The 58,241-nt window shown below is 44.6% G+C and overlaps 1 protein-coding gene across 2 annotated transcripts; it reads right to left on the reverse strand.

Annotated features, from left to right (window-relative positions):
• Window positions 1-16,436: 16,436 nt before the first annotated feature.
• On the reverse strand, window positions 16,437-47,781 carry LOC137534344 (oocyte zinc finger protein XlCOF7.1-like). Of its 2 annotated transcripts, none has more exons than XM_068255799.1 (8): window positions 47,537-47,781; window positions 38,585-38,701; window positions 37,993-38,184; window positions 37,779-37,914; window positions 37,207-37,364; window positions 31,662-31,773; window positions 22,807-22,911; window positions 16,437-20,187 (listed from the first exon to the last, which is right to left on the reverse strand). In XM_068255799.1, the coding sequence occupies exons 1-8, from the start codon at window positions 47,573-47,575 to the stop codon at window positions 19,358-19,360; spliced, it is 1,689 nt and encodes a 562-aa protein (XP_068111900.1). In that variant the 5' UTR covers window positions 47,576-47,781; the 3' UTR covers window positions 16,437-19,357. The 2 variants fall into 2 exon arrangements, with proteins under 2 accessions (XP_068111900.1, XP_068111901.1); XM_068255800.1 differs by having other exon boundaries at window positions 38,585-38,698; window positions 47,537-47,594.
• Window positions 47,782-58,241: the final 10,460 nt, after the last annotated feature.

Consider the following 58,241-nt stretch of genomic DNA (forward strand, 5'->3'; position numbering starts at 1 on the left):
CCTGCCCAGTCAGAACCCCCTTTCCCGATAAAAACTTCATAATTTCTTGCGTACATGTGTTATGGTTGCCTGTTTTTTTTGGCTATGGGTATTGCTGAAGTTACTTTTTTGGAAATATCTCATTTATTCCCTCTCTGTCCACTTTTCTAACGCTAAGCCAAGTGCACTCTACATACATAAAATACATAAAATAAGTAGTCATAATTATGTAGCCATGTTCCCCAAATAACAGAATGAATCTGATCTAAGGTCTGAGTGACGGGGAGGCACAGGGGGCAGGCATGGCAGCACAGAGGAGGGGCAGGCATGGGGGTGCAGCACAGAAGCAGGGATGGCGCCCATGGTGCTGTGGCGCCCATGGCATGAGCCATGCCTGCACCCCTCTAGATACGCCTCTGCCTACCTATGCCTATCTACCTACACTGGGACACCTACCTATGCCTATCTACCTACACTGGGACACCTACCTATGCCTACCTACCTATACTGGGACTTCTACCTATGCCTACCTATACTGGGACTCCTACCTATGCCTAATTAACTACTGGGGCACCTACCTATGCCTATCTACCTATACTGGGACACCTACCTATGCCTACCTACCTATACTGGGACTCCTACCTATGCCTACCTACCTATAATGGGACTCCTACCTATGCCTAGCTAACTACTGGGGCACCTACCTATGCCTATCTACCTTTACTGGGACACCTACCTATGCCTACCTACCAATACTGGGACTCCTACTTATGCCTAGCTAACTACTGGGGCACCTACCTATGCCTATCTACCTATACTGGGACTCCTACCTATGCCTACCTACCTATACTGGGACACCTACCTATGCCTAGCTAACTACTGGGGCACCTACCTATGCCTATCTACCTTTACTGGGACACCTACCTATGCCTACCTACCTATACTGGGACTCCTACCTATGCTTAGCTAACTACTGGGGCACCTACCTATGCCTATCTACCTATACTGGGACTCCTACCTACCTATACTGGGACTCCTACCTATGCCTAGCTAACTACTGGGGCACCTACCTATGCCTATCTACCTATACTGGGACACCTACCTATGCCTACCCACCTATACTGGAGCACCTACCTATGCCTACCTACATACAAGAAGATAATAAGGTCGTTGCTTCATTGTGGACAGACCAAATTTGATCAGCTGGACACTCAGTCACTGTTGTTCTGTCATTCAGCTACCTCAGCCAGACCATATGGGCTTGAAAACCGCCATGGCCTGCACTCTCGCCATGGTGCGCACCAGTCCAGCGCGGCCGTCACTACGCAAACAGATGTTTGCGGTGCATTACACAGTGAGTTTGGTGTGTCAGTGTGAAGCAGAACTCTAATTACACTGATGTATACACATGCAAGATGTTTTAAAGCACTTTAGGCCTGCAATTTAGCATTCAATGTGATTTCTGCCCTTAAAACGCTGCTTTGCGTCAAATCCAGATTTTTCCCTCGGACAGTGAAAAAAGAGAGATCAAGATAGGGAAGAAGGAATAAGAAAAAAAGAGGCAAATAGAACAGAAGTGGGAAAGAGAGGGAGTCAGGGAGACTATGATGAAGTAGAAATGTATGAGACATTGCAGCAGCTATGCAGCAGCTATGCAGCAACTAACAGGGTACATTACAGAGCTGTGACAGCCAGAGCACTGCTCGGTTTGCTCATTACAGAGTCACCTCGCTGATCTGCAGATTTAGAATATTGCTGGGCTGGCTGGTGACGCCTCCTCCTGCTCTCCTGGCTGAGTTCCCATGAGGTATTGCAGAATGGAACTAAACGCAGAGACGCTGCAGAGATGCTGGGAAAGGGGATATGTTCGTTTTAGTGAGAATTAGGTATTAAAGCGGATCTGAGATGAAAAACTAACTATAACAAGTAACTTGTCTATATATCTTATGTACAGTTTAGATGGTTTAAACAGAAAATCTGTCTGCATACTGCTTTAATAGCATATGATTATTTGTTCCTGTGATACAATGACAGCAGCCATGTTGTTTGTAAACATTACACAGAGGCAGGCTTATCTGCACCATCAGCACTTAGACTGAAAAAAAACCTAATCCCCCCTCCCCCTCCCCTCTGAAATCTCTGGCTAGTAATACCTCCCCCTCCTCCTGCCCAGACTGAGCTCCCATGAGCCCTTGCTAGTGCCTTGGCTCTCTGAAAAGTGTGGGTGGGGCTTATTTAGTTTATAGGGAATTAGAGTATTAAAACAAAAAAGTATTTGGCTTGAGGAATGCCCTATAAACTATAGGAAAGGAACACAATTATGCAATGAGTAAAAGTTCATCTCCGATCCACATTAAATACATTTTTAAAAATCTTTTGGGGGGAAGAATGCTCTATAAAGTATATGTCAGGGGCTGAAATATAAAAGCAGCAATATTTGGTCTCGGATCCAGTTTAGACTAAAAATCTACTCAGCAGCACTGAAAAGGCTTGGTGTTTCTTTAACAGTTTCACAGCATTAGAACTTTGTTTTTCTTTCCCAAACCTCATCTTTAGCTGCACAGAAGAAAACTGCACAAGCATTTTTCCCCTGATGCTGTGCAAAGCATGATGGGATTTCTGATGATGTTGTTCTCTTTCTACTATTTTTGCTCAAATATGTTTTTTTATTTTTTATTTTACATTTCAGATTTGAAGCCTAGCTTGTGCAGCTAGTATGGGTGATCAGGACACAGGACAGTTGTTCCCTGTCACCTCCTTTCAACCAAAAAGATGGCTGCCCCCATGAAATCACAAACATGTGCCTGTTCTTTTAACCCCCCTGGCGGCCTATTAAAAACCGCCAGGGGGCAGCAGAGCAGTTTTTTTTAAATCATGTAGCGAGCCCAGAGCTCGCTACATGATAGTCGCTGTGCAGCGGCATCCCCCCGCCCTCTTCAATCGCCTCCGGCGATCTCCGATCAGGAAATCCCGTTCAAAGGACGGGATTTCCTGGAGGGCTTCCCCCGGTCGCCATGGCGACGGGCGGCACAACGTCACCGACATCATTGGGAGTCCCGATCAACGCCTCAGCGCTGCCTGGCATTGATTGGCCAGGCAGCGCACGGGGTCTGGGGGGGGGGGGGGGCACGGCGAGTGGCGGCGGCTAATAGCTGCGTGTTGCAAAAAAAAAAAAGTGTGCAAATCGGCCCAGTAGGGCCTGAGAAGTCCTCCTGCGTGCCCTAGCCCGTGCTCAGCACGGGCTTACCGCCAGGGAGGTTAAAACAGGGTGGGTAAGAGATTATATTACCTATCTATTGTCATTAAGTTACATTAGGTATGTTAATTAAAATATGGTTTGTTTAGGCTAAAGTTCCTCTTTAAAGAGATAGTGAAATGAAAATGAAAAAAAAAAAGTTTGATACTCCCCTATGTAGAGGGAAGGCTCTAGGTCCTATTGAGCCTTCCCTGTCCTGTCCCCTCTTGGTCCTCTTGTTTCAGCACGGTCACCCCCATTGTATATATTCAACCAACTGGTTGAATATGCCTTGGATGTTTGTGAGGTGTTTCTCAGAGAGCTCCTGAGGACAGGCAGCGTACATTTAGGCCTTGCTCACATGTAAAATTGCAGTCACTGACACCAGCGTTTTGCAATTTTGTGGGTGATTTTTTACTAGCGTCTCCTGGTGCTTACCTGCGCCTTTTTTATAAAGCACTTTTCTAACCGCTTTTGCAGAGCAATTTGTTTTTTCACTTCATGACGCAAGTCAGGAAGTAAACTCTTTCACCCGGAAATGAATAAATACAATGTATTTATTCATGAAAGCGCTGGGGAAATCACTACACTAAGCTCTTTTTCAAGTGTTTTGCAATTTCCATATACCTTCCTTTGAGGCAAATCGCCCCAAAAATGGTACAGGCAGCGCTTTGGTGAGCGAATCGTAATCAAACTGCTCAGATGTGAACACTCTCATAGGGAATCACTGCACAAGAACTTTTAAGGCGATTTTGAAAATTTATGAACTTAAAAAAAGCTGTTACTTGAGGAGTATTGAGATAACTCTCCCTTTGAGCTTTTTTTGTGGATCCAGTTATTTAGGGTCGTTGGGTGGCCACCCAGCTAGTTTTTTAACATTAAATGTTGTGTGTCTGTATGTCTGTTTGTTTTTTGAATACAATAAAACTTTTTTGATACTTGCATTAGCTGTAGGATCTCTTGGCTTTACTCCCCACTTATCTCTATCCTGCCATTTACAAATATATATTATAGAGGAGAGAGAGCCAACAGTGAGTTAGCATTTACATTTGAATAACAGGGCCTGCACCTACCCTCAAATAAGGATATATACCCAAGTGTTGTGGGTTAATTGAGAGATTTTCAATCCAGAGGTTAGAGTGTTAGGCCTTTTTGTGGCTTTTTTGAGTATGTTGCAGTGGGATGCCCTGGTATCACAGGTCGCGGAGGAGTGTTCACAGACACAGACACATAGGGATGGCCAACAGTTAATCAATAGTGGTTTCCGTAAACTATCAAAATTATATGAGAGGAAGTCACGTTTATGGTGGAATACCAGATATAATAAAATTTACATAAATGATAACTTTTCACCCCTTTGGCTCAGGTTTCAGGTCTTTCCTCACAGGGCCAATCTGAGCGAGGACTTTAAGATCAGGTGGCAGACGAATTTTGAGAACTGTGCAAAAGTTTGTTTAACGTTAATGAATGAACTGGACGAGTCAGACTTAATTAATATCGAGACAGAAATCGAAAAAGTCACTGATTCCCTTAAAAATTGGATAGAGGACCCCTTATACAAAAAACGGAATAGCGAACTGGAAGCCCATATTAGTAAGTTTAATAGAGATTTGGTCATTTCAAGAGACCAAAAGGTCCTCAGAGATAGAACTGCTTACAGGACAGGGGTCGCCTATAGGTGGGGATTAAACCGACCAAACCCACGTAAACCAAGACCTAAACCAATTCCACCCAATCCTTCGGTACCTGTTACAGGAGAATCAGATTCTCAGGTGTGCAGCATTGCTCCAGTTGAGTCCCAAAGTTCAAGTTCAGTTAATTCAAGCCCTATTAGTAATAATACTAGACTTAAAAAGGCGGGACAACAGCATAGACCCTACAAGATCATAAAAGATAAAAAAGACAAAAAAGATAAAAAGAACTCAGAATCATGCGGGGATCAAATAAAGATCAGATACACCAAGGAATACGACTCAGATGGCTATTTAGCATCTGGGGGCTCATCGGGCTCTTCGTCCACACAGAATGCTTTTTTAGACCAGGCCAGGAGTCTAGGTGCGATATCGAAAAAATAGATGTTATGTGTGATGACCTGCAAGTAATAAATTTGACGAATTCTGAGTTGCCACCTCCAGTGATCTCTTTACTTTCTAAGGGCCTAGGTTTTTGCCCTTAATCTAGTGCAAATGCCTTTGACCTGATAACGGATTTGCACCTTTTTGGTAGACAAATTCTTCTTCAGTCACTTGCTACTAAAAAGAAAAAATCTACTTGCACTGCATTCGGTGATTGTGATGGTGAGCGATAGACAGAAGAAGACCTGAAAGCATTGGAGACTTTGGAAAGCCTCCATTCCGAATCAAATGCTTCACAGTCGCCTTCATGCGAGGCATTGGAGGTGGGGGCCCCTATGGTTCGGCATCACCCAGCTACTTTGCTTGAACTTGGTCTGCGCAACAGGTCGACCTTCTTTCCCCCGTTCTCCATGAATCCCAGTCTAAAGACCTTTATATCAGTGGTTGAGGATGAGTTCGCTTCCTTAGGTGCAAAACGTCAACAACCTCTCATTGAGTCAAATCTAACCACTGAAGAACGTTCGGCCCTTGTGTTCCTTAAAAATCAGAACTCATGGATTATCAAATCTTCAGATAAGGGTGGTATGGTAGTAGTGATGACAGTGTCGGCGTACAGGGACATGTGTATGGACATCCTTGGGAGGCGGGAGTACTATGTGCGGGCCTCCCCATCGAGGGCCTTGCGATGCCAATTTACCCTCTTCTCAATTATTGATGGCGCAGCGGAACGTGGGGTCATAGATGCACGGACTGCGATATATTTAAAGGTCAAAGATCCGGTCTTACAAACCTTTTATGCATTACCTAAAGTTCATAAGAGACTGGAGAAACCACCGGGACGCCCTATCGTCTCGGGTTGTGGTTCATTAACTGAGCGAATCAGTATATATCTGGATAGACATCTGCAGCCCCACGTTCAAGCCTTGCCATCTTAAATTAGGGATACATCGCATCTCTTACAAATTTTGAAAGATTTATAAGTACCAGAGGGCACAATCTTAGTGGCCCTCGATGTGGAGGCCCTCTATTCTAGCATCCCGCACGACAGGGGTGTAAAGGCAGTTGAAACATTTTTGGGTGAACTTGGGGTTCAGTGCATACCTCACAATATGTTTTTGTCTTTGATCCTGGAATTCCTGCTCACTAACAACTATTTTGTCTTGAGGGGAACCACTACCTTCAGGTGCAGGGGGCGGCGATGGGAACAACATGTGCCCCTTCGTACTCCAACCTGTCCCTGGGGGAGTGGGAAAGGGAGATTTTATCCAGTGAGGCCCTCTCTATGTACCTGTGCCATATATTGTCGTGGCACAGGTACATAGATGACATCCTCATTTTATGGTCAGGTACCATACCCCATTTAAAGAAATTTGTCCAGATTTTAAACATTAATGACCGTAACCTTAGGTTTACTTTCGAGTTTTCAGGCACCAGTATCCCCTTCCTTGATTTATTGATTTCTGTGGACGGTTCTGGTAGAATAATGACCTCCCTTTATAGTAAGGACACCGCCACGAACTCTCTGCTTAGAGCAGATAGCTTCCACCCCCGCCAAACAGTAAGGGGTATTCCCACGGGTCAATACCTCCGCATTAGGCGGAATTGCTCCAAGGAGGAGACTTTCCAGCGGGAGGCTAAAGAATTACGCTCTAGATTTAGAGCAAGGGGATATGGTGACAGATGCTTGAGAAAGGCTTATGAACGAGCACGTTGTAGTGGCAGGGATTCCTTGATATGTAAATCATCTATTCGGGGACATGTAGATAACTCCCCGAGATTTGTCACACGGTTTTGCACTGAGCATTTGAAGATCACACACGCCTTGCGACGACACTGGTACATCCTGCAAAACGACCCCCTTATTGGTCCGCTGATGCCTCCTAGGCCTGCTTTGTCCTTTCGAAGGGCCCCTTCCCTGGGTGATCTCCTAGTTAGGAGTCACTTCCAGGGATCGGGTGCAGGATTAGGACATTGCCGTGTCACAGGTACTTATACTTGTGGCGGCTGTTCTGTCTGCCGCTATGTGAGGGTGGGAAGAGATGTCGAGCTGCCGGACGGCAGACAATGGACATTGGCACATTTTGTAAACTGTGAGACCACGTTGGTCGTTTATTTACTGATTTACCCCTGTGGAGCTTTCTATGTAGGAAAGACCAAACGGGAGTCCCGGTCTAGGATCGGTGAACACATCACTAGTATCCGGGGTAAAAAGAAGAATAAAGATAACAGCCAAATTGACCTGTCTGTGTTGACCCCGGTTGCTCAGCATTTCAGGACCATGCATGGTGGAAGATATGACCAAATACGGTTTATTGGATTAGACCGCATACACGGCTCAATACGTGGCGGCAATCTAGACCGCCTACTTTTACAGAGGGAGACCCGCTGGATCTATGAGCTGGCGGCGACAGAGCCCCCGGGACTCAATGAGTCTTTTGGCTTTTCGCCGTTTTTACCGCTCTGTTAGTCTGTGGGATCCTTTGCTTTCTGTGTTTATATGTTGGCGTCCCACTGCTTCATTCACTTTTTATTCCCTTGCTGCATACATCCTTATTGCAGCTAAACGTCTAATAGATCAAGGATTTTTTTGGGGGCTCTGGTTCTCATGACCCTCCGTTTTTTCCTTTTCTTCATATGAGCATTGTAGATTGCATTCATGGTGCTCCAGCATAGCCGATTGTTAATGGCTATGCTTAATTGTGATATTTGTGAATTTGTTTATGGGATAGTGTCAGCCACTTACTTGTGTAATATAGTAATATGATAGTTAAGTGACAATGGTGATTATTTGTGCCAGGAAACATGTACTCTGGCCGAATGTTACTTTACATGGAATTACCTTGTATTTTGAATTACTTTGATCGTTGTGTGCTCCGCCTGCTCTTCCTTCTCTCTCCCGTGATGGACGCAGTGTTGCTATTATCCCTGCATTCCACGTGCGGGGGTTTGGGGGTGGGGCACGGCGTACGCTTGCTCCCCCATGCGTCGCCTGGAGCGCAGGTGATTTGGTCTTCCTGCTTCCGGCCGATGGGTGGTGGGCGCGGGTGCCGCTGGAGCTGACGCACTTCCGCCGCTTCGGCGGCCTTCTTAAGAGACGCCCGCTGTAGTACGGGGGATACTCACCACGCTTCCTTTGAGAAAGCTGGCCGATTGCCAGCGAAACATGTCAGGTGTTCCTGGCGTGGCATTACTTTAGCTGGATGTTGTGCCTCCATCACCACGCCGAGCAGCACCGCACATTCTTAACCCTGATCTGCAGTACGCTGTGCAACAAACCGCAGGATCCACCGCCAAAGGAGAGACTCCCTATTGGGGACCCATTCAGGTGATATCAACCTCAACAACCCTTCATGCGGTAGCCATTGTTGGCTGGTATCCTGCTCACTGTGATATACATCACCATCACGGATCCGGGTAATTGTCTGAGACATTATGGTTGCATAACCGCACATGAATGACATCTGGATGGTAAGACAAAATTGACATTGTGCATGGAACGCTGGCTTTTTGGCTTATAACGCTGCCTATGCGCTTTGATGGCTATGCTGCTTCTGCATTTGTTCCGTTAAGGACTTTATCCAGATTGTTTGAATTCCCGGCTCAACACATTGTTTATCATCAGTTGCCAGTCAACCAATGTTCATTAATACAGCTGACGCATGGAGTCCACTTCTGGGGACATTATGATTGGAGGTCTTTCCAGTTGGCTCCCTTGAGGACTATTGAGATAACTCTCCCTTTGAGCTTTTTTTGTGGATCCAGTTATTTAGGGTCTTTTTGTGCCTACATGAGTGTGTAGATGCCGGCATGGTCGTTGGGTGGCCACCCAGCTAGTTTTTTAACATTAAATGTTGTGTGTCTGTATGTCTGTTTGTTTTTTGGATACAATAAAACTTTTTTGATACTTGCATTAGCTGTAGGATCTCTTGGCTTTACTCCCCACTTATCTCTATCCTGCCATTTACAAATACTGTGGGACAGCGCTGGAACGTGCAGACCGTGAGGGGACAGGGAAGGTTCAATAGGATACAGAGCCTTCCCTCTCCATAGGTAAGCATCTGACTTTTTTTTTTCTCTACAGATTCTGGTACACTTGTCCAGTTTTGATTGGCCAATTTTACCACATGTAATATATCTTACCTGCACAAAATGTTCATAGTATTCTAGTCAGTTGACCCTCATAACACACGGAGGTGGTAAAATTGGTCAGTGATTGGCCAGTCAAAATTGGATGTGTGTATGTACCCCTCATCATGCAAATCATCATCGTAGTGACTGGATATTAAGACAATCAAACAAGTAGCTGCCCATCAATCAGCTGCCTTATGCAGAATTATTTTACAGCAAAAGGCTTCAATGTCATACCTGAAATTTGTGTTTCTAGAAATTTTCGAAAAATAAAAAACACAATTAGGAAGTAAAATAAAGCAAGGAAAGTATGGCACATCAAGTAGTCTCAGGGCTAGAATTTTTTAAAATCAGATTTTATTTAAAACTTTTCTTATACGTGTTAATAATAGACCCTTTAGAGGTCACACGCCCCTCCCAAAACCCTGAAAAAAACTATACAACTGTACATAAAAAAGCCAGTGTCTGTTTACATAAACCATTCTGAGTCAACCATTGTAACATTTAAGGTACCTCGGTCACTTTGTTAGAGTGCATGATGGGAATGTCTGAGATGGATACCTCACACACATAAATCAGGAGAATGAAGGGGTAACAGCTGCTCATGCCTCTGCTGGCTCAGTACAACTTTTCCTTCTTAGGCCTCTTTTCCATGGACTGTTGATAGGCAGTGAAATGCCTCTAAAACTCTCACAACTGCTCACTGCTGCCTGGTAACTGCTTGTTGCTGCCTGGTAACTGCGTGCTGAGCACACAGCTCAACAGTCCGTGGAAAAGAGTGCTAAGGGTCCTTTTCCACAGGCGGCTGAACTGCGTGCTCAGTGAGCAAATACCAAGCAGCAGTGTGCAAATACCGGGCAGCAGCAAGCAGTTGCGAGAGTTCAACCGTCTTTTGACTGCCTATCAACTGCTTGTGGAAAGGGGTCCTGAGGGCCTCACACTAATGTGACTCACATTATGCATACACAGAAATAGTTCATCGCAAGTCCTGAACTTCGTATTCTGTGTGTGTTGAAGTGTGTAAAATATCTGCACACAGACAAGCAGGGCAAACACAATTTAAAATGAGAAAAAGAAAGGAACATGCTAGAAGCAGATCGTTCATACAGGGGCTACCACACACTGTAGTTTGTTTACTATTAGCATAGGCACTGAGTAACAGCTTATATTTAAGGTGACATAACTAGGGTAAAATCAGAAAAGTACAAGAACACACCCTAGATGAAACAAAAAGCTTATGCAAAGCGGCCAATATTGTCCAAAGCCCAAATATTTGGGCCAATATTGTCCAAAGTCCAAAGCGGCCAATATCGACACCCGCATAGCAACAGAACGTGTCGCTAGCCTGCTATGTTGCCCGAAGAATGGAGTCCCAATCCCTGCTGGATAACATGCCTGTATATAAGGCTTTAGGATGCATACACACACGATATTTTGATTGGCCAATTTTACCACTTCCAATTACAATGGGAGCTTACCTGCACAATTTATTCCTAGCATGGAAGAAGTAAGATTGTCCAATTAAAATTGAATGTGTGTATGCACCTTTATATTTCAATAATGTTGCAGCAGTGTTATTGTACTAGACAAAACATCTGCTTACAAAATATACACAAAACAAATGTGAAGCATTTACAAATGCAATGTGTAGTGTTGATAAGAAAGTCAGAGGCCACAAACGTAATACCCAGCGTTAGGATTTTTAATTTAGTCTTGAATGCTGTTGCGGTTTCAGTACTTTGCTAAACAAACTTAGGAGGTTCTTAACCATTTACCACACCAACTAAAACTAACCCCACTCTGTAGCTGGCCTTATACAGGGGCGGCCAGTGCACAGTATTTTTTTTTTATATCTTTCTTTTCTTCTCTAAAAGAGCTTTTTCCTAGCCTTCTGCATTAAAAGAAAGTGCTGAGTGATCTAAATGGTCAATTCTTAATCTCGGAATTTTATAACTTTTTTTTAGAGGTAAGCCTATTTATGTATGTTTTATCCAGCTTCCATTATCCATTCCACACATCACATCTTGGGGCGCCTCCTCCCTCCCAGTAATATCCATCCCTCTGCTCGGGGTGTTGGCCGTGTATGTTGGTTGTTTGGAACCCTTACACCCCTTTTTCTTTTCCTGGAGAGCGACCTACATTGACAAAGACTAAAGAACCCGAGTGAGGACGGGCTTTCCTAGCCAGCCGTTACACTGTGGTTGCCGGTCTTGCAACCTATTCTTGTGAGTATTCTGCACACACTGTTGTTGAGTGTCCCATACCCTCGACGTGCTACACTGGTGTCTTAAGAGGCGCTGTACTTGGCTACACAACTTCTGAGTTACTACTATCAGTATTATTGCCTGTGGAAGCGGGCTAGAGACCTGTTCGTTCTGGAGTATGAATTAAATCTGCTTTAAAGCATACATCGAGGTTGTGTTTGGTTTTGGGGAATTAAGTCCATCTTTGCCCTCCAACTTTTATCTGTTTTTACCTATGACTAGTTTTTAATCTGCTGGCACCTCTGTCTGCATTGGAATTATTGTTATCCACCTGGTGGTTTGGTGAACACCCCTTCTTTCCTTCTACAGAGGGGGACTTTTTAGCCTGATAGGGGACAGGCCTAATATCCTCATAAGTGCTTTAAGTGGTTGCTGAACCCGGCAACTCATACTTGTGAGTATATTTCTATTTGCTGCTACCTTTATCACCAATAATACACTATTGGGGGCTCTCAATTGTGTTTTTCCTTTCTTTTCCACACTCTCGTTTTTTTGTCTCCTTTGGAAGGTCCTCAGACTCAATTGGTACCATATCCTCTAAAATGTAGTCTAAATCTGTAGAGGTGCCTCCCCTCTCTGGATAATGCTATCAGAACAATGCGATTTGCTTTTCTCTTGCCTGCTAGTTTGGGTGTGCCACTTCAGCCCATCAAGGATGTCTGTACAACTAGTTGACTTGTGTTTGGCACATCTGACCTTCATGTAATGGGAGTGACTTCCTCTCCAATCTTACATGCAAAAAGAAATCTTGCCTCTGACAAAGTGAAAATGGTATTTTTGCTTATTGCCACATATGTACATAAGTCCCAACTATGATTATGGAATACGAGTCGGTCACGGAGAGTTGCCAGCTGTTCTAACATCTGGATAAAGTTTCCAACTGGCTGAAATTAAACAACAAACTGCTGTCAGTTTGTCACCTAAGATTTTAGACTAACATGAGGGAGCTTAAGAGGTCATCTTTCACGCAACGGAACCTCAGAAGGCTCTTAAAGAGGAATGGAAAAAAGAACAGAAAGACACCACATTTGGCATTTTTTTGCTGTTACACATTTTTTACTGCAAATTCAAGTTTGCATAAAATGTTCAGCTCAGTATTCGTAACCGTAGAAACAGGAGAGCCTCTTCCTCAGCCTGTAACCATTATGAGCAGTGCGCTTGCATGGTGGCTAGCACTCTCGCCTTGCAGTACTACAACTCCAGGTCCCAGCCACAACATTATCTGCATGGAGTTTGTATGTTCCTCCTCATTTTTGCATATGTTTCCAAAAGGCTCTCAGGGTTTCCTCTCCTATCCCAACAACATACTGGTAGTTTAATCAGGTTCCACCCACAAAACTGTCCAGACTGTGATAGGGATATCAGACTGTGACTCGGATAGGCACACTAGATGCGAGCTCCTTTCAGGGAAAGTCAGCACCATGAATTACCATATATACTTGACTATAAGTCAAGACATTTAGGACTGACTGGATAAGTAACCCCTCGTCTCCCATGCTCACATCTGCCTTAATCACGCTTCATTACAATTTCGAATTTGAGTGGCTTTCATCTCGAAAGCCCATCTCTGGTCCTAAATTTAACAACCTATAGCCGGGGTGAGAGGGTCACCTTTCTCCCCCACCCTGCAGAGAGCTTGTGGCCGGGGACATTGATCCTCCTTCCCTCCCACCCACCATCGCCCAAAGGGCAGCCACCTCTTTCTATCCTCCTGTGTGTAATTAAATGCAGAGTAATCGCCGCAGCAGAAGCGAAGCGGTTACCGGGGACTTTGATCCTCCCACCCACCATCGTCCAAAGGGCAGCCGCCTCTCTCCATCTCCCCCCTTTGTGTAATTAAATGATGTGTAATCGCCACAGGAGGAGCAAACTTACAAGTCCAGCACCGGTGCTCTCATGTGCTTTCATCTTCCTCACTCATGCCGTGTCATGTGACTTCAGGAGCCGGCAGGACAAGGTATGCTATTGCACTTACCGCTTGCTCCTGAAGTCACATGACGTGGCGTGAGTGAGGAAGATGAGCAGACATGGCAATCGGCAATGGACTGTAAGTGACTTTGCTTCTGCTGCGGCGATTATACATCATTTCATTACAAACAGGGAAGATAGAAAGTTGGTGGGTAGGAAGGAGGATCAAAGTCACCGGCAACCACTTAGCTTGTGCTGCGGCAATTACTTTGCATTTAATTACACACGGGGGAGGATAGAGAGAGGCGACTGCCCTTTGGGTGATGGTGGGTGGGAGGGAAGGAGGATCAATGTCCCTGGCCACAAGAGCTCTGCAGGGAGGGTAGAGACGATGCATGGCTGCACTTGGGGGCCAGGCGGGGTTAATGGCCACAATACTTTACGCAGTGCAGCCATTAACCCCCTCCTGGTCCTCAAGTGCAGTCATTAACTTTGAGGGGTAGACTTATATTTGAGCCACTAAAAAATTCCAGCTTATACACGAGGTCTACTTGAATCTGTGTAATATATGGTATTCAGTAGGGATGATCAAAGAGATGCAAATACTTCAGAGTTAATGCAAACATATGCAGTTTGAAAACAGACCAATTAATTTAAACCTGGGTTTAAAATGATTGGTCCATTTTCAAACGGCATATATTTACATACATTTGCATCAACTCTGAATAATTTGCATGTTATTGATCATCCCTAGTATTCAGTGTGCACTATAAAGAGCTGCAGAAAGGGTTAGTGCTATATCAATGCATAATAAGAAACTAATACACCTAGGTCAAAAGATGGTGCCAATGCCTTGTATATGTAATTTCAAAACCTTTCATTTTTTTGCTCCCCTCCTACCTATGTAAGGTAAGTAAAGCATACATACCAAGGATACACAATGCCACGGCTTTTGTTTGTGGTCCACAATTATATTAACATGGCTTCAGCAGAGCTCTGTAACACTTCTGTTTATTAGTGTCCTCAGTTCTGTTCAATATTCCAGAACGTCTCCCCCACTCCCTGCTGATTGCTGCCTTGGTCACTCAGGTCTGCTTAGAAGGTAATCATGTAAACACACTCTGAAAAGATATCGCACTCAATAGCCATAAATATCAATCAGGCCCCTTTTCCCTTATGGTGCATCCCTTCAAGTCATGGTACACTCCCCTATTGCAGTGGGTAGTAGCCATTAGTCTCTACGAGACTGGCCATATTACCCACGGTGCAACGCAATGCGGCGGAAGCGGTTTCTACAATGCACCGTAACGCGCTCCAGGCATTTACATTAGAGTCAATGGCACCACAACCATCTATTTCGATTGTTGCAGTGGCGGCGTAGATGCGCCAATCTGCAGAAAAACAGCAATGTACTTCCTGTCCCGCAAGAAGCATGTCAGTGTTCAGGGGGTGGAGCTATGCATATTACCCTGTCGGCCCACTGCACTGCAGAGTAATGTGTATGGGGGAATGGTGTGGGGCGATTGTCCTGCCCTGGTGCTCTTATGTGGCATGACAGTCACACTAGCGTACAGGTTAACTTAGAGACGTGTTGTTCCACTCAATGGGCTTGATTCACTAAAGGGCGCTAAGTGTTAGTGCCGGAGTGAAAAGCCACTTAATGCCCGAAATGTAGCTTTGCGCGCATTAACAGCAGTGCAAAGCTACATCGCGCACAGGACCACCCACATCGCGCACAGTGCGGCTGGCCAGTAATAGTGCGCGGTGCGATGATGACTTCGCACCCGCTGCCCTGTAAACGTGGCACCTGGCACATCGGGTGCCCCCGCTTCGGGGCTTCGCTGTGGTTTGCGCCCACAAACTGTTAAGGCCTCCTAACTGGCTTAGCGCCGGTTAGTGAATCGAGGCCAACAGGTGTTACTGCAGGAATCAGGGTAAGAGGGGTGTCCTCTCTACTGATCCAAAATCTCTTTCACTTCCCCACTGACTGAGCACGGCACTTGTATACAGCGGTTTGTGGACACAGTTGTAGGAATGAACACAATTCCTAATAACAGGCTATTGCATCACAACCTGGCATCACTGTCCCTTTTCTGTCAGAGAAGTTACACTCTAAACAATGCAGCTAAGCGACATTCCCCACCAGCACTAGCTTGAAATGCATTTAGGATCTGTAGGTTTTTCTATCTATTCTACTTGTCTGCATACCACCAGTTTGGATGACGGATTCCTAATGAATTATTAGGCAGGACAAATCATTTAGGGTGCATTCACACTGTGCGGGTTGCATAACGCATGAGTTATGTGTGTGAACTGCAAGGACCACTACCATAAAAACATTGTAAAATTTAATCAGACTTATAAAATATTAAAACATACTTATAAAATATAGATTTTTCCCAGAGTAAAATGCACTGTAAATGGCTTTTCTCCTATGCTACTGTCACTTACAGTAAGCAGTAAAAATCTGACAGATCTGACAGGTACATCTGTATTTCCAAAACAGGAAGAGACCGCAAGCGAGCATCATTTCCTGTTTGAATGTCGGCCAGAAGGGGATTACCGCATACTAACATGGAAATCCCCTGGAGGCCAGTTTTTGGTGGTGCGGCTTATTCTGAAACTGGCCTTAAGGAAATACTAAGAAATACCAAGAATCCCCCCATGAGGAAATGGACTAGTCCAAAATCTGTTAGAGATGTCAGAATTTTTTTTTTTAACAAATAAGTTTTATTGAGTGTTTCACAAAAGAAAACAAAGATCATGAACACATACAGGTACATGTACATGAAAAGAAACATTCCCTTAAAGTATCGGAATATCCCTCCCCCCACCCTCTATCCCACGGTCCTGACTTGACCCCGCACAGTCACCGGGTACCAGCACACAGCTCAATATAAGCTATTAATTCTGTGAATCATAATTGATACATTGATTTTTGAGATGTTCAATCCATGGAATCCAAATGCTGTCAAACTTGAGAGGACAATTTCTCTGCAGATATGTTAACTTATAAAATGGCAAAGCAGTATTTATCATTGTTATCCATTCTGGAACCGTTGGAGGTCCCTGTCGCATCCAGTGAAATATAATATTCTTTCTGGCATAGACACACAAAAGGTCCCACCGTAACGTCAGTCTCCTGCTAGGGGCTATATCTCCTGCAACTCCCAAAACATGTGATTTGGGATTAAGAGTAATTGGCCTTTCAAAGATTTTTGGGAGAAAGGCATTTATTTGCATCCAATAGGTCTGCAAATAGGGACATGCCCATGTCATATGAATAAAGTTTGCTGAACTTTGATCGCATCTGGGACATTAGTCAGCTCTCCCTGGATACATGCGTGCTAATCTTATGGGGGTATAATATATCCTAAATGTAAATTAAAGTTGAATGAGCCTGTCTTTTATGAAGATTAGATAAGACCCCGTGTCCTCCAACACATCCCTCCATTCTGACTCTTCCAGGTCTGGCACATCAATCTGCCACTCTTGAAGCACTTTATTTACTCTAGGGGTGGTGGTGTCAATTAGGGTCGAATAGATTGCGGAAAGAGTAAGTGTTTTTGTAGTAGAACGGCTTCTAGCGGATCAGTTTTAAGTGTGATATTGGTAGCGAATTGTGAATTGGCTGCATGTCGTACTTGGAGGTACCTGAAGAACATCTTGTTGGTTAAGGAGAATTCTTGTTTCAGATTATCAAAAGAGGACAATTGTCCCTCTGTGATTATGTGTTTAAGCCATTTAATTCCAAATCGTGATCATTGTATAGGATCAGGTATATGCTGAAAATGTGCCAGGTGAGGATTACACCAAAGAGGAATAAAAAGTGAGTAGACATCAGGTTGTGAGTATTTTTTCCTAGCAGCTTCCCAGATTTTGATAGTGAAGACCATGGGTCTGGGTAATTCAGCAATTGCTTTAGCCCCCCCAAACGGTAACAAAGTAAGTCCCTCTAGTGACCCCACTACCGCAGCCTCCAGCATGGAAGCTGTATTTCTGTCATCCTAGGCAAACCACCACCGGACCGTTACAAGTGTTGACGCCCAAAAGTATAGCTTGAAATTTGGAAGGGCCATACCTCCAAGTGCAGTAGGCAACTGAAGGGTAGTTAGAGATATTCGGGGCATGCCCTCAGCCCATAGAAATTTCAATAGGATTTTTTCAATTTTTTTGAAGGCAGAGTTAGGGATCCAGATGGGAGTCTGCCGAAATACATATGTAAATCAAGGCAAGTACAACATTTTAATCAGGTTAGACCTTCCCATAACTGTCAGCGGTAGACCAGCCCAGGCATGACAGTGTCTGTCAAGTGATTCAATAATCGGATTAAGATTTATGTTAATATAATCTTCTAGGGGGTATTTGATGTGTATACCAAGATATTTAAATGTTGAAACCCATTGAAGGAGGGAGTCGTTAGCTGTTTTTTGGGCATCTAGATCTATTGGGAAGAGCGATGACTTTCCCAAATTAATTTTCAAACCGGAGTACTTTCCAAATCTATCCATAACAGATAGAAGAGTTGTTAGTGAGTTATTAGCATCTCCCAAAAAGAGGAGAAGGTCGTCCGCATAAAGTGCCACCTTTTCAGTCAAATTACCGATCTTTAGCCTTTGGATATCTTTTGTTTCTCCTATCACATGTGCAAGTGGCTCAATGGCCAGTGCGAATAAAAAGGGGGACAATAGACACCCCTGCCTCGTACCCCTTTGTAAGTTAAAGGTGTCCGATACCATGCCATTAGTAAGTACTTTTGCTCTGGGAGTGGCATACAATAGCTGAACCCAACGCAGGAATTTAGATCCCACCCCAAATTTTTGAAGAATCGGCCACAAGTAAGGCCACTCCACAGAGTCAAAAGCCTTCTCTGAGTCCAGCGGGGCTATTACTCTATGGCCAGGATTATCATGTTTAACAGAGAGGTTGATATATAGTCGTCTAAGATTGACATCCGTTCCTCTCCCTGGCATGAATCCTGTCTGATCAGGATGTGGTTAATAATGGCTTAAGTCAGTTCGCCAGAATTTTGGATAAGATTTTCGCATCCATATTAATTAGAGAAATGGGCCTGTAAGAAGAACACAATCGCGGATCCCTTCCCCCTCCTTAGGAAGAACAACTATCAACGCCTCTTGCATAGAGTCAGGTAAGGATTGTATATTATCAGGGTCTTGAAGATATGTCCGTTTTTTACTACCTACTTTAATCGACTGCAAAATAGGAAAAAAGTAATTTATTGTGCATTTTATTCTGAGACCTATATACATCCTATATGTATGTATTTTATATCATACAATTTTTTGGCGATAGTGGTCCTTTAATACAAAGCCTGCATGCAGCCAGTTAGAATAACATGATCAGTTAAAACGCAGAGAGGCGAACAGCCTCATAGAATTGTACGGCCAGTGAGCTGACAATCAGATTTATTCAGATCTAATGTGAATGCACCCTTAAAGAGTCGGGTGACTGTCATAACATAGCTTACAATTTAAAGTTTGTTTTTTTCAGGCATTTCATTTGCTTTGATTGAGACATCTGTGCGCACCTACCTTCTGCTACAGCTGTCTTTTTGAGGTAGAGCACAAATGAGAGGTCCCCCACCCAACAATTTCCCAGATTGAGAAAACTAATTGACTTCACTTCTTGTAGTTTTTTCCACTCTGAGGACGAGACTCGATTTTAGGTAAAAGATTTACTTATCCTAAAAAATGAAAACCGTTTTACTCCTGTGGAGTGCCAGGCATTTGAAAAAGCATGTACCATGCTCATAGCATGATTATAGGTTCTACCTCGGTATGAGTCTTGTAATGTGAGATAAGATGCCCCCTTCGGGAGAAGCATTTCCCACACTCAGAACATGTATACGGCTTAACACCTGAGTGACTCAACTGATGTGACTGAAGGGCTTTCTTCTCGGAGAAACACTTCCCACATTCTGTACAGGAATGTGGCTTTAGACCTGTGTGACTCATCTGGTGGGAAATGAGAGATCTTCTCTCACAGAAGCATCGCCCACATTCCAAACATGAAAACGGCTTATCCCCTGCATGAGTTCGATAATGTCTCTTAAGTGTGGATCTTCTAGCAAAACTTTTCCCACACTCTGAACATAAATGAGGCTTCTCACCTGTATGAATCTTATGATGCGAGATAAGATTGCTTCTCAGGGAAAAGCTCCTCCCACACTCTGTGCATGAAAACGGCCTATCCCCAGCATGACCTCTATGATGTCTATTAAGAGTTGATTTTCTGGAAAAGCATTTCCCACACACTGAACATGAATAGGGCTTCTCCCCTGTATATATTCTCTTGTGTGTGAGGAGTTCTTCCCTCTCTGTAAAATACATACCATACCCTGAAAATGGGAATAACTCACCCCCACTAAGACCTGTATAATCATTGATAAGAGAGTAATCAGTATTGCTACCCCCAAGTGTAGAAGGGTCACATGATGTATCAGCATTGGGAGTGGCTGGATGAATGATTGAGGTAATGATGTCATCTTCTGAAGAATCAGATGAATTGTCATCTTCTATTTCACGGTAGGGTGAGGTCATTGAGAACCGATGTGGATTATCCCAGTTATATTGTCCCTCTGGAGAAAATAAGAAATAAAGGAAGACAAGTATGAATTGAGATTAAAGAGATCCTAAAGCAAAGAGGGATATAGAGTCTGACATATTTATTTCCATTAAAACAATACATATTTCCTGGCTTTCCTGCTGATCCTCTGTCTTTAATACTTTCTGCCATAGACCCTGAACAAGCATGCAGATCAGATGTGTCTGACTGAAGTCTGACTGGATTAGCTGCATGCTAGTTTCAGGTGCGTGATTCAGACACTATTGCAGTCAAATAAATCAGCAGGATAGCCAGGCAACTGGTATTGCTTAAGGGATAATAGATATGTAAGCCTTGATTTAGGTTCCCCCTAAGCTAACTCTTATGAAAATTTCAAAGTGTCATTGAAGGACTACAACTCCTGGCATGCATTGCGGTGGTCAGGGACGCGTAACACAGCTGGGAGTTTCCATCTGCAGCACCTGCAGGTCTCCCTGGAAGAAGATGAATGCCACCATAAAGACACACTGGTAAGCAGCTCCCCTCAAAGGTAAGTAATGCCAGACATACCCCTACGACACAATCAGTTTAAAAACCTCCCTAAACGATCGTTCCCCGATCCATCTGGCCGAACTTCGCAAGCGTTGGCAGAAACAAATTATCGTGTAAACAATTGTTTACACAACCACAGCAAATTACCTCAAAAGTAAATCGGGATCGGAACGATACTCCATGATGATCCAACATGGCGGTCATTTAAAAACAAACGATCGCCACAGTTGGCCTGGGTGGTCAAAGGTTGTTTAATGAATTTTCGACAAACAATGTAACACGATATTGTGAGATAAAGTATACGCTATGAAAAAAAATTGTCCGAAAAATCACGTTGTGGGTATAAGCTGTAATGGGGAGGTTGGTTTTATATATTTTAAAAATTAAGTGCTTAGGTCCCACTAAAGGATACCCGAAGTGACATGTGACATGATGAGATAGACATGTGTATGTACAGTGCCTAGCACACAAATAACTATGCTTTTTTTTTCTTTCTCTGTCTGAAAGAGTTAAATATCAGGTACGTAAGTGGCTGACTCAGTCCTTACTCAGACAGGAAGTGACTACAGTGTGACCTTCACTGATAAGAAATTCCAACTATAAAACACGTTCCTAGCAGAAAATGGCTTCTGAGAGCAAGAAAGAGATAAAAAAGGGGGATTTCTTATCAGTGAGGGTCACACTGTAGTCACTTCCTGTCTGAATCAGGACTGAGTCAGCCACTTACATACCTGATATTTAACTCTTTCAGACAGAGAAAGAAAAAAAGGAACACGGCATAGTTATTTGTGTGCTAGGCACTGTACATACACATGTCTATCTCATCATGTCACATGTCACTTCGGGTATCCTTTAAGCCTGGTACACACATCAATTTTGATTGTCCAATCTGACCACTTCCAGGAAGTATGAGAGCTTCCCTACGCAATCTGTTCATTATATTTCTAGATCTGTAGGCCCTCATACTACCATGGAAGTGGTAAAAGGACTATGAAGATGCTCTCAGCTATCTGTACTTAGCAATAATGATACTTGACTCAATGAAGCAGCTTATGCTGTGAAACACGGTGTCCTAAAGTACAGAATAAAGATACGATTTTTTTGAAATTTACATGTGAATTGTCTTCTTGAAGGTAGAACCATCGTCTTAGAAAAATATATTTTATGGGTGCCTCCACCCACTTTTAAAGGACAAATGAAGTGAGAGGAATATGGAAGCTGACGTATTTATTTCCTTTTAAGCACTACCAGTTGCCTGGCTATCCTGCTGATTCTCTGCCTCTAACACATTTAGCCATATACTCTGAACAAGCGTATGAGATCAGGTGTTTCTGACATTGTTGTCAGATCTGACAAGATTAGCTGCATGCTTTTTTCTGGTGTTATTCAGACACTACTGCAGCCAAATAGACCAGCAGGACTGCCAGGCAACTGGTATTGTTTAAAATGAAATAAATATGGCAGCCTCCATATACCTCTTACTTCAGTTGTCCTTTTCTACTGCTAAACCGCGCATGCGCAAAGTGGCCGGAGTGATGACGACGAGAGGCAGGAACCAGGAAAAGCCGGCCCGACACACCCGCCCCGGGTGTCGCCGCTGGTAACGGGGGGCGGCGAGGAGCAAGGAGGATTCCGGGGGACCTCACCACCTACGGTGGGCTGGAAAAAGCCCCAGGTAAGTGTAATCTTTTAATTTCCTGCACTGCTCAGGGTCCCTTTAAGTACTTCCTAGTTACCCCAGTTAGGGGGCTCACTTTTATGTATGACCACTGAGTATGGAGCTGCGATCACAACCTACAAAAACAAGGGCGGATGGAGACGGTGCCCCCCCACATGCTCGTACGAGTGGTTGCTTCTTCTTACACCGACCCCACACTTTTGAGCATCCAATATATGTGATTATGTGCGCCACAGGCCATACTCTATTACACCAGATTATGCTCCCGGTGTCCTTGCGTTCTTTTCTCTTCACAAGTTCAGAGTTTGCATGTAATTATTTGGCCTATTAGCAGCCGAATAATGCTGAGAAGTTTCTAAATGACAGAATGATGTGTACAGTCATCACAGGAGAATCTAATTCTTATAAGTGCATGTAACTCACCCAAGTTAATTTGTACAGGAAATTCCTCCTCTTTAATACTTATGGGCTCATCTTCTTCCTCTTCAACCTTGATAACTGTCCGAGCAACTCCGCTGTCTCTGAGGTCTATGAATGAATTTGAGAGTGAAGTTCCCTTTAGAGATGCATAGGAAACATTATTGCACGCATGTGTGTTAATGTGTGTGTGGGGGAGGGGCGGTCAAATATGCTCACTAAATTGTCCGCCGCTACAATAATCATTATGAACACTTACTTGTATAGACAATGCAATAGTACACGAAAAGGGCATACAGAAACAAGTTTTAAAGCGGGGTTCAATTTTGACACAACATTCAATAAAAATGTGTTTTCCTACTTTTTATTACCGATAGTTACCATATTTGATTTTGTGCACAAGTAATATTGTCTGTTTAAAAATTAAAAGTTCTTAAAGTACAGTTTATATACTCTGAAAGCTGCCAATGCATTTTACTGCATAGCGACTGTATTTAGATATTAAAATCTATTGAGTGATCACTTCTGAGCTCTTTCGGCTTCTACTATGTGTGCAGTTCAGTTTCGGCACTGCTGCTAATGTTTACTTATTGTAGCTGACAAATGATTGTAAATATAATGTAATTACCTCTTCAGATTCAGCAACAAGCTTCACACTGAAGAGGAAAGTGCTGTGTGAAGAGGCTCATACACGTCCAAACAACCTGCCCAAATATCATGTAAACTTCTGCAGCAACAGAAGGGCAACAACACAACAAATTACAGCTAAATTCAATGCAGGTGCATCACAAAGCCCATCCCAGCGCACAACAAGATGGACTTTGCAAAGGATGGGCTTTAATAGCAGGAGACCATCAAAAGTGCCTTTGGTATCACAGAAAAATTGGAAAAGACACTAGTATTGGGCCCTTGCCACTGTCCTTGATTGGTCTCAATTGGTTTGAGGAACATCAATCAGAGTTTAACGTGCTTCCATGGCCAGCTCAGTCCCCTGACCTCAATCCTATAGAGCATTTGTGGGTCGAAAGATCACTTCAAAGCTTAGAAACGCCACCATCCAATCTGACCCAACTCAGAGCTGCCATTATGTCAGCACGGGCCAACATTCCTCAGCAACGGTATCAGCATCTTGTTGAGTCCATGTCAAGAAGAATATTCGCTGTGATCAGAGCTAAAGGTGGACCAACTAGTTATTAGAGGGTGTCTATAATTTTTGGGCCGCTCAGCGTAAATGTAGTGATCTCTTTCTGCAGTGGTTGCTTAACCTGTGACCCACGAAACGCATTGCCAGTGCTATTAAGGGGTACAGACTAACCAGCAAGCTCATGGTGACCCAGAACTCATTGGAGTGTGTAAGGGACTACAATGGTCCTAAAAGCCCCCTTCCTAAGATGTTAAGAAAAACAAAAATTTGCTTTCCTAAAACAGAAAGAATTTGCGATAATTCAGGTTGGAGTGAGCTCGAGATGTCTCCCAGAGCACCACTGCTAAATATATGCAAATTAACCATTGTACCCTTAGAAGCTAAACACACCTCCAGAACCGCTGGAATGCAATGATGTGTCAGCTTGTTAAATTGTACAGAGCCATAATAATCCAACATGCATACAGACTGTTTCGGAATGTTTGATCCTCATCAGTGCATGGCATGGATTAATTTGGCTCTATGGAGTAGGGCTTGTAAACCGAGAGGTACAGACTAACCAGCAAGCTCATGGTGACCCAGAACTCATTGGAGTGTGTAAGGGACTACAATGGTCCTAAAAGCCCCCTTACTAAGATGTTCAGAATTTTTGTTTTTCTTAACATCTTAGTAAGGGGGCTTTTAGGACCATTGTAGTCCCTTACACACTCCAATGAGTTCTGGGTCACCATGAGCTTGCTGGTTAGTCTGTACCTCTCGGTTTACAAGCCCTACTCCATAGAGCCAAATTAATCCATGCCATGCACTGATGAGGATCAAACAATTAGAAACAGTCTGTATGCATGTTGGATTATTATGGCTCTGTACAATTTAACAAGCTGACACATCATTGCATTCCAGCGGTTCTGGAGGTGTGTTTAGCTTCTAAGGGTACAATGGTTAATTTGCATATATTCAGCAGTGGTGCTCTGGGAGACATCTCGAGCTCACTCCAACCTGAATTATCGCAAATTCTTTCTGTTTTAGGAAAGCAAATTTTTGTTTTTCCAGTGCTATTAAAGTTCATATTTGTATGAATTTGTCTTCATTGAGGTAAGCCACCTCTTTATTTATTTTATTGCTTTTAATTTATTTTGACATTTTCTGGGCACCTTTTCATACTGTTTGTGCATTGTATACCCCTCCCCCCACCCCCGGCTCAGAGTAGGGAATACCATTGGACCCCGTTTTCTCGAAAAAGTGCAACCATCTCCGGCTAGTCTAGACCCCGAAGTGGGGTCGGGTTTATTGATCTCCACCTGCCTGCAGTGGTTGGTTGCGTCTTTGCAACCTCCCTTTGTGAGTACGCTCTGTTTACATTATTTTGCTTCTATCATTTGTGACATACTGCACCATTTGGGCTCCCGGTGTCTCTGTGTTTTTTCGTTCCAGGGTGACGGTTCACCGCTGCTTTGTCCATCTGGAAGAAAGTCCATTGATGTTCCCCCTTGTTCCTCATACATGCAAGATTTAACTGTCCTCTGAGTTTTGGCATTTATTAAGTACATTTCTCCATGTTTGTCTCTCCAACTTCTGTCTACCATTCATGTTATTCCACTGCGCTCAAACAATGATCCAACCACAGTGATGCGTCAGGTCGTCCACCAGAAGCTGCTCCAATATACTCTGGGACCAAAGTATTATGCTAGTGAAAAAATAGAACAATGGAAGAAAAAGAGCGCTCTCTGGTGCATTAACCTTTTTAATCTTTCTCTCTTTCGCAAGATAAAAAATAAAACTTACATAAATTAAATATCAATAAAACTTGTCACACTCAAGGTGTATATCACCATGTCCTGGAGGTGGTATCGCCTGCTAGTTCGCCTCCACTCTATGGCCAGTAGCAGCGGGGATCCGGAGGTCCGGTAGCACCAGCGGGGCCAGGAACACGGGAAGTATCGGCAGCTGCCCTGCGCCTAATACGCCATGACGCGTTTCGGCGCTCTACGTCTTCGTCAGATGACGTAACGGCGCAGGGTAAGGAACGAAATAGTCGGCTGATCGCCGAGCGTTAATCCAAGCATGCGCATAGTGCCTGGGCGGGTCAAAAACACACCGCTTGACTGCGCAGGACCGGGGAGGGGTTAGTATCCCAGCAACTGGCTGGACACTTTGGAGAAGGGCTGCATGGGATCGGAGGATGGATTGGTATCCCAGCAACAAGCTGGACGCTTTAGCAATGGCTCAGCTAGGCAGCAGGGGGCTAAATACATTATATAGCAAATTAGATAAAATTATTTATCTTTCTATGAAGCTGCCGCTAAAATAAATAAATAGATGCATAAATTAGGCTGGCAAGCGCTACAGTTCATTTGATTGAGGCGCCATTCGCTCAATTCACTGGGCATTATTATCTGGTACAGCATACACATAACGCAATAAATATACAAGATGCTTTAAATATAAAAAACTTAGATATAAACACACATACAACCACTTTCCTTACATGTAAAAAATGGCATAATCCTGCAATGTATAAAAATTATTACACCTAAAATTTGCATAAACCTTCACACTGGTATCTATAATATGAAACCTGAATCAGATGTTGTAAACACATTTTTCTGGTGTGGATGTTTTATTATCTCTACCATAAAAAACCTTAACCCCTAAAAGACTATCTTTTGTGCACAAAGCTACGTGCTGGACAGGAAGCAAACCATTAGGGGATATATAAAATAACAACCTCCAGTCTTGTATGTTTTCTTTTTGTCTGCATATTAGTTGGATTACTTGAATGTAAACAATAATAATGGAAGGGACGGATATGGGATAAAGATCAAAGGGCTGGGAAGGGGAGGAAGAATTGTCAGGTCCTAAAGTTGTTACATCAAAGGACCGAAGAGTGCCTACCCCAGAAGTATTGGTTTAAAGAATGAAAGAACAACATAACTCTTTCCCAGGACTGGTAAATAGATGACCGGCTATTAAACTTAAGGCGGCCCTACTGTCCCTGGCTAAAGAAAAAATATATATAATCTTATAATTGATGGTGTATCATTAAAGGGCATTTTCGGATTAGATATATGTGGCAACTTCTAATCCTTCATTCAGTCTTCATAAATCTTGTATAGAAAACCAGATGTTTTCTGTATGGATTGTTTCCCCAGATGTGCAGATTCTCCCAATATGCCATGTAGAGATTAGCGAAACTTGGGGCAAATCCAGCCCCCATAGAAGTTCCGCAGATCTGTAGGTACTGTATATTGAGTCCATAAACGAAAAATAGTTATGCGCCAGGGCAAATGCAAGTAGATCTATAAGAAAATGTATTTGATCGGATGGGAGGTCTCGCCGATGACCAAAGCCTAGTAATAAGACAGATTTCTATACAAGATTTATTGACGATGTCTTAATTATCTGGGATGGCACTAAAGAGGAGTTTGAAAAATTCTTAGCATATTGCAATAATAACAGCTTCAATTTGCTCTTCACCCATGTCATAGATAATAAGAGCATAGTATTCTTGGATCTGGTGTTAATGACAGATGACACTAACGGGAGGATTCAGTCCAAGACCCATTTTAAGCCCACAGCGGGGAACTCATACCTGCATGTATCCAGTTGCCATCATCCCAGGTGGATTCAAAACATACCAAAAAGTCAATTTTGTCGGTTAAGAAGAAATTGCTCTACAAATAAGGACTATGAAGAACAAAGTGCAGTACTAGCTAACAAGTTCTTACAAAAAGGATATAGAGAGAAACATATCACTGAAGTGATAGATGAATTTAAGAGTGTGGACAAAGTAAAGACTAAATTAAAGAAGAACAAGTGTTTGGACAATAAGACACAAAAAATAGAGAATACAAACAGAGGACCCTCATTCGTCACCACCTACAACAAAAGTGCAATGAGAATAAAAGATATTGTTAAAAAGAATTGGCACATTGTACTTCAGGATCCATGGCTGAGGAACGAACTCCCAGATAAACCGGAAGTCATCTTTAAGAAGGCACGTTCAATTAAGAATAAGTTGGCACCAAGCAACATCGGTAATCGCAGACAAGAACAACCCCAGCTAAATTCGTTCTTCCCACAATTAGTAGGTAACTACAAATGTAATAAGAAAAGATGGCGGATGCTGTTCATTTATTCGACATCGGGTGTCAGAGTTCTCTGATAGAGATGGAGAGGTCATCAAATTGAAAGATTTCATGAACTGTGGCTCTTCCTTCATAGTTTATGTACTCTCCTGTGGATGCCCGGATAAGTATTATGTGGGGAGGACCACTAGACCTTTGCGACAACGACTCGGTGAACATAAAAGGAAAATCCAAGATGGATGTACAAAACACACTGTTCCAAGACACTTTGCTGAAGCCCACGGAGGGATCACCGACAGTCTAAAGATATTAGGGGTTGAACTCATCAATAAAAATCTAAACAAAGGTCTAAGATTCAAGAAACTTTGTGAACGTGAGTCCTACTGGATTTTTAAACTTAATTCTCTAACACCAGTAGGACTGAATGAAGGATTAGAAGTTGCCACATATATCTAATACGAAAATGCCCTTTAATGATACACCATCAATTATAAGATTATATATATTTTTTCTTTAGCCAGGGACAGTAGGGCCGCCTTAAGTTTAATAGCCGGTCATCTATTTACCAGTCCTGGGAGAGAGTTATGATGTTCTTTCATTCTTTAAACCAATACTTCTGGGGTAGGCACTCTTCGGTCCTTTGATGTAACAACTTTAGGACCTGACAATTCTTCCTCCCCTTCCCAGCCCTTTGATCTTTATCCCATATCCGTCCCTTCCATTATTATTGTTTACATTCAAGTAATCCAACTAATATGCAGACAAAAAGAAAACATACAAGACTGGAGGTTGTTATTTTATATATCCCCTAATGGTTTGCTTCCTGTCCAGCACGTAGCTTTGTGCACAAAAGATAGTCTTTTAGGGGTTAAGGTTTTTTATGGTAGAGATAATAAAACATCCACACCAGAAAAATGTGTTTACAACATCTGATTCAGGTGTCATATTATAGATACCAGTGTGAAGGTTTATGCAAATTTTAGGTGTAATAATTTTTATACATTGCGGGATTATGCCATTTTTTACATGTAAGGAAAGTGGTTGTATGTGTGTTTATATCTAAGTTTTTTATATTTAATGCATCTTGTATATTTATTGCGTTATGTGTATGCTGTACCAGATAATAATGCCATCTATTTATTTATTTTAGCGGCAGCTTCATAGAAAGATAAATAATTTTATCTAATTTGCTATATAATGTATTTAGCCCCCTGCTGCCTAGCTGAGCCATTGCTAAAGCGTCTAGCTTGTTGCTGGGATACCAATCCGTCCTCCGATCCCATGCAGCCCTTCTCCAAAGTGTCTAGCCAGTTGCTGGGATACTAACCCCTCCCCCGGTCCTGCGCAGTCAAGCGGTGTGTTTTTGACCCGCCCAGGCACTATGCGCATGCTTGGATTAACGCTCGGCGATCAGCCGACTATTTCGTTCCTTACCCTGCGCCGTTACGTCATCTGACGAAGGCGTAGAGCGCCGAAACGCGTCATGACGTATTAGGCGCAGGGCAGCTGCCGATACTTCCCGTGTTCCTGGCCCCGCTGGCGCTACCGGACCTCCGGATCCCCGCTGCTACTGGCCATAGAGTGGAGGCGAACTAGCAGGCGATACCACCTCCAGGACATGGTGATATACACCTTGAGTGTGACAAGTTTTATTGATATTTAATTTATGTACGTTTTATTTTTTATCTTGCGAAAGAGAGAAAGATTAAAAAGGTTAATGCACCAGAGAGCGCTCTTTTTCTTCCCTTGTTCTGTCCACCATTATCAGTGTCAACACCTCCCTCATCTTCAACTCCTTCAAGTATGAGGATGAAGATATGATGTGATCATTTTATCAGATTTTTACAATTGAATTGTACAGAAAACCACGCAGTAGGCGCAGAAAATCAACATGAAACGATTTTATGGTAGATTGGAATACAGAATTTTGTCAATTGGATTTTATGATTGTATCTGAATAGAGAAAGTGACCTAATCAACCAATTTAAGCAAACAACCGATAATTAACTTTCAATAACTTACGATCCCACAGTACGTCACAGGGATTTCCATTGGTCTATGCATGCGTGCTGCACCGCATGCTGCTGCATGCACACTGTCTGCATCTCCCAGTGACTTGCATTACTGCATGATCCGTGCAGTAGGCACAGTTCGTGCGGTTGCACTGCAGACTTTGCATCGGGATTGCAGCAGTTTTCATACTTTCATCGTGCCATGTTGCATTGCGTGAACTGTGCAAGTCTCCAGAGACTTGCATCTCGCTTGTGCCAAGCTGCGGCGGGGGAGAGTACCTTGGAGCGACGCAACACAGCCAGTGTGCAAGAAGCCTTAGAGTAATTACTTCAGTATTTATGAAAAAGTTACAGAATCCAGACACTAAAGCAGATGGTAAAGCTTGCAAGAAAGCTGCCAGTAGTCATTAACCCTCCTGGCGGTGTAATAAATTCCGCCAGGAGGCAGCGCAGCAGTTTTTTGTTTTTTTTTAAAATCATGTAGTGAGCCCAGGACTCGCTACATGATAGCCGCTGCTCAGCGTTATCCCCCCGCCTGCTTAGATCAGGAAATCCCGTTCAAAGAACGGGATTTCCTGGAGGGCTTCCCCCGTCGCCATGGCGACGGCGGCGGGATGACGTCACCGACGTCGTGACGTCATTGGGAGTCCCGATCCGCCCCTCAGCGCTGCCTGGCACTGATTGGCCAGGCAGCGCACAGGGTCTGGGGGGGGGGGGTCAGCGCGACAGATAGCGGCGATCGAGCGCGGTGCGGCGGCGATCGGTGTGCTGACGCAGCTAGCAAAGTGCTAGCTGCATGCAGCAAAAAAAAAAAAATTAAGCAAATCGGCCCAGCAGGGCCTGAGAAAACCTCCTGCGCAGCTTACCCCGAACTACGTACGGGGTTACCGCCAGGAAGGTGAAGGGTACAGCAGCTTTTCATAAGAAGCACCTTCCTGGATTTATGCCACTCAATAAAAGGCTCCATATTCCTAATGCTAGGTACACACCATACAATTCTGTGTTAGATAAATGGTTCGATAGATAATTTCCATCATGTCCGATAATTCCAATCGTTTTTCTGGTCGATTTCTCATAGAAGTGATTAGAAAATGATAAGATAAAAGATCCGAGAGGTAATCTGTGTAAGGGCTCTGCCTCTGACACAGGAGACCTGGGTTCGAATCTCGGCTCTGCCTGTTCAGTAAGTCAGCACCTATTCAGTAGGAGACATTGGGCAAGTCTCAATAACACTGCTACTTCCTATATAGAGCGCGTCCTAGTGGCTGAAGCTCTGGCGCTTTGAGTCCGCCAGTAGAAAAGCGCAATATAAATGTTCTGTGTTTGTAAATCGAGCGGGCAGAAAATCAACCCGAAAAAACGCATTGTGTGTGCCTAGCATAAGTTGTACATGGTCTCCTCACATGTAGCTGTTATCTTATCTACATTCCTTGGCTCAAGGTCAAATAACAGTAGACATCTGTGAGGTGGCTGCGGAAGAATTCAGAGTGCAGATCCTTGTGCAAGTGTTCTGTTTGTATTTGTCGTCTCATTAAATTCTACAGACAGCGCAGGAGGGGGATGGCTGGAGTGACTGAGGGAGAATGTGTGGCTGTCTCCTGTTTCCATGTTACTGCTCACCTGCACTGATCCCTGAGGGAATTTTCTCCTTGTTACGCGGTTCATCATTCCTGACATATGTCTCTTCTGCTTCTTGCTTCACTTCCACCTTGACACGAAGCACATGCTCACCCTGAATAATACAAGCCAATAGGAGTTAATAAATCAACTAAGGCAGAGAGTCATGTTTTTATAGAGGCCCAGTAGTGACATATAATGGAATGTAGTCAATTATGCAGGACACCCACTTTTATGGTAATTTTCCTGGTTTCAGCATCAGAAACACTTCCTATATCTATATATTGCTGTATATTGGTATGTAGCCCCGCCCTCCCAGTGATGTCACAGCCCAGACTGTTTAGCTATGCAGAATTCTCCTCACAGAGCATTCTGGGAGACCAGGTATTATCTCTACTGGTTTTGGGACACCGAGAAAACAAACATTCCACAGTAAAGCACCAGCGTTATTTTCACTACAGTCGCTCTCTAATCTTTAGAGGTAACTACGCAAGGCTACAATGTCTAGCAGATCTGGTCACTTCGATCAAATCTGCTACTGATCTATTCCCCTTCACCTTGCTGATCAATAAATATCATCAATTCTGGAACACTTGGGGTTATTTATCAAGATAGCAGCCCGAAAACTGTACAATAAGCACTCAGTTGCCCAGAACAGCCAATCGGAATCCTCGTTTCATTGAATAGCTGAAACCTAATTCATTGCACCGGGCTTAACCACTTGAGGACCCACCCTTTACTCCCCCTTAAGGACCAGCGCTGTTTTAGCTGATCTGTGCTGGGTGGGCTCTACAGCCCCCAGCACAGATCAGGGTGCAGGCAGAGCGACCAGATTACCCCCCTTTTTTCCCCACTAGGGGGATGATGTGCTGGGGGGGTCTGATCGCTCCTGCCTGCCTGGGTGTTGCGGGGGGGGGGGCACCTCAAAGCCCCCCTCTGCGGCAAAATTCCCCCCCCCCCCCTCCCTTCCCCGGAGATCCGAGGCTGCACAGGAATGGATCTGTCCTGTGCAGCCTCTAACAGGCTCCTGCCTGTCATTTGACAGCGATCCCCGGCCGCTGATTGGCCGGGGATCGCTGATCTAGTACAACGCTGCTACTGTTAGCAGCGTTGTACGGATGTAAACAAAGCGGATTATTTCCGCTTGTGTTTACATTTAGCCTGCGAGCCGCGATCGGCGGCCCGCAGGCTATTCATGGAGCCCCCCGCCGTGAATTGACAGGAAGCAGCCGCTCGCGCGAGCGGCTGCTTCCTGATTAATTAGCTTGCAGCCGGCGACGCAGAACTGCGTCGCTGGTCCTGCAGCTGCCACTTTGCCGACGCGCGGTATGAGCGCGCGGTTGGCAAGTGGTTAAAAAGGAACTTTCGGGCTGTGTCCAGCGGCTGGAGACATCTAATGTTTCCTCTCACTTCTCTCTTATGTTTCCTCTCTTTACCCTCCTCTATACGCGTAACTATAACATAACCGCCGGGAGATTTAGGTGCAGGGGAAAGCCAATAAACGGCTTACCCGGCTCCTGCACAAGTCCCGGCGGCGTTAATTACTATTTCTACTCCTGGCCATCATGGATAGTGGAGAATAATGTAATTCGGCTTCCAGCTATTGCTGCCGGCCGAATTACAGTGTTTTTGTAATGATTTATGCTCCATCTTCTGATGGCGCCCAAATCAGTCACCGAGCACTGCTATAGCTGTAATTCCCATTTCGGTTTATGGTATCTCCTGCGCTGTTATTACAGCGCTCGCCTCTATACATCATATCCCAGTATTCTTGTGACTAGATGTATAAACAATTATATCTAATGTAATATATTTTGCTGTACTCCTGTTGAAACTACATCTCTTGTATGTTTCTACTTGCACAAGTACTGACATTGTTGTACTATTGTAACTGTGTTTTTGTGTTTCAAAAGTAATAAAATGTACTTGTTAAAAATAAAAACGGAACTGTAACCCAGGATTGAACTTCATCCCAATCAGTGGCTGATACCCCCTTTCCCACGAGGAATCGTTATCTTTTCTGGAATAGATCATCAGAGGGGTCTGTATGGCTGATATTGTGGTGCAGCCCTCCCACAGTGTGATGTCATGACCATGGTCCTGTCAGTTTGTGGTCTGTGAACCTCGTTGCATTGTGGGAAATAACAGCTTTTTCCAACTGCCAAGCAAACCATATCTCCCTCTGTGCATAGAACTCACAATAAGCAAACATTCCGTACAGATCACATGGCAGGACTAAAGATGTCACCACCAAATCATAGAATGTAAATCAGGAAGAGGAAATATTTTGCAATGGGCAGACACTGACTAAATAATCTATAAATGAACATTGTAAAAAATAAGCAATTGTCATTATCACTACACTTCCTCTAGAAATGCTCTTTCACATGAATGTCTAAGAGCAGTACACTTAACTGCTTGTAAGCCACTCGTTTATTTGCTGGGCGCTTATAGCTGGCTGCAGACATCCAGCCCTGGTGGTGGTCCCATGCACATCTGAGTAGGAGGCAGTCACCCCTAGACGTGACATGCAATGGGTTTTTACCAGGCAGTAACTGTGCCACGTGTCCACTGATGACACGCGCGTGGTTACAAACATTCCCATTCGGTGGCAATTGGAGAGGTGCTTACTCCCGTCAATTCGGTGACTAAACAGAGCTTGTCATCCATCTGAAAGAGGCCTTAGTTTCCTATGCATCCGTCTTGATAAATCCATCAGTGTCATTAAAGGACAACTGAAGCAAGAGGGATATGTGGGCTGCCATATTTATGCCCTTTTCTTTTTTTATTTTCAAAAATTTCTAGGAACACAAATTTCCACAGGGCAGGAAAGCTGTTAAAGGACATCTGAAGTGAGAGGGATATGGAGGCTGCCATATGTATTTTCTTTTAAGCAATACTAGTTGCCTGGCTAGCCTGCTGATCCTCTGCCTCTAAAATTTTTTGCAAAATACCCTGAACAAGCATGCAGCAGATCAGGTGTTTCTGACATTATTGTCAGATCTGACAAGATTAGCTGCATGCTTGTTTCTTTTATGATTCAGACACTACTGCAGCCAAATAGACAGGGTCATTTCTAGCCTTTTTGTAAAACAAACAAACAAAAAAAAACACACGGACACATCAGAGGATATGAACTGTGTGTCATATATATGTGGATGCTTAGTACTGGGAGTCCCTGTATTAAGATACAAACAACCTGCCAATTGCAATAAATTTAGAGTACAGCACAGGAGAAGCTGTGCTCTCACCTTTCCACCGGAGTCCAGAGCTGTGCTTCCGCCTGTCTGCGTGCCGCTCGGCCTAGTGGCCTAGTGCCCAAAATCTGCAACCGCATGTAGCATGATTACACGTGACATGAGGAGAGTGAGGTGCCAGCAATAGAGGGAGCAGGAGACAGGATGGTGGCACAGGCACAGCGTTTGACACTGACAGGGAGGTGAGAGCACAGCTTCTGCTGCGCTATACTCTGCCTTTACACATTGGACTGGGGGAGTGCAGGAAGCAGACAGGGACAGATACTGGCACAAGGAGGCAAAAGAGGACAGAAGGAGGCATGGGGGACAGATGGATGCACAGGGGGACAGAAAGAGGCACAAAGCGGGACAGAAGGAGGCACAAAGGGGGACAAATGGAGGCACAGAAAGGGGTAGAGGGGGACTGAAGGAGGGACGAGGGACAGAAGGAGGCACAGGACGACAGAAGGAACCACAGAAGGAGGCAGAGGGGGACTGAAGGAGGCACAGGAGGACAGACGGAGGCAGAGGGGTACTGAAGGAGGCACAGGACAGAAGGAGACAGAGGGGGCCTGAAGGAGGCACAGGAGGACAGACGGAGGCAGAGGGGGACTGAAGCAGGAACGAGGGTCAGAAGGAGGCAGAGGGGGCCTGAAGGAGGCACGGGAGGACAGACGGAGGAAGAGGGGGACTGAAGGAGGAACAAGGGTCAGAAGGAGGCACAGGAGGACATAAGGAACCACAGAAGGACAAAAGGAAGCAGAGGGGGACTGAAGGAGGCACAGGAGGACAGAAGTAGACACAGCTTTGACAGTCTGATGCAATCTTAAAAATAAAACTACAAGACTGAAAATAAAAACATGAGACTCTTTTCTATACTACTAATGTTCTATTTATCATCCGTATTACACATATACTGGCTCATATGCAATTAATTTTGTATCCTATGTTTTTTCCTAGGTGGTATTTTCAAAACTTAATAAAAAAATGATTACCATATTTTTCGGACTATAAGACGCTCCAGAAGAATACGACGCACCTAGGTTTAGAGGCCAAAAACCAGGGAAAAAAAATATTCTAAACCTGGTGTGTCCATGGTGCAGGGGCATCTTGTGGAACATCTCCCACCAAGCTGTGTCTCCGGCACACCTCAGCAAAAGGCAATCCTTGATGCTCCTCCAGCTGAGTAACCTCCCCTGCCCTCATTGTCCAATTTTCAAAGTAAACTGGGACTGCAGATGATGTCAGAGCTATATAAATAAATAACTCAGGTGGCTCAGATGATACAATTAACTGTTTTGTTCATTAATAAGTTTTCTGTAATGTAGTATAAATAAATAAACAGCCCAGCGTTTGGTGTGTCACTGAATCATTAAATCCAAATAAACAGCCTGACGTATGCGCACGTGCGTGTGTCCTGCCGGGGTCACGCTGGCAGCGAGCGACGATACAAGCAAGAACACACAAGAAGAGGAGGACTTGGAGCGTCCCGCTATTTGGGTAAGGGCTTTCTCTGCACTTGCGGTGCAGTTGCCGTGATTACCAGCACTTCTGCTGTGAGCTGCGGGGCTTTGTATGTGGTAGATGCCGGGCTGTTAAGTGGGACAGAAGGTTCATTTGTGCAAGTTTGGATTACCGATACTGTAGCAGCAGGAGGCACTGGGCTGTCTATCGGGATTTTCAGGTTCAGGTGTGCAAGTGTGGATTGCTGGTGATTTATATGCGCCGGGATTTCTATGTAGCAGACGCCGGGCTATTTATTTGGATTTAACGATTCAGTGGTGCGAGTGAGGATTACCGGCTCTTGAGCAACCAGCCACGGGCATTTCTACGTGGGGGGCACCAGGGGCCTGGCTGTATATTCGGACCATAAGACACACTGACTTTTTCCCCCCGCTAAAAAAAAGTGCGTCTTATGGGGAGAAAAAGTGCGTCTTATGGTCCGAAAAATACGGTAATAAAAAAAAAATGCCTTTTAAAATGCCAGTAAGCAGAAAAAATACTTAAAATAGTTTTGAAAATACCTTTTCATCTACTTTTTGGTACTTTTTCAATGGGAAAGTGCTGAAAAATGATTTTAATTAGAAGATGAAAAAATATCTCCTAGTGGAAAACTTGAAAGAAAAAGTTAAGTGCATATGGCCCCTTATCACATAAGTTTATTTTCACTTCAGGTATAACTCAAAGACAGGTAATGCAGAATACCAGATACAGAAAACAGAAATACCTCATAAACGCAGTCAGAATCTGTCTCTCCTCCAGCTGATACTTCCCCAAACTGTATTATTTTTATGGCCCTCCATTCCACCTACCTGATAATCCTGTGAGGCCTTGTGACGCTCTGATGTACGATCCCAGGAAGGAGGAGGACTCGGGCATCTCTCAGGTGGGTTCCGGGTATTAGATCCAGCAGCAGCAGAATTTGACTGAGTAGATGGGGAATCGTTCATCAAGCTGCTCACACAGCTTCCTATTTGAAATTGGGGCAACGTGACACCAAATTACTAAGGCTAGACAACTTCATTTATAACAATTATGTAAGGAGATGAAATAAGAGGTGCTCTGCAGCACTTCTTACACGTCCACCTGCTCTGTCATTGTAAATTGGGGCACAAAATACTACAAGCAAGAAGAAAACATTCTGTCAGTCAGACCAGGCTATCATTTTCAGCCTTCAACTGGCCTGTGCCCATTCTGACAACACTCTAGAGACTCTTTAGCATGAGAATTCTCAGGGATCAGCAGTTCTATATAACATACTGAAACAAGCCTGTCTGGCACCAAGAATTATGCCACAGTCAAAATCAATGAGATTATATGTCCCCCATTCTAGTGTCTGATGGGGATGGTAATTGAATTACAGAAAATAAAAGTTTCCCCTTACTGGATGATGTAGAGGGGAGCTGATCCTCAATAACGTTATCTTTGCAAATAACTTCATGTCCCTCTAAATTCTCCTCTTCATCGTCCTCCTCATCCAAAGACAAAGTGAGAGTGACTTCCTCATTCCTAATAGGAACCTGATGTACACAATGATAGAGTTGGTATCTCAACATATGCCTTTTTGTAACCGCCCCATGATTCCCACTGCTGCTTACCTCTTTAGTCAGCAGCTTCATGATCTTATTGATGACTTCTAGAATCTTCTTGTCATTCTTGTTCTCAGGTATCAGGGAGTAAGGTGGGAGCTCCATGATGAGGCTCTGACTCTTACTCCAACCTCCTAAAACATTAGGGAGGAGGCTTGGCGTCACATGGCCATCAGATGGGGTCTTCACTATGGTGTAATCCTGTAGGCCAAGATGGAAATGGAGGTTTGTATACAGATTATATATATATATATATATAATATATATATATATACTGTATATATATATATTTAACATTGGAAAACCGCCTTATGCTGCTGATCCAGCCAGAACCACCACACCTGCTAGTAAAACAACATAGAGGGGACAACTTTCAGCCTGTGCACCCGGGTGGTCCGGGAAACACACAAAACTGAGGTAAGGGGAAGAGGAGGGGCTATTTAAATGCTTTCAGTTTGTGTTTCCTTGGGGAGGAGCATCGCATTTCTCTCCTGTTGCCTTCCTGAGGAACATAGGAAAGAAGCCTTACTTCCTGCTTACAGTATCGAATGTGGGTTTTTACTAACACACATAAAAAGTATAGTCATTTACTATGTCTTACTTCTCCAGTCAGGAGGTGTATTATCTCCAGGGTGAGGTCGAATATCTTCTTGGTCATCTGCCTCCTATCCTTCTCCATTCTCTGCTGCTCTGTATACAGGCGTCTTCTCAGAACCTGCTTACATTAACAAAGAATAGTTGTCGATTGTTTACAAATTTTTCTTACGTGGTTTTAATCAGACGTGGGTTTGTGTGTCTTTCTATACACTGGTGTGAAAAAGTACTCTTCCTGATATCCTCTACGTTAACTCATCCATAGAAAGTAACCATTTATAATTCCCAAACACATAGTATAAAAGTAAACAATAATGCATATACACCCTATACACTCAAGGGTTTGGTTTATATTCCAGTAAGGCTGGGTTCCCACTACACCGGATTCTGAGCGGATACAATGTGCCCCGCCGTGACGTTTCTGCTTTTGCCGCCACTGTTCTGGTCCCCGCCTTGGTTTGGGATCTGCACTGCTGCTGCCACCATTGCTCTGCTCCACTGCACGGGACAAGTGCCAGTACATAGATCAGAGTCCCAGCAGAAGCATCAAGCTCCTATTGGATTGCAATGAGGACCATGCCTAGCAACAGGCAGGATTAATATTGGGCCACCAATGAGAATCCTCCCTGTTGCCAAGCAAAATTCTCATTGTTTTTTTTTCTTTTTTTACTATCCAATGGGAGCATGCTTCTGCTGGGGTTTTGATCTACATACTGGCCGAGTGTTCCAAGCAGTGGAGCCAAGCGATGACCCGAGATGACCAAAGACACAGAAGTTGGCATCTCGTTTGTTGGTATTCTGCAAATTACCGTGCGGGTTCCAAATCTGTGTTCCATTTACCGCAGTGGATCAGACGGATCTAATGCAGACTGCCAAGTGTGCATGCATCCTTTAAATAACATAGGATCTGTGAACATGTCTGTTTCTCCGATGCCAAAACAGTCTATTTTTTGGACTAGTGAGAACAGGGCCTAAAACTATTTGATTATCAGCTGGGCCATCCATTTTAACCTGAGAACACAGGTAATAATTGTGGACTTGACTATAAGCTGTTGTGGTTCTTATTTTGACCACTTTATAGTTCTTCCTCAGAGTTTGTAATAGGAGTTCCCACATCATGGGTATTTGTAACGATCGGTGTAACACAGAGAGGGTCTGATTACCGGTGATCTGCAGTATCACCGAGAATGCAGAATATACCCGATTATTGATGATCTGCAGCAGTGCTGTCCAACTTCATGGGCATGGAGGGCCATTTTTTTTTCAGCCCCCATGGTGGAGGGCCGAAGGTTCTTGCTAGAGCCGCAGCCCCCCCCCCCCCCCCCCCCCCCGGAAAAAATGCAATTAAAGGATAATTAGATTGGCAGCACTTTTCACAAAATGCAATTTAAAATAATGGTGAAGTTGTGTGGCGCGCCAGAAAACACGAGGGTTCCATTGAGCGGCGAAAAATGGGTGTGGCCATGGACCAGAATGCGGGTGTGGCCACGGGTGGAGACAAATTTACATGAACTTAGCAATGTGGGACATTAGATTAGGATAGTGGTGGTGAACCTTTTGGAGGCCGAGTGTCCAAACTGCAACCCAAAAGTCACTTATCGCAAAGTGGCAACAGCAATTTAAACTACATACAAACGTTTTAACTCGTACATGAACATTATGGAAAATCCAAGTTGAAAATAAACTGTGAAGATAAACAATTTCACCCATCCTACTCCTGAAAAATGTGGGGTTTTTTTAGAACCTCCCAGTTTTATTTTTCGTTTTAAAAAGCTAAAAAAGTAGGTTTAATGCTATTGTCTCATGATGACGATTCAGCTTTTCCATAGTCTCACAGTTCGCAATCATGTGACCCCCAACAAGACAAATTCAGCAATCATGAGGCCCCCAACAAATCATGAGGCCCCCAACAAGACAAATTCAGCAATCATGATGCCCCCAACAAGACAAATTTAGCAATCATGAGGCCCCCAAAAAATCGTGATGCCCCCAACAATCATGTGGACCCCAACAAGACAAATTCAGCAATCATGAGGCCCCCAACACGACAAATTCAGCAGTCATGAGGCACATAAATAGACAGCATTTCACATAAATAAGCAGAATGCCCCTTTAGTGACAGGTGCCCCCCACTTAGATAGTGACAGGTGCCCCCCACTTAAATAGTGACAGGTGCCCCCCAGCTAGATAGTGACAGGTGCCCCCCAGTTAGATAGTGACAGGTGCCCCCCCAGTTAGTGACAGGTGCCCCCACCAGTAGCGAGCCCGTTACCTCTGGGGCTGGCCTCTCCTGTGTCCCCGCTGGCCTCTCCTGTGTCCCCGCTGGCCTCTCCGGTCTCCCCGCTGGCCTCTCCGGTCTCCCCGCTGGCCTCTCCGGTGTCCCCGCTGGCCTCTCCGGTGTCCCCGCTGGATCAGACCTCACAGATCGCGGCGACTGAAGCAAGCAGAGCGCGCGCATGACACCCGCGCGGCAGAACGTCACATGCGGAAGTGACTAATGATTCACTTCCGCATGTGACGTACTCCGTGCGGGTACCATGCGCCCTCTGTTTACATCAGTCGCCGCGATCTGTGAGGTCTGATCTGTGAGGCAGCGGCAGCGGGGGGACATAGGAGAGGCAGCGGCAGCAGGGGGACATAGGAGGGGCCAGCGGCGACACCGGAGAGGCCAGCGGGGACACAGTAAGAGGGAGCAGGCATGGCGCCCATAGCGCAAGCCATGCCTGCATCCCAGGGAGACGAGCGGGCCGCAGCAGGTGGCCTGGCGGGCCGGATGCGGCCCGCGGGCCGCCAGTTGGACAGCACTGATCTGCAGTATCACCGATAATCAGATATATCTTCTAACCTCTGGACACCTGAGAGATAAGAGTGTTTTGGTGCAACAGTAATACTTTGAGGACCGCACCTGGGAAACAGGTGCAAGAGCAGATAGGAATACTGCTCGGCAACTGGTTCCTTCCGTAGTCTGGACTCCCCAAGGGGAGGAGTCAGACAGAGAATGGGAAGGACAGAACGTGAGTGACACCAATGGAGATATGTCACTGACAGATTTGTGAACTATCTACTAACAGGGGAGATAGTTCTCGAGGTCGGACAAGCCAGGTCGTTTAACATACGGACAGATAAAGTACAGAGACAGGAGGCAGATGCAGAATCCAGAGACTAGCCGAGATTTGGCAACAGAGTATCAGAATGACAAAGGTACAAAATCAGAGATCAGAAGAATGGTCAGAAAAGCAGAAGGTCACAACAAATAATAAACAATGCCTAAGCTAAGGTGTGAGTTCCTTGGCCGTCAACAACTTTGGAAACTGAACTAGAGTATAATACAGATAATAACAGACTTCCTAGACTAAGGTGTGAGATCCTTGGCCATCAACACCTTGGAAACTGGTCTAATAAACACAGATACTGACAAGGTCTGAGTGCTACCATGTAGTGATCGCAACGTCAGACACCAGAGGAATGACCAGCATCCAGTATATATACACCAGCGCTTCCCAGCGCCTCCCCTAAGTGCTGGACCAATCAGAACAGATGGATTTGTTAGCTGACCAGCCTGGTCAGCTGACTCTCCTCTGAGTGTCATATAAGCTCTGCCTTTCAGCGCGTGCGCGCGTCCTTCTGAACCTGTGTGGACTATCAGTCCCAGCCACACCAGACATGCTTTGCACTGCGTCAGCCTGTTCGAGCGCGGGGCCAGCCGCACCGCCAACCGAGCATGCGGCGGTTTCCCTGCGCTCAGCCACTATGGGCTTGATTCACAAAGCGGTGCTAACTGTTAGCACGCCTGTGAAAACCCCCTTAGCACGTCTAAACAAGCTTTTCGCGCATAAAACTTTATGCGCGCAAAACTTTATGCGCATAAAACTTTACGCGCGTACTGCACAGAGCGCAGGGCGCTCCGTGCGAAGTGCCCATTAAAGCCTATGGGACTTAGCGCGCATAAAACTTTGCGCGCGTAAAACTTTGCGCGCGCAAAGTTAGTGCGCGATCTGATTGAGAAATCCGGTGCTAACCTACTTAGCACCCTGGTTAGCGCGTCTAAAGACTTTAGACGTGCTAAGTAGGTTAGCACCGCTTTGTGAATCAAGCCCTATGTCAGTAATAGGCCTATGCGTACCGACTGCCGCGCCGGACGCGGATTCCACCGCTGAGCATGCGGCGGTTTCTCCGCGTTCCGCCCTGCTAGTGGACGTGTGCCCAAACACATCAGATGCCATGCTAAACGCGGAATTAGCCGCCTCACTCTGAACACTTGCGGCGGCTTTTCCGCGTTTTCTCACAGTATTGCTGCTACACCGATCTCCCCTTGTCGGTCTCGCCGCCAGTTTTACCTTACACCTGAAAAGTACATACGGGGCTTGCTGTGGGTGATTGCTACAGCTACCGTCTTTATTCCAGTTGCCAAGACTCCAATCTTTACTAAGTTGTTTCCTACAGCCATATACTCCATTCTACAGCCTTGTTGTGGTTGTATGTCACATGATCACAGCACGACTGATGACTGAGGATACAGCAGTGGGCAGAGGCTGAATAAAGATCAGAGTACCAGTAGTTGGAGTGAAGAAAATATAAAGTGGATAAATTGTTCACACGGCTTTGACACGGCTATGAGGAAGTGACTGTGACAAGAGGCTGTGAGTGGGGTGCCTATCAGGAAAGTGCAGGGGGGGGGGAGGAGTCAGTTCCTAAAGCTCGAGCTGCTTCCTTGTCTATCATCTAGTTTCCTAGGGTGCCCAGACATAACCGACACTTAGTGAGTCTCAAAAAATCTATTTACAGTCTTGACTAGTGTTGATCTTGTGAGCCAGACCTCAAGCATAGTGTTCTCCCCAGGCTCTTTTAGCCGGGTGCTCCACCTGGCTAATTTTGGTAAGTACCCGGCTGTCATCGGCTTGCCTCCTCATCCTACTCCTATGCTGTAAATAGGGATGGCCCAGCCTTGGAGAACTCACGGAGAAGCACATTATCAGTTTGATCAGCTGATAGATTTGTAAGGTTCTGATTTGCTGGTCATGACCATGGGTTAAACCAGGAAGTCATCACAGAAAATCAGAGGCTTACAAATCTATCAGCTGATCAAACTGATCATGTGCTTCTCCATGAGTTCTCCAAGGCTGGGCCATCTCTAGCTGTAAACAGTGTTGTGTCAGCCCAGCTTTTCTCCATCGTGTCCCACCTGGCTACTTTTTCATTCCAAAGTTCGGGGGAGAACACTGAAGGAGAAACAATCACTTTGATGGGATTTTTGAGGCTTTGACAGTGGCATGGCCACAGACCCATGGGCCCTAGTCAAAATTTTACAATCGGCTGCCCCAGCACTGTATGTATAATAATCACATGCTACGGATCCAAAATTGGCTTTCCAAGGTCAGCCGCTGTGTCAGAGAGCTGTAAGCAGAGGAAAATGATTTTGTTAACAATGTTAATGATTACCCCTAATCAAAGCACATACAGAGGTGACAGTTCCCATTAGTCCACCAATAAACATCTAAAGCTGAAAAGTGGACCCTGGTACAGTTGCAATCTCTGCATCCTCTATAGCTACGTCACTAGGCTTTCATTTGCTGTGACCTCTTCCTGCTTTATCACATGACTGTGACCAGTAAAACCAAGCATTACAAATGTGCCAGCTGACCACACAACATCCAGATGTGAAACTAGGATGAAAACACCTTCTATCCAATGAGGAAACAACTCAACTCTACTACTTTCACACTACAATCTCTGGTAAAAAAAAAAAATAAAAAAAAAAGGATGGCCAAGTTGCATTGCACATAGTGCGGACTGATACATAGGGTGCGCATGGTGCATAGCTTCACTAAAACGGTTAAGGCATGCGCTACGTGGTAATGCACTACATGCATTGCGTTATTGCAAACTGATCCACCGCTCCACACTGCTAATACACCACAATGTAAACAGTACCAATACAAAATAATTGCATAGTAATGAGCAACAAAATTGATACGTGGGATGGAAGGTCTCACTTACCAAGAAATGTTAGATAAACTGGGTTTATTTAGTCTAGAGAAAAGATGCCTTAGAGGGGATCTAATTAACATGTATAAATACATCAGAGGGCAATATAATAGCTTGGCGGGTGAGCTTTTTGTCCCTAGGCCTTCTCAAAGGACTAGAGGACATGATCTGCACATGGAGGAAAAACGTTTTAGCCATTTATTTAGGAAAGGGTTCTTTACAGTAAGAGTGATTAAGATGTGGAATGCATTGCCACAGGAAGTAGTTATGGCAAACTCTATACCTGCATTTAAAGGGGGCTTAGATGCTTTCCTTGCGTTGAAAGACATCCATGGCTACAATTACTAGGTAATGCCTAATGATGTTGATCCAGGGATTTTATCTGATTGCCTTCTGGAGTTCCTTTTTGGGAGTAATTGGACCATGCCTTGTAAGGGTTTTTCGCCTTCCTCTGGATCAACAGGGATATGTGAGGGAGCAGGCTGGTGTTATACTTTGTTCTCTGGTTGAACTCGATGGACGTATGTCTTTTTTCAACCCAAATTACTATGTAACTAAGTAATGCATATCCATGCAGATAGATCATTCGGGTACAGCCTCTGTATGAAAGCGCTGCCATGTCCCCCGCTGTACAAATTGAACGTAAGTATACCTGTGGCTAGCTGCATTCATTGCTTCAATCTGTATTCAAAATCTTTTAGATTAGAATTAGTGCATAATTTGCATCTGTTTTGCATTCAAGGCATGCATTTAGCCACAGTGGGGCTCTGCATGCCACTGTTGGTTTTCATTTCAGGTGCAGCCTTGAGCGCTGTTATTTGTCTGCCTGCTTGGTGAAAAGTGTATACCACTTATGATCAGCAGCACAAGGAAAAATTATATTTTTATTGTTAGACTAGTGTTAGGTCTAGTTTAATCTGATAGTGTGGACAACCCCTTACTGCCCATACAATTGAATGGGCATGTTCACATTTCTGTGTTGGAAGGGAAAACATAACCTAACGCACTTTCTTCAATGCATATCTGCAGAGCCGGCTGTAGTGACAGTGTGGCCCCAAAGCAAAATTAATGTGGGGGGGGGGGGGGGGCATAAGTGGCATTAGGGTTCCCCGGAGCCCTTGCACAGTTTTTGGCAGCATGGCGACTCACCTGCCCAGACGGGCACAAGCCTCCATTACTCCGTGCACTTCTGTCCTCACCCTCGCAGGTGCACCTCTGCTACGTGGCCCAGCACGTTATTAAGTAATCAGGGCCAGCCCTAGGTTTCACAGCGCCCTGAGCGAAACCTGATTTAGTGCCCCCCCCCCCCCATCCTCTTCCCATGTGCATATACACACACGCACGCACGCACGCACGTATACACACACACAAGCCCATATGCAATTCCTCTTTTCTCCTGAGATATCTCCTAGAACAGTGGTTCCCAACCTTTTTGACTTGTGACACAAATGCTCAGATCTCCGTGACATGTCATGTATGATATAAAAAGTACTATTAATAACCACGAATGGGTGGAAAGAGTGCATTATCCTGAATACACTTAAATATGAAGGCTAGAACTTTTCAGGAATATTAATAAAAACAATCAGTGGGACAGTTAGCCGCCCCCCCCCCCCCCCATTTAGAATGATAGCACAGGACCAACAATTTGCACCACGCATTATAGCTGCAGTGCGCCCCCCCCCCCCCCAAAAAAAAATGCCCTCAGACTCAGTATAGGTAGGTAGCCAGGTATAGGTGCCCCCAGTTTAGGATCTCATGTGTAGGTGCCCTGAATATAGGTTGCCAAGCATAGGTGCCCCCAGTATAGGAAGTCAGTTGAAGGTCTTCATCCCCCCAATAGGTAGCCAGGCGTAGGTGCCTCCAGTATAGGTAGCCAGGTGTTGGAGCCCTCAGTAAAGGTAGCCAGCTATAGGTGCCCTCAGTGTAGGAAATCAGGTGTAGGTGCCCTCAGTATAGGCAACCAGCTATAGGCGCCTCCTTGGAAGCCGGCGACCGCTCCGGTCGCTCATATCAAAGGCAGGCTATGTAAGTAATAACATGCCACTGGCCAGATCACTGAGAAGGTGTGGCCATAAGGAAGGGAGTGCTCAGAGTAATGGAGGAGCGCACCCGCATGGAGAGTGCAGGTAATCTGGGCGCCAGGAAGTTTAGCGCAGGGCTAGCCGAACGGCGGCCCTCCATGCTGCCGCTAGATTCCCCGGCAGCGTTAAATACTATTCCCCCTCCGAGTTGTAGCAACTCAGAGGTAGATGTAATTCGGGTCTGGCAATCGCCAGACCCCCAAATTACCGCTACGCATGGCGCAGACTATAGCATTGCTGCTATGACGGTGCCCAGCTTCGGTGCACGGCGCCGAAATAACACGCTTTGCCGCATGGACAGGCGAGTCGCAATGCTGCCGAAAACTGTGCAGGGCCGCTGGGGACCACTATATAGTTGGAGAGAAACCTGGGGGGACTGGCAGCCTCTGGAAGTGCCAGCCCTGCGTTTCTTGATAATGGGTGCAAAGACATGCACATTACATGGCATTTGTTCATGCTATTAAAGTAACATGCACAGTTTAACGTGCAGAGTGTGCGCTGCATTACAAAGCGCGGATAATGAAATATACGTAGCGTGACATTAGGCGTTCTGACGATTTGTGCTGGGTTATGCACACGGTATAATTCATACATCACACTATTGTACATTATGTTCCTGAGAACCATAAGAGATCTAAGACAAAGATAATGGAAAAGTGTGACTTTGAAAAGCTCAAGAGGAAGCTGCACCCCAAAAACTGATGATCCCCCCTCCACCAAATTACCAAAGGTGCTGAACTACCCTACTGGAGAGCCTGCAGCCCCGAAGCCAATTAATAAGTCACATGATTTTTGTCCTCCCCAATCACATTTACAGGGGACAGGGACCCCCTTCTCTCTTCCTAACCCCACTTTCCTGCGCAGAACAATAATAAAGAAGACATTATTACCTCCTCCTCTGTGTCCAGCCTGTCTCCAGCCGAACACATCCACTAGGATGAATCTCCTTCTCGCCTCTGCTTGTGGGCTACGGAAAAATGGCCGCCGACGTCTCCACACTCAGCTCAACTAGCGAAGCGTAACAAGTTATTTACATTTGTGTAGCTTTAGTTAATTGCTTTATCGGGAACAAACTAGCATAACTCCTTCACAGACAAAACTCCCAGTGGTTCCACGGATGACATAAAAAGTGCTGAAAGGCTACTCCAAAAGAAAATGGCCGTCGCTCCTCTGCCCTGCGGACCCATTTTCCGTAGCAATGAAGTGCTCGCCCTCTGCTGGCTGCTCTGGGTAAGGAATCCACTGGAAATGTCGCAAGGAGGAGTCACACTAGAAAAAAAGCGTGAGGAGCGAGAAGTATAGGGACTGGAGAACATGTGGCTCTCTGCTTTGAACAAGAAGGAGAAAGATCTATCCTACAAACATAGCGCAAATGTGAAAAGAAAAAAAAAAAAAATAGCCAGAACAACAAGAATAAAATCAAATTAAAAACAGTTTTAGAAAATCAGCCATAAGGTTGTTGTAGAGACTGTGTTAGCCAGTAACAGCTTGTTTACACTAAGAGCATTTTTTTCTTTTTGTAAAGCGCTGGCGATTTTAAAAATCTGAAAAGTGATTTCCCGAGCGCTTTTAATGAATAAATACATTGTATTTATGCATTTCCCAGGCAAAGCGTTCACTTCGTGACTGAAGTTGGGAAGTGCAAAAAAACATGGCTACACAAAAGTGCTTAGAAAAGCGATTTCAAAACCATTCAATAAATCTTTCAGCACTTACGAAAGCGATGTTGATTTATAATGTGAACAAGGCCTAAGGGCTCATTCACACCTAGGGTGTTTTGCATTTTTTTTTAAGGCGGGGTCTTTAAAAAACGCCCAAAAATCGCTAGGGCAATGAATCCTTATGGGATAGTTCATATCTGAGCATTTCGTCAGCTTTCCGTTCAGCAAAGTGCTGCATTACCATTTTTAAGGTGGTTTTGCTACAATGGAAGGTATAGGAAAAGCACAAAATGCTCACAAAATCGCTTCTGTGCGGCAATTGCGCTCACGCTTTTAAGAATAAATACATTGTATTTATTATTTTCTGGGTTGAATAGTTCACTTCCTGACTTGCGTTACTAAGTAAAAAAACAAATCCCTCTGCAAAAGCGCTTTGAAAAGTGCTTTACAAAAAATCGTAGCATGACGGTAAGCGCCAGGAGGGGAAAAAAATCACTCACAAAATCGCAAAACACTGGTGTTTGCGATTTCTATTTTAGATGAGAACAAAGCCTAAGCAAGCTTCTGGCTGTGCAGCCTTTGTCAGACTTAAAGGACACCCGAAGCGAAAATAAACGAATGAAAGGAACAATTGTATCTATCTTCCTTCTACTAAAAATGACTTTTTAAGATATTCCACAGTTTTATTTTATGTTTAAATCTACTTTTTAAGTTTTAACTGTTTTATTGTTTTTGCTCAATGACACATTCTAGCAGTGGCTAGATAGTGTAATGGTTAAGGGCTCTGCCTCTGACACAGGAGACCTGGGTTCAAATCTCGGCTCTGCCTGTTCAGTAAGCCAGCACCTATATCAGTAAGGAGTTTCTTGGGCAAGTCTCCTTAACACTGCTACTGAGTGCGCTCTAGTGGCTGCCTCGCAAGCGCTTTGAGTCCAACAGGAGAAAGGCGCTATACAAATACTGTTATTAATATTATTCATTGAACTGTGCCAGAGCTAAAATCTATGAACTATTGACCGTTTTTATCTCTTTCCTGCTCTCACAAGTCATTTTCTGCTAGGAGAGTGTTTTTATAGTTGTATTTTCTTATCAGTGAGGGGGGGAGGGTGGAGGGAGAAGGGTGGAAGGAGAAGGGAGGAGGGTGGAGAGAGGAGGGTGGAGGGAGGAGGGTGGAGGAGGGAGGGTGGAGGGAGGAGGGGGGAGGGTGGAGGACTAAAATAGGGGTCTGTGTGAAACCTAGATGTTAGCCTGGGACGTTTGATGTGTATTTCACTCAATCATGTCTGCCTCCAGGTATTAGAGCCTTTGAAACATGTTTTCCATCATTTTTCTAGGTGTCAGAATTTTTTCTTTTTTACAAAGTTCGCCTCCCCATTGAAGTGTATTGCGGTTCGCAAACTTTTTCGCGAACCGAACCTTTCGCGGAGGTTCGCGAACAGGGTTCTCGAACCGAAAATCGGAGGTTCGCGACATCTCTTGCCTGGAGTATATGCACTTTAGGTGAGGTTCACACTAGAGCGTTGCGCACCCTGTAATTACAATGGCCCTGTAATTACAATGGAGGGGAAAGTTTCATAGTGTTCATGAAAAATATGCTTCGCTGCAACTGAACAGCTGCTTGTTATCTGGTAATACACAGCATGCCGCGCGACGCGCTGAATGATTTCATTGCACCGCACTGCTAACATGCCAATGTGAAGGTACTGCTACTGTTTAATTGCATCACTAATCATCAATTGTATATTGTCTGATGCAATGCACCAGTGTGAACACAGCCAGCACTGTAGCAATATATCCCATTCTAACTGTATTTGTATAAATCGCAAATGTATGGCATCATGAGGCGCTTCTCATTACCCCAATTGAGAATCACAAAACACAATTGCCAGTACATCAGCAAGAGTTTGTAATGTGCAAAGTTCGTATATAACACTCCTACATTACAATAACTGTGAAAATGTCAGCATCTCCAGGTTATGTTGTTAATGCACACAATTATGTTATTAAAGGGTACCTATGACGGGGATGGAGAAAAAAAATACATACGTGGGGCTTCCTCCAGCCCCCTTCAGGCTGATCACTCCCTCTCCATCTTCCGCCACCTGCATTGTCTGCAATTGGCCCCGGAAAGTCCTCCAGTCGTAGCCAGTTGGTGCAGTCCAACCGTGCACGCTCCCCCGTCTGCATGCGCAGAACGCCCCAGACCAAAGGACTTTCGGGCGATGCAGGCGGGAGAAGAGGACGGCGAGGAAGCGATCAGCCTGGAGGGGGCTAGGGAAGCACCAGGTATGTATATTTTTTTCTTGCTCGCCTTCTCAGTTTTACTTCACACATTGGGGTTGATTCATCAATGAGTGTTGCTTCAGCAGCGTTGTTTAAAACCATTAGCAGCCGCTATGCACGCTACGCTCGCTCCTTGCAGCGTAGTATGTCTTAGGGCCTGTTTCCACTACATGCAGATTGGATGCAGAATGAATGCAGAAAAACTGACTCCAATGAAAGCCTATGGGCCTGTTCCCACTAAATGTGATTTTTCAGATGCAGATTTTCCCATAGGCATTCATTGGAGTCAGTTTTTCTGCGTCCATTCTGCATCCAATCTGCGTGTAGTGGAACTAGGCCCTTACTTAGTTACGCGTGATGCTTCCTTAGCAACGTGCGCTCCTTTAACCACTTGAGGACCCACCCTTTACCCCCCCCTTAAGGACCAGCGCTGTTTTAGCTGATCTGTGCTGGGTGGGCTCTGCAGCCCCCAGCACAGATCAGCTGGCACGCAGAGCGACCAGATCGCCCCCCTTTTTTCCCCACTAGGGGGATGATGTGCTGGGGGGGTCTGATCGCTCCTGCCTGATGGGTGTTGCGGGGGGGGGCACCTCAAAGCCCCCCTCCGCTGCAGAATTCCTCCCCTCCCTCTCGTACCTGTTCCCCCCCGGTGATCCGCGCTGCACAGGACGCTATCCGTCCTGTGCAGCCAGTGACAGGCTGTCTCCTGTCACATGGCGGCGATCCCCGGCCGCTGATTGGCCAGGGATCGCCGATCCGCCTTACGGCGCTGCTGCGCAGCAGTGCCGTACAATGTAAACAAAGCGGATTATTTCCGCTTGTGTTTACATTTAGCCTGCGAGCCGCGATCGGCGGCCCACAAGCTATTCACGGAGCCCCCCGCCGTGAATTGACAGGAAGCAGCCGCTCGCGCGAGCGGCTGTTTCCTGATTAATTAGCCTGCAGCCGGCGACGCAGAACTGCGTCGCTGGTCCTGCAGCTGCCACTTTGCCGACGCGCGGTATGAGTGCGCGGTCGGCAAGTGATTAAATGGGGGCACTATGGCGAAAAATGTTGAAAATGTGCAAACATATACAAATAAGAAGTACATTTTCTCCAAGTGGTTCTCTCTTTATGGTATCCATTGCTGAACTACATTGGGCTCTTTCACACTAGAGGCTGCGGTAGACAAGGCTGAAACTCTGCCTTTTGCTTAACGCCAATACATAGCGTTTTCAAAGCGTTCTACAGCTCATATGAAAACGTCCTTTTTTTTCTCTATAAAAATAAGTGAACTGTAAAACGCTTTGAAAACGCTGTAGTTGGCGCTTTCCATTGACTATCATTGAAACGCCAACAGCCAACTTCGGCTGTAAACAGCTTTGAAAAAGCTCCGGGGATCTTCAAAACGCAACGCCCAAAAAAAGCTGCTTTAGGTGTGAAAGGTAAAATGAAAGTCTATGGACTTTTATTTTACCTTGGAAAACGCCAACTATGGTCTTGGCTGTAAAACGCCGAAACTAGCCTCTGGTGTGAAAGGGCCCTTAGAGCACACTGATGGTTATACAGCAGTGCGCTTAGTCTTGTGAGATCCATCCTGCAGCCAACTATGCCAATCCTTTGTGTTGTTAGAAAGTAAGTGGCAGTCACACTGCTGATCAGGGGAGTCCCTTTAAGTAGGTAGTCAGAAGAAAAAAAGCTTGATGCACACCTCCGATTGCTGGCTAAGACAAAATATGTCTAATACATCAAACAGTGCAACTTCCAGACAGAAACCAAGTGGTATATAATAACAATGCAGAACAGAAAATACAGGAACACTCTTCAATAAAACTCAATCTCTTTAATAAATCTTTTCATAAAAAAGCTCTCAGCAATGGACAGTGAAATATAAAAAAAAAAGCAAAATAGTTATCAGGCACATGGCAGAAGATTGGAGGTGCGGAGGATGGTCGGCCAATGATCGTTTTGCTCCCAGTGGGCTTCTCTTCGTACGGTATTGAGAAAGCCCACTGGGCAAAACAATCATTGTGCGACCATCCTCCGAAACCTCCAATCTTCTGTCATGTGCCTGATAAGTATTACGCTTTTTTCTTATTTCAGGCCTAGTGCACACCAGCGCGGTTCTGCTGCGGTTTGCGATCCGCTTGCGGGTGCGGATCCGCTAGGGTAATGTATTTCAATGAGCTGGTGCACACCAGAGCAGGAGGTGTTTTGCAGAAACGCATACTCCCGGGCTGCTGCAGATTTTGGATTGCGGAGGCGTTTCTGCCTCAATGTTAAGTATAGGAAAAACGCAAACCGCTCTGAAAAACAGCACTTCAGAGCGGTTTGCCAGGCGTTTTTTGTTACAGTAGCTGTTCAGTAACAGCTTTACTGTAACAATACATGAAATCTACTACACCAAAAACGCTTCACAAAACCGCAAAATGCTAGCTGATACGCTACAGAAAAAGAAGAAAAAGCGTTTGCTAGCGGTTTTTGGTGTGCACCAGGCCTCACTGTAGATTGCTTAGAGCATTTTTTATGAGAAGATTTATTAAAGAGATGGAATCCTTTTAATCAGTTTAACATGCATATATATGCAAGGTTTTAAACAACCACTCATGCATACTACGTTTCTCACCAAAGTTATGTACAAATGATTAAATATGTGCCACACATGCGTGGATGCACAATGGGCAATAGCTTAAAAGTCCACACTCCGGGGCATGTGTACAGAATACATGTCAAAATTGATAGGCAAGTATGGAGGTACATGATATCGCCTCCTCTACTCCTAGCTTCTCCGGTTGTCCCCATTGAAAGTGACTTCAGTTGGAGTGCATACACTCTTCATAGGTTCCCAAGAAATCTGTTGGGGATCAAAACCCTTTCATGTAAACAGATAAAATCTGCCTGCAGGTCTCTGAAAATCAAGATTGGTTTCAACCTCAAATTCTTCTTTACTCTCCCCATCTGGTGTTCTCTAAGGAGCTATGGAAGCTGTAGTTTGCTTTCAAAGGACAATGATAACTTCCTGAAATAAAAAAGTTAGGAACTCACCTAAAAGGAGGGAGGGCCCTAAATCACTTAGAGTCTTTCTGTTCTTCTCTACGTCCCTTTGTTCCACCACCACCAGCTGCGTCTTTTGGTTTCCTTGGAAGTACTTGGGTCTCAGAGTACTTCTGAAGACAAGCGGCTCCATATTGCACACGTGCGAGTCTGCAGTAGGGAGCCGCTCTTCTGTGGAAGTACTCGAAGTCCCAACCACTTTCATGGCCTTCCATGGAGACCTAAAGGTCTCTGCAGCATTGAAGTTGGAGGCTAGAATTGAAGTTAAAGACGGTGGTGGAACGAAGGGCGGAGAGAGGAAGAGACCCAGAGCCTTCCCTCCTCTCAAGTGAGTATCTATTATTTTTTTTTTTAGGACATTACAGTTGTCCTTTATGGGGAACCCGAGATGAGAGATTTACTGTATAGAGGCTGACAATTATTTCATTTTAAACAATACCAGTTGCCGGGCTATCCTGCTGCTTTTCTGCCTCTAATACTTTTAGCTATATACCCTGAATAAGAATGCAGATCAGATTGTTCTGGCAGCCTCTATTTCCCTCTCACCTTGGTTTCCTCCTAAAGAGAATCTGTATTGTTAAAATCGCACAAAAGTAAACATACCAGTGCGTTAGGGGACATCTCCTATTACCCTCTGTCACAATTTCGCCGCTCCCCGCCGCATTAAAAGTGGTTAAAAACAGTTTTAAAAAGTTTGTTTATAAACAAACAAAATGGCCACCAAAACAGGAAGTAGGTTGATGTACAGTATGTCCACACATAGAAAATACATTCATACACAAGCAGGCTGTATACAGCCTTCCTTTTGAATCTCAAGAGATCATTTGTGTGTTTCTTTCCCCCTGCAGCTATCTTCCACTGAAGTGTCAGGCTGTTTCTTCCTGCAGAGTGCAGACAGCTCTAACTGTATGTAATTCCTCAGTATGTGAAAGCCCAGCCAGCTCAGAGGAGGATTTATCCAGCTTATTAAAGATAAGAGAGAAGAGAGAGGCTGCTCTAATCTAAATAATACACAGGCAGTATGCAGAGAGGGGCCTGGAGGAGAGAGATGCATCACAGAACCACAACACTGAAGAACTTGGCAGCCTTCCAGACACAGGCTGACAAGTCTGACAAGAGAGAGATAAGTTGATTTATTACAGAGATGGTGATAGTAGAACGTGCTGCAGTAAGCCAGAACACCTTAGAATAGCTTTTGGAACTTGTAGGATGATAAAAAACAGGATGCAATTTTTGTTACGGAGTCTCTTTAAAGGACAATTGATGTGAGAATGATATGAAGGCTGCCATATTTATTTCCTTTTAACCACTTCAGCCTACAATGTTGTTTCACCTTATGCATCCGAGCAACTTTCACCTCCCATTCATTTGCCAATAACTTTATCTCTACTTATCACACCGAAATTATCTATAACTTGTTTTTTCCGCCACCATTTAGGCTTTGTTTGGGTGGTACATTTTGCTAAGAATTATTTTATTCTAAATCCATTTTAACAGGAAGATTAAGAAAGAAATGGAAAAAAAATATTATTTCTCAGTTTTGGCCATTATAGTTTGAAATTAATACATGCTACCGTAATTAAAACCCATGTATTTTATTTGCCATTTGTCCCGGTTATTACATCATTTAAATTATGTCCCTATCACAATGTATGGCACCAATATTTTATTTGGAAATAAAGGTGCATTTTTTTTTCAATTTGCATCCATCACTATTTACAAGCATATATTTAAAAAAAATTATAGTAATATACTCTCTTGACATGCATATTAAAAAAAGTTCAGACCCTTAGGTGACTATTTATGTTGGTTTTTTTATTGTAATTTTTTTTATTAAAAATTTTATTTGGGTAATTTTTGGTGTGGGAGGTAAATAGTTAATTTTAAATGTAATAATATGTGTTTATTTACTAAAAAAAATGTATGTGGATGTAGTTTTACTATTTTGCCACAAGATGGCCACAGTGAAAAAAATGTTTTTGTCCTGGAGGCGAACGCTCTCGCTTCCAGGAACCATAAAGTGGACAGGAAGCTTTTTTTTGCGCAGAAAGACCACAGCCTCTGATAAGAGGCCGGCGGTTTTTCTGGCAGGGACTTACATCAATGAAAGGGTCCTGGGGAAGACAGAAGTAATCGGCTGTCATAGGCTGAAACCTATGACATCTGATCACAGGTTGGCTGGTGGAGGGAGGGTTTTTGAAAAAAAAGGAAATAAATGTATTACAAAAAATAATAGAATAAATATTTATAAAAAAAAATAAACATCCTGGCAAGGATCACACCCCACTAACAGAGAGCTCTGTTGATGGGGAGAAAAGGGAGGAATCACTTGTGTGCTGTGTTGTGCGGCCCTGCAACTTGGCCTTAAAGCTGCAGTGGCCAATTTAACAAAAAATGGCATGGTCTTTAACCCGGATATCCGACCATTTTTACGCTATCCGTCCGGATCCAGATAGTTGGGCCCAAATCCGGATAGCTATCTGCGGATAGTTTGACGCATGACCCGGATATCCGCAGATATCTGGATCCAAAATACTATAACTAACGTGATGACGTCCTGGAGCCAATGAGAGGGCTCCCAGCAGAAGCCCTAGCAACCAATCACAGAGGTGAACCCAGGCCAGCCCCACCTGACCTCATTGAGCCAATCAGAGGCCTCCCAGCCTAAGCCCTGGCACCCAATCACAGAAAGGAACACTGGCCAGTCCCCCTTGTATAATAAGGAGGGCTGCCATGATGAGACAGATCGTTCTGGCTTGCTGAATGCTTCCTGAGAGACATGCTCCAGTGCTGGTGGTCTAGCAAGGGCTGCCTGTATACAGTTATAAACCTAAAGCTGTTCATTGATTAACCCCTTCACTACTCTATAGCAATTGTTAATTAGCTTGACTGATGTCTCATAGTGTGACAGTTAGAGTGTGTGCTGTACAGCTGCAGTGCTGCTGCTGGGCCAAGGTCTGTACACAGTGATAAGCTCAGTGATTAACCCCTTGACTATCACTCCACTATTGTTAATTCATTAATGTGTTAGTGTGCACTAGTGTCTTCTCCTCTGCTGTCTGACTGTCAGTTGACACTTGCAAAGTGTCACTTGCCACATGTCACGTGTCACTTGCAACTTGGCAAGTGTCACGTCCAGCATGCTCCGGATTTTAAGTTAAGTCCCCACATCATCAATTTGTGTTCACCTTTGCAAAATAATAATGATACTTGCCTCATTTACCCTAAAAACACCTTTTAAAGCTATTTAAAGGGCACTTCCGGTTTTTCTATCCAGGGATCTGAATAGCCCTGATATCCGCGGATAATGCGACCGCTAAAAGGCCGGATTTAGATATCCGGATCAATTCGGATTTTAAAAAGCACTATCCGAGCATCCCTGTTTAGGTGGGTTTAACACTGTGGTCCTCAAGTGGTTAATTATCTTTTAGAAAAAAAGGTAGATTTCTGGTGAGAAAAGGGGTATCGGCCATTGATTAGGATGAAGTTCAATCCTGGGTTAAAGTTCCTCTTCAAAGTGTACCCGGGGGGGCCCAAATCAAAAAAGTTACATACTTACCTAGGTAGGAGAAACCTCTGGGTAGTCCGTAGGCTACCCATATCCTGTTTACCCACAGTTTCCACACGTAGACCGTATCCAACAAAAGCTTGTCTGAGGTCATCATGTCTCTGCTCCTCTTTATGCATGACAGCGGCCATATTGCGCTTGCACAAGTATGGCCATGCCTGCACAGTAAGGTAAAGCAGCTTGCCCATGAGCAGCTCTGTGATTCTAAGCAGACGCAGTAAGGTAGTCTGTAGGAGGATATTAGAAGCCTGTGCAGGATCTTCTTGGGTAAGTATCATTTCCCTTCGCGGTTCTATTTAAAGGGACTCTGAGCACTGAATAAAAACAAAACTTGGACTTACCTGCTGTTTGCTCCAGCCCCTGTATTCCGCAAGGTCCTCCAGCATCCTTTTCTCCCCACTCCAGGTACCGCTGGCAGCTCCAGTAATCGGCGACTCTCTGGTGAAGTCATGCATACGCGCCCCACCGCGACAGCACGCCAGTTGCCGTAAGCCTCCTGCACATGCGCATTCTCTAAAGACTAAAGCGCGCATGAACAGGAGACTTACGGCGATCAGCGTGATGATGCGACTGGCGCGCTACTTCACCACAGAGTTGCCGATTTTTGGAGCCGCAAACGGTACCAGGAGAGGGGAGAAGAGGATGCCGGAAGACCTCACGGGCTACACGGGGCTGGAGGTAGCCCCAGGTAAGTCCAAATTTTGTTTTATTCAGCACTCAGGGTCCTTTTAAAGTGTAACTGTCAAGCATAAAATAAAAAATCAATTCTTTATTTTTATCTGGTAACAAGTAATAAGGATGCTGACCAGGAAATCCAAAAGTTAAAATCACTATTAAAAATACACTTTTCATGTTGATAAATGATCATTCCCCAGTTTACCTAACTCTTATTTGGTACACACAAAATTTTGCACGTATAAAGGAAGTTGCACGGCATGCTGGGTTGTCCTTTTTGCTTCTCTACTTTCTCCTCAGACTTAACTAATGCAGCCTGATTGGCTGAAGCCTCTTTCCCTCCTGTTTTCCCCTCTCACAACTCTGTTCCTCTCT

This window comes from Hyperolius riggenbachi, chromosome 10, assembly GCF_040937935.1.
Source record: "Hyperolius riggenbachi isolate aHypRig1 chromosome 10, aHypRig1.pri, whole genome shotgun sequence".
Taxonomy (NCBI): Eukaryota; Metazoa; Chordata; class Amphibia; order Anura; family Hyperoliidae; genus Hyperolius; species Hyperolius riggenbachi.

Excerpts from the sequence above, each read along its gene's own strand:
- LOC137534344 (XM_068255799.1), bottom strand. The coding sequence starts at position 47,575 with ATGTGTTCGGCTGGAGACAGGCTGGACACAGAGGAGGAG. Across the intron at positions 38,185-38,584 it reads TACACCTCCTGACTGGAGAA|GATTACACCATAGTGAAGAC; the intron begins GTAAGACATAGT and ends CTTGGCCTACAG. Across the intron at positions 22,912-31,661 it reads TCCCTCAGGGATCAGTGCAG|ACCTCAGAGACAGCGGAGTT; the intron begins GTGAGCAGTAAC and ends ATTCATTCATAG.